The sequence below is a fragment of the Oryctolagus cuniculus genome, chromosome 16 (assembly GCF_051225735.1).
Source record: "Oryctolagus cuniculus isolate XC-2025 breed Fujian yellow rabbit chromosome 16, ASM5122573v1, whole genome shotgun sequence".
NCBI classification, from domain to species: domain Eukaryota; kingdom Metazoa; phylum Chordata; class Mammalia; order Lagomorpha; family Leporidae; genus Oryctolagus; species Oryctolagus cuniculus.
The window spans coordinates 27,291,914-27,364,002 of NC_142882.1; the positions used below are offsets into that span (position 1 = coordinate 27,291,914).

General features: G+C 42.9%; 1 protein-coding gene across 2 annotated transcripts; it reads right to left on the reverse strand.

Annotated features, from left to right (window-relative positions):
- Nucleotides 1-8,426: 8,426 nt before the first annotated feature.
- On the reverse strand, nt 8,427-38,523 carry LOC149121637 (uncharacterized). 2 transcript variants are annotated; one of them, XM_089315065.1, is made up of 4 exons: nt 38,106-38,523; nt 14,411-14,537; nt 14,075-14,167; nt 8,427-11,004 (listed from the first exon to the last, which is right to left on the reverse strand). In XM_089315065.1, exons 1-4 carry the CDS (start codon nt 38,436-38,438, stop codon nt 9,005-9,007), a joined length of 2,553 nt encoding a protein of 850 aa, XP_089171191.1. In that variant the 5' UTR covers nt 38,439-38,523; the 3' UTR covers nt 8,427-9,004. The 2 variants fall into 2 exon arrangements, with proteins under 2 accessions (XP_089171191.1, XP_089171192.1); XM_089315066.1 differs by having other exon boundaries at nt 38,102-38,240.
- Nucleotides 38,524-72,089: the final 33,566 nt, after the last annotated feature.

Below are 72,089 nucleotides of genomic sequence, written 5' to 3' on the forward strand. Positions count from 1 at the left end.
TCATAACTCCTTTAAAATTCAGTTTTTTAAACAATTAGAACTTAAGAGGCATTACGAGAACATAATATATTACTTTAAAATAACACAGAATCTGTCTCTTTGGTTGTTAAAAAGTCAGAAATAAAACCTTAAATTTAAGACCTGGTGCATTGAATCAAAATCCCATAATTTGGAACAGCTTTAACAGAGTCAGAACTAGGGAAGAAAGAATAGCACCCACATGGGAGACCAGGAGGAAGCACCTGGCTCCTGGCTTTGCATCAGTGCAGTGTGCTGGCTGCAGTGTGCCAGCTGCAGCGCAGCAGCCATAGTGGCCATTTGGGGGTGAACCAATGGAAGGAAGACCTTTCTCTCTCTCTCTCTCTCTCTCTCACTAACTCTCTGTCCAAAAAAAAAATCAACAGTGACAAAACTGATGAGGATGTGGGGAAAAAGTTACCCTGGTCCACTATTGGTGGGAATGTAAACTGGTGCAAGCCACTGTGAAAGACTGTATGGAGATATCTTACAAATCTGATTATAGACCTATCATATGATCCAGCCATCCCACTCCTTGGAATTTACCCAAACCAAAATAAATTAGCATATGAAAGAGTTATCTCTAACCCCATGTTCATTGCAGCACAATTCACAATAGCTGAGATCTGGGAACAATCCAGATATCAATCAATGGTTGACTTGATAAGAAAATTATGGGATATGCACACTATGGCATACTACTCAGTTATAAAAAAGAAAGAAAGAAAAGGAAACCCTGTCTTTTGAAACAAGATACATGCAACTGGAAACCATTATACTTAGTGAAATAAGCCAGACCCCAAAAGACAGATATCAATGTTTTCCCTGATCTGAGGTACCTAATAGAGTACCTCAAATGTAATGTATTGGAGTTAGATACACATTTTGAGATTTGATGATTGTTTACAGCCCTTGTCTCTTCCATTGAGGAACAGTGATTTTTTTAATTTATTTTTTTCTTCATACTATTTGCTGACTTGCTGAACTCTTACTTAGTGTAAGGTTAACTATACAATCATTAAATAAACTGAAAACATATTTTGTAAAAGTTAAGTGGGAATGTGAGAGGGAAGAGGAGAAAGGGTTGGAGTGTGTGTGGGAGGGAGGGTATTGGGGGAAGTGTCACATTCATTAATCTGTATATATGAAATATATCAAATTTATATTATTTTTAAAAAGAAGTAAACATTTAAAATTCAAAAAAATTATACCAATAACCAGGAGAATTTTAAAGGTGTTTATATATAATCATATGTGTGTGTGTGATTTATGACATTATAATGTAAGTGTACGTATATATAATTTGTAATATAAATGTATATAGAGCAACACTTTGAAATTTTTATAATGTATTTATCATCAGCAAAGAATAGCTCAGATTTCTGTAATAAACCAGTTTCTGATCATTACAAGAATGAAGAGTAAGCTACCAAGTTGTAGCTCATAATCTGTTTCTCTGTGTCTCCAAGTCTACCAACCTCTAAAATTAAATAAACATACATAATTTTAGGATAAAAATAACAATATCTCACTATTTTCCCGCATAATTTTCAGGAAATATACTAGTATCTAGACACAGAGGTAAATTTATATATATATATGTATATATATAATATATGTATGTTATATATGTTACATATATTCATATATATTTTACACTGAGGAGAAAAAAATATTACCCTTGGCTAAAATGGCCCTGAGACACTGTGTACCTGACAGTTTCCAGGGCAACTTACAGAATGTTGGGGGTGATGATCTTACAATAAATGTTAAATCACCCTGGCTACAGATTCACAGTGCTGGGATTGGCCTAGCCTAAAATATTTGTGCAAAAGAGTGACTCCAGTGAATTTAAAAATTAACTTAAATTTTCATAATTAAAGGTTAATTTCAAGTTCCATGAATGTCTGTAAGGCTAAGAATGAAATCTGCTAATGAGTGATGGAACTGGCCCTAAATTGTTCTCATATACTGTGAAAATAAAATTTGGACATCTTCCAGAATTTAGATAGTTGATGGCCTTACAATGATAAAGTAAATCATGGTAGCCTGAAGTTCCCTGCACTAGAATTGGCACAAATTAGGTTATTGACTATTTATTGAGGTGGTAATAATAAATTTGAATCAACATGAAAAAGAAATGTATTCAGTTCAATATATGTTGTATATTGACAGTTGTGTGTACAAATGGTAAATTTAGTAGAAGCAGGAATAAGATTACAAGGAGATGTAACAGATATTAATAAAAATAGCCCTAAGTACACATTTAAATACAGAAAATTTGTGCTCTCTTAAATCAAAGAAAGCTTATGCCATTGAATTCAGTAATTTTAAAACCAAGACAAAATTGTCTCAATCTAATGCATGGAAATTTTAAAGAGAATGACAATTTTGATTCTCTAAATATAAAGAAGCTATATAAAAGTGTCCTTGAAAGTGTAAAAGAATGCTAACGTTCTAAAATTATTTGATAGGCCATAAAAATGGAGGTTGCTAAGACAACTTGAACATTATTTAGTGCATTTATGACATGAAAATGCAAGTGCCCAAAAGAATCATCATACCTTGGCAGTGCTAAGATTGGTTTCCATGTGGATATTGACATACTCAGTTGAAATTAATAAAATGAAAGGCAAAATAAAAAATAGAAACCTGATGCACATGGCAGCTAAAACTTTGCTTTGCTCTTGGTAACAATGTGTATTTTAATGTGAGCCATAATTAAAAAACAAATATGTGGATGAATATTTGGTGAAAAACAGTCCAGAATAAACTGGAAAAGTTAAAGTATGATACAGACTTATAGTTTAGGAAATTTCCACAATCAGAAAATAATTTAAAACTCCAGGAGCATCTAGAAACATTAAGAATGTACCCCATGCTGATGACCATGATGATGCTGGCACTGCAATATACTCAAATCCTATACACATGACAGTTGCTGGGACAACTCCCAGCATTTAGAGTGAGTTGATGACCACACAATTATAAACCAAACCATGGTACCCATCATGTCCCTGTGTTAGGACTGTCACAAATCAGGTTACTCATTACACATGCAGGTGAGAGTAGTAAATGACAAAATAAATATGCATTCCATGGAAGGCATTTAATTTTGATTATATGGTGTATAAATTAGTAATTTGGCAGAAACAGAGTCATAATCATATAGAGATGAGCCAATAATTGGATGGTGGAGTAGGCAGGGAGCTTACTGCTCTAAACAAGGAAAGGATAGTTTTAAAAAAGTGGAAAGAGAGTAGTCTCAGGGAAGAGTTAGGGAAAAAAATGACAGAGGAAATTCTCAGACATTAGAGGGACATGGTGGACCCACATGGAGGGCATGGTGTTCACAGCTCACGACTCCAACAGCTAGAGCCTATGCACCAACACTGGAAAGTGAGGTGAGACAAGACTGCAGTAGCCTGAGCCACCAGCAAGAAGTGGCAGGAACCTAGAGGGAATGAGGCTTAAATTTCCATGGGAGAAAGTGTGCCAGCCAAACTAGAGGAGAGAAAAAAAAGGGACAGTACAGACATGTTTCTCTCTCTCCAGTCACCTCAGAAAGGTGTGCAAGCTGATAGAGCAAGAGCCATTATGGACATGCATAACAACTATGCCAGCTTGTGTCTGCACCTGGCAAGTAGCTGAGAAGAGACTCCTGTCTCTGGTGGGGAGAAATAACATGGAATTAGGAACTTGTGACTGTGTGAAGCTTCTGAAGCAGGAATGAGAAAAAAAATGAAAAAAAACTGAGGATGTGTGGGAAGACTCATGGTGTGGCTGGGACTTTGAGCACTCTCAATGTTTCACTGTGGCAGTTTGATTACAATGTGTCATGGCAAGGATGTTTTCTGGACATGTCTATTGAAAGTTCTGTGTGCTTCCTGTACTTGGATGTATCTCTTTTTCCAAACTTGGAAAGTTTTCTGCTAGCATTTCACTAAAAATGCCTTCTAATCCTTTCTCTCTCCTCATGCCTGCAGGAACTCCTAGAATCAGAATGTTGCCTTTTTTATAGTATCCTGTAGATTCCCAATAATCTTTTTTCTAATCTTCTCTAATTGTGTTTGGTTTGACTGTATACTTTCCTGTGCTTTGTCTACTAAGTCTGATATTCTCTCTTCTGCCTCACTGATTCTATTTTTAAGGCTCTCCACTGCATTTTTTATTTGTTCTATTGAATTCTTCATTTCAATTTGATTTCTCCTGAATATCTCAGTTTCATGTTCTGTTGAATTCTTCCTTTCATCTTGATTCCTCCTTATCATTTCAATTTCATGGGAGAGATTTTCTTTCATGACCTTCATGGATTTCAGTAGTTTGTGCATTTGCTTTTGATTACTTCTATGTAATCATATGATCAAATTTTTGAGTTCTATTTCTTGCATTTCTTCTATCTCATCACCTTCATGATCTAGTATGGAAGTGTCATGTTCTTTTGGGAGTGTCATGATGTCTTCCTTATTTTTGTTTCTCATATTGTTGCATTTATTGTTTAGCATTTTTGAGATACTCATCTTTTTTTCTGCTGTGACGGTTTTTATCATTGTATTATCACTGTAGATAAATGGACTTTCTGCTTTCAGTGAATCTCTAGAGGCTTATAGTGGGTATGGCCAGAGAGCTCTGTTCAGTTCTCAAGGGTAAAGGGTATGCCTAAGGTGACACATCCAGGTTTGGCATGGTAAATCTCTTTTTTTAATCAGAAGGGAGTTATATTCTGTTCAGCTGAGCTCTTCTCCTTGATGGAGCCCAGTGCCTGAGTACTAAATCAAGTGTGTATAATATTTACTCTGTGCCAAGGACCACATAAGGATCTGTGCTCCCCATTGGGACCTCTGTCCTTAATGAGTTGTACTATGAGAATTAATAGTAAATCTAGTCTTCAAACACCTGTTTAGCTGGGAGCCTAGAAAAAGTGCTCAGGCAAGCAATATTGTGAAAAATTAGTTCTAAGTAATATGAAAGATAACCCAGACAAAACAGCAGTCCAGCAAATCATTCAACCTCACTGAAACTACCATCAGACACACCATTCATTTTCTATTAAATCTGTTTATATAAGACTTAATTTGATGAACACTTGTAAGAAGCCATGGGGACTTAAACAGGGATGAAGAGCTATTTCTAATGGGTAGTAATGGAGGTGGAATGGATTACTTGCACAGCTATTCTCTAGATAGGAAATAAAAGAGCTACTGCAACTAGATGCATCATAGCATTTGTAGCCCTGTTATCATGGGATAGCCATGCAACCTAGGAAAATTGTTCCTCCTGAGGGTATCCTGAGGAATTAACTGAATGTACATCAGGTTTATATAAATCAAGAAATGACATTGTAAATTGGAAGGGATAAAAACACACATTTTCAGTAAAAATGAGAGCCACCTGTAGGAGCAGGGAATAATACAACAATAAAAGTTTATAAAAATTATAGTAAAGTTAAATTAATACAAAAGTGCACTACAGGGGCCAGTGCTGTGTCACAGCAGGTTATCGCCCTGACCTGAAGTACCGCCATCCCATATGGGTGCTGGCTCGAGACCCGGCTGCTCCACTTCCAATCAAGCTCTCTGCTATGGCCTGGGAAATAGTAGAAGGCCCAAGTCCTTGGGCCCCTGCACCTACATGGGAGATCCGGAGGAAGCTCCTGGCTTTGTATCAGCACAGTTCTGCCCGTTGTGGCCAACTGGAGAGTGAACCATTGGATGGAAGTTCTCCCTCTCTCACTTCCTCTGCTCTCTCTGTGTAACTCTTTCAAATAAATAAATAAATCTTTTTTTTAAAGTGTACTACATTTATGCTCCCGCTTTTCTGTTGCAATGGGTACCACCTGGACAGACTTCATTGCATGTTCTTGTCTCAAGGCAATTAGGAATAGAATGAAGACATGTAGAATAGGGGGATCATGAATGAAAAAGGTATTATGCACTCAGTAATACAGGAAAATTCAGATGAGTGTTGCAACTTATAGTGTTTGAGGTTGTCCCTTTAAAGAATGAGGGTGATGTATGGGACAACATCTACTTGCATATTCAAATAGACCTTGGATATTGGAGTCTAATCCAGATGTGCACACAGATAAGTTCAAATTTCTCATGGGTATATAGGTCACCACAAACACATTCCCTTGTGCTGCACACAACACTTATTATCCAGGGTCAGAGTACACTATTATGGCTGGAACATGTGTCACTTCATATGCCTATGATTTGCACTACAATAATGTGGGGAAAGAATCCTGGGTGGCCAACAAAGCAGCTATAAACAAATAACTTTGTAATTGATGAAGATGGTATTCCAGATAACTGTTGCAATAACTGTTACTCAACTTTGAAATATTTATTAACAAAATTTACATCAGAGAGCACAGTTCAATTCATATACTTGATCCCACTCTCAATGAGAAACCAAAACTGCAGGTTGTATAAGAGAAAAATGTCTGAAGAACGGTTAACCACTCTCTGTCACAATTCATCATGAAAACTGCCCAATACCTACTAAGGTGTGATTCCACCAAAGAATTCTTCCAGACAAATTATATTTCAGGGACTTCTCTCTGTAATCTTGCTATGTTTTGTGGAAGTTCACCTAATAATAAAGGTATTTCCCATTACAATACAGTCATAGGCTTTTTTCTTTCTGTGAGTTGTCAGGTAACCATTGAGAGATGACGTATGGTACCTGACTTTCCTATGCATGTATGTTTTCTCACTTCTGAGTCTCTTCATGTGAATTGATTAATGGCAGAAGAATTTTTCACATTCATTAAATTGACATTTTACTATTTGAATTCTCTTGTTTGTTGATGTTTAATTTCTTGTTTTTTAAGATTTTTATTTATTTATTTGACAGGTAGAGTTACAGACAGTGAGAGAGACAGAGAGAAAGGTCTTCCTTCTGTTGGTTCACTCCTCAAATGGCTGCAATGGCCAGAGCTGCACTAATCCAAAGCCAGGAGCCAGGGGCTTCTTCCTGGTCTCCCATGTGGGTGCAGAGGCCCAAGCACTTGGGCCATCTTCTACTGCTTTCTCAGGCCACAGCATACAGCTGGACTGGAAGAGGGGCAGCTGGGATAAGAACTGGCACCCATATGGGATGTCAGCATTGCGGGGGGAGGATTAACCTACTGCTCTACGGTGCCAGCCTGATGTCTAATTTCTGGCTATGGTTTGTTCAAATCTACTGCACTTGAAGGATATCACCTTTTTTGAGTTGCATATTTATTCAAGCCTGAATTCCATGAAAATATACTTCCACATTCATTACACTCCTAAGAAACCCCTTATGTGAATTCTCTGATGTATAATGATCGATTTCTGACAAATGGCTTTTTGTCACACTAATAATATTTCTGAACTTCTTCATTTTTTAATGGTTTACTTTATTTATTTGAAAGATAGTTACAGAGAGACAGGGAAGCATAAAGAGGTCTTCCATCCACTGGTTCACTCCCCAGATGGATGCAATGGCTGGAGCTACAGAGATCCAAATCCAGGAGTCAGGAGCTTCTTCTGGGTTTCCCACCTGGGTGCAGGGCCATCTTCTACCACTTTCCCAGGCCATAGCAGAGAGTGGGATCAGAAGAGGTGCAGTTGGGACTAGAACCAGTGCCCACATGGCATGCTGGCACTTCAGGCCAGGGCTTTAACCTACTGTGCCACAGCGCTGGTCCCCAACTTTCTTCCTTATGGGATTTCCATTAAAAGGCTCTGTCACATGGTTATGTTGATTTTGGAAAAAGTCCTTCACATTCATTATATTCAAGTTCTCTCCCTCGTTTGAACTGCATGTGTTATGAGGTGTTCCTTCTGAAAAAAGTCTTTCTCGCATTTATTACAAGATTTCCACCATGTACTAAATTCTCTGCTGTTATATTGTGTGATTTTGGCAGTTTTCAACACTCATTCCATTCATAAGGTTTCTCCCTGATGTGAATTCTGATGTTTTATGAGGTGTTACCTGAGGATAAAAGCTTTTCCATATGCATTATATCCAAAGGGTTTTCCCCCATATGAATTAGATGATGCGCAATGAGGGCTGAATTATGGGAAAAAGCTTTCCAAGTCATTATGTTCAAAAGGTTTCTCTACATGTGGATTTTCTGATGCATTCTGAGATGTGACTTATTCCCAAGAAATTTTCTACAGTCATTGCATTCATGAAGTTTCTCCCTGGTGTGAAGTCTCTGGTGTGATATGAGCTATGATTTATAACATATGATTTCTAAAGGCTTTTCCACACTCATTAGATTCATAAGGTTTCTGCCCTGTGTGAATTCTGTTTGATATGAGGTATAATTTATAGAAAAATGCTTTTCTGCAGTCATTACATTTATAAGATTATTTCCCTGGGTGAATCCTGTGATGCATTTGGAGTTGGAACTAAAAGTTTTTCCACAGTCATTATACTCATGAAGTTTCAACACTGTGTGCACTCTCTGGTGCATTATGAGGTTTGACATTTGTCCAAAGGGTTTTCCAGTCATTAAATTCATAAGGTTTCTGCCCTGTGTGAATTCTCTGATGCACGATGAGGGTTGACTTATGGCTAAATGCTTTTCCACAGTTATTCCATTCATGAGTTTTCTACCCTGTGTTAATTCTCTGCTATGATATGAGGTTTGTCTTTTGTCCAAAGGCTTTTCCACAGTAATTACACTCATGAGGTTTCTTCCCTGTGTGAATTCTCTGATGTTTCCAAAGGACTGACTTTTATTAAGAGGCTTTCCCCTGGTCATTACATTCATGGGTCTCCCCTGTGTGAATTCTTTAGTGTGATATGTCATAAAAAGGTTTTGCCACAGTCATTACACTTATGAGGTTTCTGCCCTGTGTGAATTCACTGATGTATGAGGAGGTCTGACTTTCATCCAACGGCTTTCCCATAGTCATTATATTGATAGGACTTCTCATCTGTGTGAATTTTCTGGTGCTTTATGAGGTGTGACTTTTGTATAAAGGCTTTTCCACAATCATTACATTCATGAGGTTTCTGCCCTGTGTGAATTGTCTGGTGTATGATGAGGTCTGAAGGCTTTTCCACAGTCATTACATTCATGAGGTTTCTGTCCCATGTGAATTTGCTGGTGTTTGATGAGGGCTGATTTTTGTCCAAAGGCTTTTCCACAGTCATTACATTTATGAGGTTTCTCCCCTGTGTGAATTCGCTGGTGTATGATGAGGTTTGACTTTCGTCCAAAGGCTTTTCCACAGTCATTACAGGTATGAGGTTTCTCCCCTGTGTGAATTCGCTGGTGTATGATGAGGTCTGACTTTCGCCCAAAGGCTTTTCCACAGTCATTACATTTATGAGGTTTCTCCCCTGTGTGAATTTGCTGGTGTATGATGAGGTCTGACATTCGCCCAAAGGCTTTTCCACAGTCATTACATTTATGAGGTTTCTCCCCTGTGTGAATTCGCTGGTGTATCATGAGGTTTGACTTTTGCCCAAAGGCTTTTCCACAGTCATTACATTTATGAGGTTTCTCCCCTGTGTGAATTCGCTGGTGTATGATGAGGGCTGACTTTTGCCCAAAGGCTTTTCCACAGTCATTACATTTATGAGGTTTCTCCCCTGTGTGAATTCGCTGGTGTATGATGAGGGCTGACTTTTGCCCAAAGGCTTTTCCACAATAATTACATTTATGAGGTTTCTCCCCTGTGTGAATTTGCTGGTGTACAAGGAGGGCTGACTTTCGTCCAAAGGCTTTTCCACAGTCATTACATTTATGAGGTTTCTCCCCTGTGTGAATTCGCTGGTGTATGATGAGGGCTGACTTGTGCCCAAAGGCTTTTCCACAGTCATTACATTTATGAGGTTTCTCCCCTGTGTGAATTCGCTGGTGTATGATGAGGGCTGACTTTTGCCCAAAGGCTTTTCCACAGTCATTACATTTATGAGGTTTCTCCCCTGTGTGAATTCGCTGGTGTATGATGAGGTCTGACTTTTGCCCAAAGGCTTTTCCACAGTCATTACATTTATGAGGTTTCTCCCCTGTGTGAATTTGCTGGTGTACAAGGAGGGCTGACTTTCGTCCAAAGGCTTTTCCACAGTCATTACATTTATGAGGTTTCTCCCCTGTGTGAATTCGCTGGTGCATTATGAGGTTTGACTTTTGCCCAAAGGCTTTTCCACAGTCATTACATTTATGAGGTTTCTCCCCTGTGTGAATTCTCTGGTGCATTATGAGGTTTGACTTTCGTCCAAAGGCTTTTCCACAGTCATTACATTTATGAGGTTTCTCCCCTGTGTGAATCTGCTGATGTTTCCTGAGGACTGACTTTTGTCCAAAAGCTTTTCCGCAGTCATTACATTCATAAGGTGAATTAAAACTGATTGATTTTCCACAAGGTTTACATGTGTAGAGTTTTTCCCTTGTATTTAATCTCTGATTTATTGCAGGATGTGACTGGTGAATGACAGGTTCAACATACCTAAGGTACTTATAAAGTTTCTCTCTTGTGTAGGTTTGTTGGTACATATTGAGGCTAAAATTTTCATGTTTATCTTTTTCTATTTGAGTTGCTTTTCCAAAAGTGACAGTTGATTTATTATAGTTTTCTGCCATATGAATCCTCTCAGATTTATAAAACATCTTTCTTGTGCAGACATTTGCTTGTCCAGTGAGTCCAAATGGCTGCTTCATGATGTGAATATTGTCATGCTGACCAAGAGGCTCACAGAACTGGAGAAAATTTCCAGGTATCTTAGTGTTATCAAATTTCTCTCCAGCCTGTAGTTGATCAGGCCCACTGGGGGGATACACAGTGTGACATTTACTGCATTCCTCAGGCTTCAATCCTGTATAGCTTCCCTTTTTAATAATCAGTGTTGGAATATGGCTTGAATTTAAACTAAGTGTTTTTCTTAATTCAACTCTCTTGAGAGCTGATGTCTTATTATTTTTCATAAAATCCTGATTCAGATTTTTGTCATGACTTTCCTGGTTGATCCTAATCAGGTCATCCCTTTTCATGACCACTGAAATGAGAAAAAAGCAATCATGTTACTGAATCACATGTAACTATTTCTCCTGGCATACTCATGTAAAGGGAATGAAGTCACTTGTTATCCAAGTGGCATAATATTTTCACAAAATCAGTATGAGGTACTTATTTATGACCATTATATGGCTTTTCTCCTTAATACATTCATATATTAAATTGTACCATGAGGTTTCCCAATGTTGAAATATGATTCTTTTTACTATGAGAATTTTTCAAGGATGGTAGAATTTCATTTGTGCTATGATGTGTGTGATCCCTGCATCTCAAAACAGTGTCAGTTTCAGCCCCGGCTACTCTGCTTTCAGTACAGCTCTCTACCCATGTAAACAGGGAGGAAGTAGATAATGGGTCATGTGTCTGGGAACCTGTGAGACACCAGGGAAGACTAGATGAATTCTAGAGTTTTGGCTTCAGACTAGTTAGACCTAAGTGTTGCAGGCATCTGGGAAGTGAGCTAAGAGAGGACCTCTTTCTCTCTCTTTCTCCTCTCACTATCACACTGCCTTTCACAAAGATGAAATAACTATAAAGTATTCTAAAGAATGGACAAATGTTTAATAAAAATATTCACCCACTACCTAGCAACCATTTTCCCTGTCCTTTTTCTCCAGTTTATTTTTATAAAAACTGTGTGTTTTGTGCTTCTCTGATATTTCAAATATAAACATGAAAAAGTTTTACTGATCACTTACTTGTAGGTGGAGAAGAGTGAAATGTTCCTGTACTTTAAGCAAGACAACATTTAAGGAGTATGATTGGAATCTATGATTGTCTTACATTCAGTCTTCCTAGGTAAACATCATTTGTGGGATTTTTCAAATGAAAAAATACTTTGTCTCTACTCTAGGACAGCTTCCCCAAATTCCTAAGGACACCCAACACCTTCAGCTTCTCAGAAGTACAACAGGTAGAGAAAAGTCACAATATACCACTGTGGTTAAGCACTTCCAATCAGTTTGAAGAATGTGTTTCTGCAAACTGGGATGTGCTCATCTTCTTTAAAAGCATTTTCTAGCTCATTCTGAAATCATCAGTGCTGGTTACCTCCTCTAAATTCTTTCTATAAACATTCCCGTGTGATAATTTGAATTTCTGGAGGCTTTTGATCAATTGCCTCCTATTTGCACAGAAAGATTCATTTCGTATGCATTTCTCATCTTTTTGTTTGCATATTTTTCAATGATACTGAAAAATAGGAGAGAAATCATACTTCAAACTCCAACCTTAAAGAAATCTGAACCACTCAACATAAACCCACGAGGCTACTTGACCTTGGTCTCAGCATCTCATTACTTTTTTTGTTAGTCTAGGATCACTTATTTTTATGTTTTATATAAATTCATGCTTAGTTTATGATTTCTTTTTTCAAAGATTTACTTTATTTATTTGAAAGCTAGAATTAGAGAGAGAGGTAGAGACAGAGAGAAGTGGTTCACTCCCTATATGGACACAACAACCAATACTGGGCCAAGATGAAGTTAGGAGCCAGGAGTGTCTTTCTTGTCTCCCACATGGGTACAGGGAGCCAAGGACTTGGGCCAACCTCTACTCCTTTCTCATGTGCATTAGCAGAGAGCTGGATTAGAAGAGGACCAGCTGGGACTTGAACTGGCACCCATATGCAATGCTAGTGCTGCAGGCTGGAGCTTTAACACACTGCACCAAAGTGTCATTCCTAGCTTCCTAATTTCTGATGTCACAGCACAGAGGCTTATTCATGACCATCTTTTTTGAAAGATTTATTTATTTATTTGAAAGTCAGAGTTACACAGAGAGAGGAGAGGCAAAGAGAGAGTATGGTCTTCCATCCAATGGTTCACTCCCCAATTGGCCTCAATGGCCAGAATTGTGCTGATCTGAAGCCAGGAGCCAGTAGCTTCTTCTGGGTCTCCCTTGGGTGCAGGGGCCCAAGGACTTGGACCATCTTCTACTGCTTTCCCAGGTTATAGCAGAGAGCTGGATTGGAAGTGGAGCAACTGGGTCTTGAACTGGTGCCCATATGGGATGCTGGCACTTCAGGCCAGGGTGTTAACTCGTTGCACCACAGCACTGGCCCCGTGACCATATTTTAGCATTTACTTATTTACTTACTTGAGAGTCAGAGACACAGAATGAAAGATAAAGACTGAACAGAGGTTTGCCAGCTATAGGCTCACTCCTCAAATGTTTGCAACAAACTATAATTTTCTTATTTATTTGAGAGGCAAAGAGGAAAAAAAAGGAAAGAGACTAAGAGAGAGAGAGTTCACATTTATTGATTCTGTCCTGAGAAAGTTCTATTCCTGGGCAAAATCATGAGTGGGTACTCAATTTGAGAAATGAGTTAGAAATAAGTTTCTGAGGGCCAGCGTTGTAGCATAGCAGGTAAAGCCACCACCTGCAGTGCCAACATCACTTATGGGCACCAGTTCAAGTCCTAGCTGATCCACTTCTGATCCAGCACTCTGCTATGGCCTGGGAAAGCAGTAGAAAATGGCCCACATCCTTGGACCCCTGTACCCATGTGGGAGACCTGGAAGAAGCTCCTGGCTCCTGGCTTTGGATCAGTGCAGCTGCAGCTATGACAGCCAATTGGGAAGTGAACCAGTGGATGGAAAACCTCTCTCTCTCCCTCTCCTTGTTCTCTCTCTGACTTTCAAATAAATAAATAAATCTTTGAAAAAAAACCAGAAACATTAATCTTTAAAAAAAAAGTTTCTGAACATTGCCTAATTAACAAGCACTGAAGGAACTAATAAGTGCATGAAGGAAAAGGTATGAAAGTTTAGAGAAGGACAAGTTAGAATTTGGGGAATTATCAAACCTAGATAAAAGCCTTAGTAACATCAGAAAATGATTGGATTTTTTTTATTCAAAGAACATCTTCACTAAGAACAAAAGTTAGAAAGACACTGGTATCACTAAATACTCTAGAATGCCTGTGTCTGATGCACAAAACCAGCTGTCATCAGGAGTAAGGCTTGAGAAAAATTCATGGAAACAGCACCAGTCACCATCTGCACAATTTCTGCCTTGGTCTCCCTCTCTCTTATGTGCAGACTGACCTGGAAGGCTCTGATTCAGGCATTCTTCCACTATCCATGGCTCTGCTCCTTGCTCCAACTTGAAGATCAAGTCAGGTTTGGTAATGCAGTGCCCTATTAATGGAAACATGTAAGACTTTGTGAAATCACTATCTTGGGTTATTTAAAGGACTACAGCTTGGTCCAGGAGCTATGCAACAAATGTTCCAATTTGAATCTTTTATTAGAGGGTAGATATTCAGATCATTCCTGGACTCCAATTCTACACCAGCCCAATATTAAACATTATAAAGTGTTCCCTTATTTGTCAAATAGCAAGAAAATGTTATCACTGGGTATGTGATGGGTGTTACTCACCCAAGGAGAACAGGCTGCTGTAGGTCTCCAGCATCACATCTCTGTACAGGATTTTCTGAGCATTGTTCATTTTCTGCCATTCCTCCCAAGTAAAGTACACAGCCAGGTCTTCAAATGCTATCATCACCTGTAATATTACATTTCCAGTCAACATATTAATTCTGTCACAAAATAAACACCGACAGTTGTGTGTGGATACAAAGGAAAAAAGAAAGGATATGGTTTCTCATTAAACTTGTTGAGTGTTTAGAAATCCACTCAGAAGCATTCAGCAGAGTCAAACCCATGATCTACAGGCTGTGAGAAATGCCTAAGCTGGAGGGAAACAGGAGGTTCAAATCACAAAGGCCACATCTGTCAAGGGGAATTGCACAGCAGGCTAACAGAGGGGCAATATTGACTCTTGAATGGGCAGGGTTAAGTAGAAGTATGTAGAAACATTGAGGAAAAAAGGCAAGAAAATATCAGTGAAACTATGATGGGAATGAACAGAAGATAATTTCCAGGAAAACATCATGCCTATCATTTCCAATATGTCAGAGAAAAAATACATTAAAAGACAGGGCAGGCATTAAGCTTAGTGTTTCTGGTGCCACCTCAGAGTGTCTATGTTTGATTTCCAATGCCAGCTGCAGTTTTTAGCTCACAGATAATGCAGACCTGGGGAAGCAGTTGTGATGTCACAAATGAAGGAGGCCTAGATTCCATTTCTTAATTCTGGCTTCAGTCCTGCCCCAACTATGTTTGGTATGGTTATCTAGGGAGTGAATTAACGTGTCAAAGCTCTCTATCTCTCAGTCCATCAACTTCTTTCTCTATCAAGCTAATAAATATTTTTAAGTAAGAGAGAAAATACAGGTAAGACAAAGAATACAAATTAGCTTTTGCCCTAGTCTATGATTATTCTACTGATAAACAATTGAAATAACATTATACCTAATTAAAGTGAAAGCAATGGTGGCCAGCTCCATGGCTCACTAGCTTAATCCTCTGCCTTGCGGCGCTGGCACACCGGGTTCTAGTCCCGGTCGAGGTGCCGGATTCTTTCCCGGTTACCCCTCTTCCAGGCCAGCTCTCTGCTGTGGCCCGGGAGTGCAGTGGAGGATGGCCCAAGTACTTGGGCCCTGCACCCCATGGGAGACCAGGAGAAGCACCTGGCTCCTGCCTTCAGATCAGCGTAGTGCGCCTGCCACAGCGTGCCAGCCATGGCGGCCATTGGAGGGTGAACCAATGGAAAAAAGGAAGACCTTTCTGTCTCTCTCTCTCACTGTCCACTCTGCCTGTCAAAAAAAAAAAAAAAGAAAGCAATGGAATTACTTGCCCAAAACATTCAAATGATAAACATTTGAAATAACATTATACATAATTAAGGTGAAAGCAATGGAATTATTTGCCCAAAAAGAGAACCTGGGAATGTCTGCAGTACAATCTGCACTTGTGACTCACTGAGAAAAATGCTTAGAGATTTGTTTAAGAACCTGCAATAGTCACCAGAATTGTGATGCAGCAGCCTAAGCCTCCACCATCATTGCTGGCATCCCATGTAAACAGAGGATTTGAGTCCTGGCTGCTCCACTTCCAATCCAGTTCCCTGCTAATCTGACTGAAAGAGAAGTGAAAATGGCCTGAGTATTTGGACCCTTCCACCAATATGGGAGACCTAGATGGAGTTCCAGGCTGCTGGCTGTGGCCTGGTCCAGTCCCAGCCATTGCAGGCATTTGGGGAAGGAAACAGTAGATAGAAGATATCTCCTTTTGTCTCCCTGTCTCTCCCAATCTCTGTAAGTCTGCCTTTCAATGAAATAATCTTAAAAAATAAATGAGCCTCTAGTAGATTCTCTTCTCCACACATTCCTTATCCTATTCCCAAATCCAATTAAGCTTCTCAAAGGTATTAAGGACTCTATTACTCTAAAAATTCAAAAACAAACTTAACTGATTTGTGCTTTAGCACTCGGTAACTCTTCCTCTTGCAGAATGCTAAGTGTTAACTTCATAGATAGCACTAAAACACTGCTCAGTACATCATCTATGTGACAATAAAGACTGATTCAGACCACATGACCCCCAAAATGTAGCATATTGTGCTTAGTTTCAACTCAATTCGTGTAACAAATATATATTTTGCTATAGCAACAGAAAAACAAGAGACCAAACTGCATTATTAAAGATGACGGTAATGTTTCACAATCATGCCAAATTCATCATTCATTTCTGCATATTTCATGAGAACAAATTTTATGTCTATTTTTCTATTTTTCTATTTTAAAAATTTTTAAAGATTTATTTATTTATTTGAAAGGAAGAGTTAGAGAGAGAGGGGTGGGTCTTCCATCTGCTGGTTCAGTCCCCAATTGGCTGCAGTGGCTGGAGCTGCACCAATCTGAAGCCAGGAACCAGGAGCTTCCTCTGGGTCTCCCACATGGGTGAAGGGGCACAAGGACCTGGGCCATCTTCCACTGCTTTCCCAGGCCATAGTAGAGAGCTGGAGCAGAAGTGGGGCAGCCGATTGCAAACTGTTGCCCATATGGGATGTCGATACTTCAGACCAGGGTGTTAACCCACTGAGCCACAGAGCCAGCCCTGTATTTTTCCATTTTAATTAACTAGTATACTGGGACCAGCACTGTGGCATAGCAGGTAAAGCCACTATCTGCAGTGCTGGCATCCCATATTGGTGCCAGTTCAAGTCCCAGTGGCTTTGCTTCCAATCCAGCTCTCTGCTACGGCCTGGAAAATCAGTAGAAGATGACCTAAATCCTTGGGTCCCTGTACCCATGTGGGACACCCAGAAGAAGCTCTTCACTTCTAGCTTTGGATCAGTGCAACTTCGGCCATTGTGGCAAACTGGGGGGTGAACCAGTGGATGGAAGACTCTCTCTCTCCCTCTGCTTCTCTGTAACTCTGACTTTCAAACAAATAAAAAAATCTAAAAAGAAAACTAGCATTAAACACCTAAAATGAGTACTGCCAAGCTGGGGAATAATTTGAGAAGAAAAAACACTTACAAGTGATATATTAATTTTCCTTCCTCCTAGAATCATGTGGAGGGCCTAGAATCATACCTGGGAGAGAAGGTGAATGGCAGGAGTTCAATGAAAACTCGGGAGGCCAACGCTGTGGCATAACGGGTAAAGTTGCTGCCTGCAGTGCCAGCATTCCATATGGGGGCTGGTTCAAATCCTTCCTGCTGAATGTACAATCTAGCTCCCTGCTACGTCCTGAGAAAGCAGTGGAACATGGTCCAAGACCTTGGGCCACTACACCTGCATGGGAGACCCAGAAGCTCTTGGGTCTTGGCTTTGGATCAGCTCAGCTTTTGGCCTTTGCAGTAATTTGGAGGGTGAGACAGCAGATAGAAGGCTTTCTTTCTCTCTCTCTCACTGCAACTCTTTCAATAAATAAATGAAACTTTAAAAAAACCCTCTGGTTTCCTTCTGCACTGAACAGTGGGAAAAAAGAATATGATAGAATGAATAAAGAATAAGAGGGATAACATATTAAGCTGCTCATCAACAGTCAGGATGAGGGCTGGGCTGGCGCACCGTGCTGATCTGAAGCCAGGAACCAAGTGCTTCTCCTGGTCTCCCATGCGGGTGCAGGGCTCAAGGTCTTGGGCCATTCTCCACTGCACTCCTGGGCCACAGCAGAGAGCTGGACTGGAAGAGGAGCAACTGGGACAGAATCTGGCACCCCAACCTGGACTAGAACCTGGGGTGCCAGCACCTCAGGCAGAGGATTAGCCTATTGAGCCATGGTGCCGGCCCTGATTTGCAGTTCTGACCCCATGTTATGGGCTGCACTCAGCTGGGCAGTTCCTGTGATCACTCCAGGAGCATAAATGAGAGTTTAGTCACTTGGAGAATTTATTGAGGCTTCACTTAAGTGTCTTGGGTTTGTGGTGAATCTTGGCTACATATTATCATTTTTTTTGACAGGCAGAGTTAGTGAGAGAGAAAGGTCTTCCTTCTGTTGGTTCATCCCTAAATGGCCACTATGGCTAGCATGCTGTGGCAATCCAAAGCCAGGGCCACATGCTTCCTCCTGATCTCCCATGTGTGTGCAGGGGCCCAAGCACTTGGGTCATCCTCCACTGCCTTCCCAGGCCACAGCAGAGAGCTGGACTGGAAGAGGAGCAACCAGAACAGAACCAGCACCCCAACTGGGACTAGAACCTGGAGTACTGGTGCCACAAGCAGAAGATTAGCCTAGTGAGCTGCAACGCCAGCCTACATACTATCTCTTCAACAGGCAGGCCCCAGGGTTTTTCAGAAGATAACAACTGTCAGAAAAAGAAAATCTGAAAAGGCAAATACTTTACAAATTGTCTATTTCTGGTGCTGGTTCTGTGGCATACCAGGTAAGGCCACCACCTGCAGTGCCAGCATCCCATATGGGTGTCAGTTCAAGATTTGGCTGCTCCACTTCTGATCCAGCTCTTTGCTATGGCCTGGGAAAACAGTAGAAGATGGTGACCCATTCTTTCCACTGGGATCTCACTCGTGGAGATCTTTCATTTAGGTTCCCCCCCCCCCCCAGAGTGTCTTGACTTTCCATGCCTGAAATACTCTCATGGGCATTTCAGCCAGATCTGCATGCCTTAAGGGCTGATTATGAAGCCAGAGTGCTGTTAGGACATTTGCCATTCTATGGGTCTGCTGTGTATCTCACTTCCCATGTTGGATCATTCTCTCCCTTTTTGATTCTATCAGCTAGTATTTGCAGTGTCAGCTAGTATTTGCAGACACTATTCTTGTTTATGTGATCCCTTTGGTTCTTAGTCCTATCATTACGATCAATTGTGAACAGAAATTGATCACTGGGACTAGTGAGATGGCATTGGTACATGCCACTTCGATGGGATTGAATTCGAATCCCCTGGTTTGTTTCTAACTCTACTGTTTGAGGTAAGTCAGCTTGAGCATGTCCCAAATTGCACATCTCTTCCCTCTCTTATATCCACTCTTATATTTAACAGCGATCACTTTTCAGTTAAGTTTCAGCACTTAAGAAGAATTGTGTATTGATTACAGTATTCAACCAAAAGTATTAAGTAGAACAAACAAAAACAATACTAAGAGGGCCACAGCACACCTGCCGCAGCAGCCACTGGGGAGTGAACCAACAGAATTTCTCTCTCTCTCTCTCTCACTGTCCACTCTGCCTGTCAAAAAATAAATAAATAAAAGAACTGCAAATCAAATGGCTATTTGTTAAGCCATTGTGTTTTCTGATTTGTCTTACTTCAAATGCTGATACATATCAGTAAGTATGGCAGAAAGTTGAATTACATGCAAACTACAATGCATACAACTTCAAAATTTCATTTAGAAGTTGCATTAAAACAAGGCCAGCATTGTCACATAGCAAGTAAACCTGCTGTCTGCAATGCAAGCCCCTCATATGAGCACAGGTTCATGTTCTGACTGTTCTGCTTTTGATCTAGCTTCCTGCTGATGGCCTGAGCAAAGCAATGAAAGATGATCCAAATACTTGGGCAAATGCTACCAATGTGGGAAATCCAGATGAAGATCTTGGTTCCTGGCCTCATTCTGTCCCAGCCCTGCTGAATAAGGCCATCTGTGACGTGAAAAAGCAGAAGGAAGATCTCTCTGGGTCTCTCCTCTATATACAATATTTTCAAATAAATTTTTTAAAAGCTTAGAAAAAAGCTCCTATAAACACAATCTTTGCCTATCAGTTAGAACTTAGGAAAGCTGCTGACACTAAAAAAAAATTCCTGGGATTCATACAAATAAATTATCTGGAGATCATATGGTTGTGCTTCACATTTCGGCTTATATATGGTCATTGTGTTCTTTTGGTTTATATTTTAATAAGCTTATTATTGCATGAAATCTAGTTTAATATAATTTTACTATTTCAGAAAGCAGGATAAAGGTTCAGAGTAGTTTTCTGTAGCTGCATGTATACTGCATATTGTTCAAGAAGAAATTACTGAAAGGGGGAAAATTTTTATGATATGCTTTTTGTTTTTTTTTAAAGATTTATTTATTTATTTGAAAGTCAACGTTACACAGAGAGAGGAGAGGCACAGAGAGAGAGAGAGAGAGAGGTCTCCCATCCAAAGGCTCACTCCGCAAATGGCTGCAGTGGTCGGAGCTGCACCAATCCAAAGCCAGGAGCTTCTTCCAGGTCTCCCACATGAGTGCAAGGACCCAAATACTTCAGCCATCTTCTACTGCTTTCCCAGGCCATAGCAGAAGTGGAACAGCCAAGTCTTGAGCCCATGCCCATATGGGACGTGGGTGCTTCAGGACAGGGCATTATCCCACTGTGCCACAGCACCGGCCTCATGATATGCTTTTTGAAGTCACACACTCCAAACATAGCATTAGTAGCAAAAGGGAAAACATGCTCAGGAAAATTTTCTAAAGCAATACTATCTGAACTGGTGACAATTTCTGAAATGGATCTGAAAAATAAATGTTTTTTAATTAAGTGTGGCAAAGTGGAGAACATTAGACAGAAGTTAGGGTGCCAGGTATTTACAAATCATGTGACACTACACAAAGCACTTTTCTCCTGAAATACAATATGTTTCATCTTTTTTACAAAGATCCTGGCAAAACTTCCTTGAGCTACCAGGGAGGACTATTAGAATACAGGGGGAAGGAGTCCTCCAAGATGGTGGAATAGGGACGGAGCACACTGATAATCCAGGAAAAGATAGTTTAATAAAAGTGGAGATACTGTAGTTTCAGGGAAGAGTTATGGAAAAAACTTCAGAGGAAACTCTTCCAGAAGTAGTGGGACACGGTGAACCTATGTGGAGGACACAGGTACCCACGGCTCAGGACCCCAGCTGCCAAGTCTACACACCAGCTCTGGAAAGGGAGGTGAGGTGAAACCTCAGTAGCCTGAGACACTGGTGGGGAAGCAGCAGGAAGAGCCTAGAGGGAATGAGGCTTGAAGCCCCATGGGGGAAAGTCCACCAGTCTAACTAGAGGAGAGAAAAAAATAAATAAAATAAAATAAAATAAAAGGGACGAGTATGGACACGATTCTTTTTCTCACTCACCTTACAAAGGTGAGCAAGACAAAGAGCAGGCACCATTCTGGATATACATAAAAGCTATGCCACCTCAGGGCTGTGCCTGCCCTAAGCCAAACAGAAAAACCTGACTCTGGTGGGGAGAAATAACAGGAGGTTAGGACCTAGTGAATGTGTGGAGCTTATGAACTGAGACTGTGAAAAAAAAAAAAAAACAAAGCTGAGGGTGTGTGAGAGAACTCATGGAGTGCCTGAGACGTGAGTACTCTCGGGAGATGCCACAAACTTGGTAAACTTGGCAACCTTATGAGAGATTGCAGGGAAATGTGAGCTTACACTGAGGACTGCAGAGATCCTTTGGGTGGTCCTTGTGACAGAGCAGACGAATATTATACCCACAGGGGCCAGAGCTCAGACAATGACTGCCTTCAATTACACTCAGCTGTGTGGAATTACTTCCCTTCTGAATTAAAAAAAAGGAGAGAAAGAGAATATCTAGCATGCCTAACCTGGGTGTGTCACCATTAACCCTGAAGAACCAAACAGAGCTCTGTGGACACACCCATCACAAGCCTCTAAGGATCCATCAAAAGCAGACAGTCCACTTAATCTAGAGTCAATGTATAAGAGAAAAACCACCAAAGCAAAAAAAAAATAGAGCTAGAAACCAAAGAATATCTTCACAATGCCAAGCAATGAATGAAGAAACTGAGGAAACAAGAAAAATGAAGACATCATAACACCCGCATTTGAACAAGACACCCCAATTCAAGATGATGAACATGATGAGATAGAAGAAATGCAAGATACAGATTCAAAAAATTTATGAAAACAACATTTAGAAGTTCTCAAAAACAAATTCTTGAACTACAGAAATCCTTAATGGACATTTTCTCTCTCATGAAAATGAAATCTTAAGGAGGAATCAAAATGAAATGAAAAACTAGTAGAACATGAAACTGTGATAGTGATGATGAATCATAATGAAATGAACAATTCAATAGATCAAATGACAAACACATTAGAGAGCCTTAAAAGCAGAATGAGTGAAGCAGAAGAGAAAATTTTAGACTTCAAAGACAGAGCACAAGAAAGTATACAGTCAAACCAAAGAAAAGATGAGGAAATTAGAAATCTAAAATATATTGTTGGGAATCTACAGGATACTATTAAAAAAAAAAAAACATTCACGTTCTAGGAGTTCCTGAAGGCATGGAGAGAGAGAAAGGATTAGAAGGCCTTTTCAGTGAGATACAAGCAGAAAACTTCCAGGGTTTGGAGAACAGAGACATCCTAGCACAGGAAGCTCATAGAATTCCTAGTATATATGACCAGAAGAGATCTCATCACAACATGTTGTAATCAAACTCACCACAGTGAAATACAAAGAAAAGATCCTAAAATGTGCAAGAGAGAAACATCAGGTTACTCTCAGAAGATCTCCAATTAGACTCACAGCAGACTTCTCATCAGAAACCCTACAGGATAGCAGGGAATGGCAAGATATAGCCCAAGTACTAAGAGAGAAAAACTGCCACCCCAGAATATTACATCCTGCAAAGCTCTCATTTGTGAATGAAGGTGAAATAAAGACCTTTCATAGCAAACAGAAATTGAAAGAAATTGTCATCACTCGTCCAGCCCTGCAAAAGATGTTTAAGATGTGTTACACACAGAAACACAGAAAAACAGCCATCAATATGAAAGAAGGTAAAGGAAGAAAACCTCACGGTAAAAGATCGTAGGAAGTTCAAAGCACATATTAGAAAATATCTTTGGCAAATGGCAGGGCAAAGTTACTACTTATCAGTAGTCACATTGAACGTTAATGGCCTCTACTGTCCAGTTAAAAGACAGACTGGCTGAGTGGATTAAGGAATAAAACCCATCTATTTACTGCTTAAAAGAAACACATCTTTCCAACAAAGATGCATGCAGACTGAAAGTGGAAGGTTTGAAAAAGATATTCCATGCTAACAGAAATGAAAAAAGAGCTGGTGTAGCCATTGTAATATCAGATAAAATAAACTTTAACAAAAAACTGTTAAGAGAGACAAAGAGGGGCTTTATAAAATGATAACAGATCAATTCAACAGGAAGATATAACTATTGTACATGTGTATGCACCTTATTACAGGGTACTGGTTTATTTAAAAATTTGTTATGGGACTTAAAGGGAGACTTAGACCCCAATACAATAGTATGGGGGACTTCAATACTCCACTCTCAGAAATAGACAGATAAACTGTACAGAAGATCAAAAAGGAAACAGCAGACTTAATTGATCAGCATAGCCCTGACTGTTAATGAACAACTTAATACATTATCCCTCTTAGTATTTTTTTTGTCTGTTCTACTTAATATGACTGGTTTAATTCTGTAATGATCACACAGTTATTCTTAAGTGTTGAAAATTAACTGAAATGTGATCCCTGTTAAACATAAGAGTGGGAATAGGAGAGGGAAGAGATGTATAATTTGGGACATGCTCAAGCTGACTTGCCCCAATTGGTAGAGTTAGAAACATACCAGGGGATTCCAATTCAATCCCATCATGGTGGCATGTAGCAATGCCATCTCACTATTCCAAGTGATCAATTTCAGTTCACAATTGATCATAATGAAAGGACTAAGAGTCAAAGGGACCACATAAACAAGTCTAGTACCTGCTAACACTAACCGATAGAATAAATAAAGGGGAGAGTGATCCAACATGGGAAGTGAGATACTCAGCAGACTCATAGAATGGCGCATGTCCTAAATAGCACTCTGGCCTCAGAATCAGCCCTAAAGGCATTCGGATCTGGCTGAAAAGCCCATGAGAGTATTTCAGGCATGGAAAGCCAAGACACTCTGGCAAAAAGATCTCTGTGAGTGAGATCCCAGTGGAAAGAACAGGTCTTCAAAGAGGGAGGTACCTTTCTCTGAAGGGAGGAGAGAACCTCCACTTTGACTATGACCTTGTCTAAACAAGATAAGAGTCGCAGAACTCAGAGGGCTTCCATAGCCTTGGAAACTCATGACTGGTGCATAGGGAGATTACTGATGCCATAGACAGGAGTGTCAATTGGTAAAGTCAACAACAGGAGTCACTGTGCACTTACTCCTCATGTAGGATCTCTGTCCTTAATGTGCTGTACATTGAAGCTTAATGCTACAATGAGTACTCAAACAGTATATTTCACTTTGTGTTTCTATGTGGGTGCAAACTGTTGAAATCTTTACTTAATGTATACTAAACTGATCTTCTGTAAAAAAAAAAAAAAGAAATTATCAATTCCCAACTTGACTCTCACTGGGATTAAACATGACAATAGGTCTGATCTGATTTCATCATCATTTAAAAAAAAACTCATCTATGATTTTTCACTTTATGTTTCTGTGTGGGAGCAATCTGTTGAAATCCTTACTTAATGTATACTAAGCTGATCTTCTGTATATTAAGAAAATTGAAAATGAATCTTGATGTGAATGGAAGGGGAGAGGGAGTGGGAAAGGGGAGGGTTGTGGGTGGGAGGGACAGTATGGGGGGGAAGCCATTGTAATCCATAAGTCGTACTTTGGAAATTTATATTCATTAAATAAAATTAAAAAAAAATACTCCACTCTCAGAAATAGACAGATAAACTGTACAGAAGATCAAAAAGGAAACAGCATATTTAATTGGCACTATAGCCCAAATGGATCTAACAGATATCTACAGAACTTTCCATCCTACAGTTCCAGAATATACATTTTTCTCAGCAGTGCATGGAACGTACTCTAGGACTGACCACATCCTAGGCCATAAAGCAAGTCTCAGCAAATTCAAAAGAATTAGAATCATACCATGCAGCTTCTCAGACCATAGAGGAATGAAGTTGGAAATTAGCAACTCAGGAATCCCTAGAGCATATGCAAACACATGGAGACTGAACAACATGCTGCTGAATGAACAATGGGTCATAGAAGAAATCAAAAGAGAAATCAAAAACTTTCTGGAAGTAAATGAGGATAACAACACAACATACCAAAACTTATGGGATACAGCAAAAGCAGTGTTAAGAGGAAAGTTTATAGCAATAGGTGCCTACATCAGGAAATTTGAAAGGCACCAAATAAATGAGCTTTCAATGCATCTCCAGGATCTAGAAAAACTGAAGCAAACCAGACCCAAAACTAGTACGAGAAGAGAAATTATTAAAATCAGAGAAGAAATGAATAGCATTGAATCTAAACAACAAAAATTACAAAAAAATCAGCCAAATGATGAGGAGCTGGTTTTTTGAAAAAATAAACAAAATTGACACCTCGTTGAACCAACTAACTAAAAATGAAGGGAAAAGACCCAAATCAATAAAATCAGAAATGAAAAGGGAAACGTAACAACAGATACCACAGAAATAAAAAGAATCATCAGAAATTACTACAAGGACTTGTATGCCAGCAAACAGGGAAACCTATCAGAAATGGATAGATTCCTGGACACATGCACCCTACCTAAATTGAACCAGAAAGACGTAGAAAACCTAAACAGACCCATAACTGAGACAGAAATTGAAATAAAGGCCCTCCCAACAAAGAAAAACCCAGGACCAGATGGATTCACTGCTGAATTCTACCAGACATTTAAAGAAGAACTGACTGCAATTCTTCTCAAACTATTCAGAACAATAGAAAAAGAGGGAATCCTCCCAAATTCTTTCTATGAAGCCAGCATCACCTTAATTCCTAAGCCGGAAAAAGATGCAGCACTGAAAGACAATTACAGACCAATATCCCTGATCAACATACACAAAAATCCTCAATAAAATTCTGGCCAATAGAATGCAACAACACATCAGAAAGATCATCCACCCACACCAGGTGGGATTCAACCCTGGTATGCAGGGATGATTCAGTGTTCACAAATCAATCAGTGTGATACACCACATTAACAGATTGCCGAAGAAAAACCATACGATTATCTCAAAAGATGCAGAGTAAGCATTCGATAAAAACAATACCCTTTCATGATGAAAACTCTAAGCAAACTGGTTATATGAGGAAAATTCCTCAATACAATCAAAGCAATTTATGAAAAACCCATGGCCAGCATCCTATTGAATGGGGAAAAGTTGAAAGCATTTCCACTGAGATCTGGCACCAGACAGGGATGCCCACTCTCACCACTGCTATTCAATATAGTTTGAAAGTTTTAGCCAGAGACATTAGGCAAGAAAAAGTAATTAAATGGATACAAATTGGGAAGGAAGAAGTCAAACTATCCCTCTTTGCAGATGATATGGTTCTTTATTAAGGGCATCCAAAGAACTCTACTGAGAGACTATTGGAACTCATAGAAGAGTTTGGCAAAGTAGCAGGGTATAAAATCAATGCACAAAAATCAACAGCCTTTGTATACACAGGCAATGTCACGCCTGAGTAAGAACTTCTAAGATCAATCCCATTCAAAATAGCCACAAAAACAATCAAATACCTTGGAATAAACTTAACCAAGGACATTAAAGATCTCTACGATGAGAATTACAAAACCTTAAAGAAAGGAATAGAAGAGGATGCCAAAAAATGGAAAAATCTTCCATGCTCATGGATTGGAAGAATCAATATCATCAAAATGTCCATACTTCCGAAAGCAATTTATAGATTCAATGCAATACCAATCAAAATACTGAAGACATTCTTCTCAGATTTGGAAAAAAATATGCTGAAATTCAAATGGAGACACAGGAGACCTCGAATAGCTAAAGCAATCTTGTACAACAAAAACAAAGCCGGAGGCATTACAATACCAGATTTCAGGACCTGTCTTAATTATTACAAAAGTGGAAAATGTGTTTTGCTCAAAGCTTTTCCAACAGCTCCTCAGTCTAGTTTGCCTTCACTTTGAAAAGATACTTTTTCTAGGGTATACATGAGCATTTCATTGACTTTGCCATCAAACATAATTTTTGCAAAGAATTTAACTGTACCCAGCTTTTATCAGGAGAGCAAGAAGTCATCACATTGATGACTTCCTCCCTGAATGAGACTATTTGACCTGCCTTTGAAGAACATACAATGCTAATGCCTTTTAGTCCTTCCTGGGTTTTGGTGCAATGCATGCCTCCTTTAAAAAATTATTTGTCATGGATGCTACAAATCAGCCCAGCTTATATGGCCCCCCTTCCAATGAAAAGTCCTAAAATTAGTCAAATTGAATTCTGTAGGCACTCTCATTAGTGCTCTCAGTGACTTCTTCACTTGTGGAGCTCATATGCCTTCTAAATTCTTTGGATCAGTTATGATATCCATTACTTCTCAAGGGCTGTGATGCAAGGAATAGCCTCTCTTGGAACCTTGCTATGTGCCAGTTAAATTAAATTTTGGCTATTAACAGTGCTATACTGGAAAAACAGTCACCTACACACCTTGAGCCTGTGATTCTCCAAACCTTGTTGTCTAGTAGGACTTTGGCCATGGATATAGAACAGTAAAACATGAGAATGGCTACTATGGCCTCCTTAATATGTGATGGACCCAAACTTGACATACTCCATTTGGCAAAGGGGATGGCTTCCAATGTCTACTGTCTACATCCAGATGCCAGGGTACTGCAGGAGGTCACTATTCTAACAATAAAATAGAAAAACCATTTAAGTTCAGCTGGACACCATTCTGCTGACTGTTGATCTCATTACTGTTAATCTCAATGCCTTCACTGGTGACAATCCAGAGACCCAAAGTAGTCACAGCCATTATCTGCTAACAAAAGCTTAAACCAAGAGTTATGGATTAATATCTATTATAACACAATTTCTCAGAACCCATCTAGTCCATGTGTTGAGAGTTGGAAGCTGTTATAGTTGGCCCATCCACAAATAGGATGTTAATTGTGCCAGATGGGTTCTATATCCTTGTACTGCAAGGAAGATGTCATAGATATTGATGATCCAAACTTATCCAGCTCCCTGCTAATGTGTCTGGGAAAGCAGCAAAGGCTTGCCCAGATGCTTGGGCCCCTGAACCCATGTGATATCTGGAAGAAGCTCCTATCTTACGAGATCAGCCTGGTCTAGCCCCAGTCATTGTAGCCATTCTGGAGGAGAACAAAGCAGAGAGATCAGTGTCTCCCTTTCTCACTCTAACACTACCTTTCAAATATATAAATAAATCTTTTAAAATGTAATCATTTCAATAGATTCCTCAGTGCTCAGTCATGATGACTTTTACTGTCTTCAGGACATTTTCATTTCTTTTTTTATTTATTTTATTTTTTAACTTTTATATAATGAATATAAATTTCCAAAGGATTACAATGGCTTCCCCCCATATCTTCCCTCCCACCCACAACCCTCCCATCCCCCACTCTGTCTCCCCTTCCATTCACATCAAGATTCTTTTTTGATTCTCTTTATATACAGATCAGTTTAGCATATATTAAGTAAAGATTTCAACCGTTTGCACCCACATAGAAACACAAAGTGAAAAATACTGTTTGCGTACTAGTTATAGCATTAAATCTCAATGTACAGCACACTAAGGACAGAGATCCTACATGAGGAGTAAGTGCACAGTGACTCCTGTTGTTGACTTAACAATTTGACACTCTTGTTTATGGCATCAGTAATCACCCTAGGCTCTAGTCATGAGTTGCCAAGGCTATGGAAGCCTTTTGAGTTCACTGACTCTGATCATATTTAGACAAGATCATAGTCAAAGTGGAAGTTCTCTCCTCCCTTCAGAGAAAAGCACCTCCTTCTTTGATGACTTGTTCTTTCAAATGGGATCTCACTCGTGGAGATCTTTCATTTTTTTTTTTACAGAGTGTCTTGGCTTTCCATGCCTGAAATACTCTCACAGGCTTTTCAGCCATATCTGAATGCCTTAAGGGCTGATTCTGAGGCCAGAGTGCTGTTTAGGGCATCCGCCATTCTATGAGTCTGCTGTGTATCCCACTTCCCATGTTGGAATATTCTCACCTTTTTAATTCTATCAACTAGTACAGACCTTTGACTCTTAATCCTATCATTAGTCATAAAAATTCTGCTCTAAGCAAGACACACATAAAGCCAAGCTCATCCCTTTCTCAACAAAAATTTAATGGTAACTGCATATTTAGGAGTGTACTATTGCATTTAATTACAGTACTTTTCTATATCTTATTTTTTCACATTTTATTTATTTGAGAGGTCAAATTATAGACAGTGAGAGGAAGAGACAGAGATAAAAGTCTTCCATCTGCTGGTTCACTCCCCAAATGGCTCTCACAGATGGAGCTGCACTGGTCTGAAACCAGGAGCCAGGAGCTTCTTCTCTGTCCCCCCTTGGGTAAAGGGGCCTAAGTACTTGAGCCATCTTCTACTATTTTCCCAGTCCATAGCTGAGAGCTTGATCAGAAGAGGAGCAGCTGGGGCTAGAACTGGTGCCCATATGGGGTGCCAGTGCCACAGTACCATCCCCTCTACATCTTATAAACACATTGTATCTGTAAGAAGAAAACTGAAAAGTGAGTCAAGTATATCACAAATTATGTTAGAAATTATCTCTAATTTAAAAAAAGGAAAACCCTAAAATAGAAATGGTTCATTTTGGCAATCTGCACAAATAACCTGTGTCCTATTACTTTATTCTTTGGAGTACTTTTCCAGATTTGTTCTGGCCTTCCTGCCTTCCCTTGTTCCTCATACCCTTTCAATATCACTGCCTCTCTGTCCCTGCAGTTCTCTCCCTTTCAAACCAGTCTTGTAGACTGTCAATCATTATTTCAAAATGTTTTGTAGGAAGGGCCTGAATGGCCTTCTAATATCCCTTAAATATATATTTCCATAAAACAGGCAATAGAGGGGCTGGTACTGTGTCCTGGCAGGAAAAGCTGCTGCCTGCATTGCTGGCATCCCTTATGGGTGCTGCTTTGAGTCTCGGCTGCTCCATTTCTAATCCAGCTCTCTTCTAAGGTCTGGGGAAGCAGTAGAAGATGACCCAAGTCCGTGGGCCCCTGAACCCATGTGGGATAACTGGAAGAGGCTCCCAGCTCTTGGCTTCAGTTTGGGGTCGCTCCAGCATTGCAGCCATCTGGGGAGTAAACCAGAAGATGGAAGACGTTTCTCCCTCTCTCTCTGCCTCTGCATCTCTCTAACTCAAAGAAAACAAAATGAAATAAATAATAATAATAATAATAAATAAAAATAATTTTAAAAGCAGACAGTAGAGCATAGTGGGAAAGCCATTGCCTGTGATGCTGCTGTTCCATATTGTGCATGAGTTCTTGTCCCAGTTGCTCTATTTCTGATCCAGCTCCTTCATGTGCCTAGGAAAACCGCAAAGGATGGTGCTTGTGCTCCTACTCCCACATGGGAAATGTGGAAGAAGATACTGGCTCCTGACTTTAATCCAGCTCCAACCCCAGCTGTTGTGGCCATTAGGGGTGTGAAATAGTGGATAAATGATTTACATCTCTCTCTCTCTCTAGCTCTCTCTCTCTCTCTAACTCTGCCTTTCAAATAAATAAATATTTTTAATTTTTTAAAAAAATTAACAAATGGCCCTAAATATTCTGACTCATCTTGACATGTAACAGGAGCCAAGAAAGTTGCTGCTGACTTTATATAGTGTCTCCTCAATCCATTCTATAAGAAAAAAATATTTATTTCTTTAGCTATCCAAACATTCAAATCCAAAAGAAATAATACTACCCAGTACAGCTCTGTTTAAGGCTGCTCCTGCACTGAGGAAAAGTAAAGGAGCAAGGGGCCCAAACCCTGTGTGGCAGGGTGACAGTCCCCTCCCCACTTTGCATCTGAGTTTCTGATTAGAGAGGGAGACAAAGGCAACTCCAGATACTGCAGTGGTACACAAACAGCCTCAATCACAGACACGCCTTGTGTGTGTGCAACAGAAGGAGAGCACAGAGCACTATGTAAGGGAGGAATACATTGAACACAAAAGGAAAAGGTGTGAATGGACATAGCTAAGAATTTCCCCACTCTGCTAATCACGATCTCAAAGATGTCCAGGCCAGAATTCCATTTCACTTTGGAAAACCCACTCCATAAATTTTTCTCCACCTAGGTGTATTCTTCTGTGAGGAATCTGTCTTCCTGTGAGAGATGGCACCACCACAAACTGAAAACAAGTCAAAAAGCAGAGTTATGGCTTTAATTCTCAGAGGTGAATGGACAGCCACATCTATGAATTCTGCCTTAAAAAATAAGCTTCCTTCTGCTCTAGAAATCTGATACAGATTTGGGCTAAAATGAGAAACACAGAGACCAGTTGAGTCTGTTAGGTGAGAAGGAAGGAAGCTTGATTTCCAGTTGTTACTTTGTAGCATGTTAGTTTTGAGAGGATTTCATATTCCACTTCTATTTGAAGAGATGGAAAGGTAGAATCAGTGCCAGCCTAACACATGGCAGCTTTAGCCACTGATGACATCACAGCTTGCTACCCAAAAGGGACAGCCAAAATAAACTCAACAAATGAGAACCAAAATAAAACAGAACAGTCTAACATAATACCAACATTTGTTCAGCAGGTATTACCAAGATCTTGACACACAAGTCATCGGAAGGATAAAGGGTGGGGCTGGCTTTGTGGCACAGTGGATTAAGCCACCACCAAATCAAATGCTGGGATCCAATATGTGTGTCCACCCTTTAAAAAAGATTGATTTATTTGAATGTCAAAGTTTTGGGGGCTGGTGCTGTGGCACAGCTGGTTGAGGCCCTGGCCGGCATCCCATATGGTCACCGGTTGGGTCTTGGCTGCTCCACTTCCAATCCAGCTGCCTGCTAATGTGCTTGGGAAAGTGGCACAGCATGGCCCAAGTCCTTGGCCCCCTATATCCACATGGGAGATCCAGAAGAAGCTACTGGCTCCTGGCTTCAGATTAACCTAGATCTGGCCACTGCGGCCATTTGGGGAGTGAACCAGCAGACTGAAGACCTCTCTATCTGTCTCTATCTCTATCGGTAACTCTGTCAAATAAATAAAATCAGTCTTAAAAATGTCAGAGTTATGGAGAGGAGGGAGAGTCAGATGGGATGGCATTGTGGATTAGCAGGTAAAGCTGCTGCCTGCAATGCTGGCATCCCATATAGGCACCAGTTCATGTCCTGGCTGCTCCACTTCTCTGCTAGTGGCCCTGGAAAAGTAGAAGATGGTCCAATACCTGGGTTCTTGACACCCAAGTGGGAGACCTGAATGAAGCTCTTGGCACCTGGCTTGGGCCTGGCCCAGTTCTGGCCATTGCAGCCATCTAGTTAGTAGACCAGCAGATGGAAAATCTCTTTCTCATTCTCTCCCTTTCTCTATCTTTGCCTTGCAAATAAATGCTAAAAGAGAGAGAGATCTTCCATCTTAGATGGCTGCCATGGCCAGGGCTGAACCACACAGAAACCAGGAGCCAGGCACTTCATCTGGGTCTCTCACATGGGTTACAATGGCCCAAACACTTAAGTCATCCTTTGCTGCTTTTCTCAGGCCATCAGAAGGGAGCTAGGTTAGAAGTGGAGCAACTGGGACATGAACTGCTGCTCATCTGGGAAGCTGGCATTGCAGATGGTGGCTTTCCCCATTGTGCCATAATGTCAGCCTCACGAGTGCCAGTTTGAGTCACAGCTGTTCCACTTCTGGTCCAGCTCCCTGCTAATGCAACTGGGGAAGCAGAAACAGATGGCACAAGTACTTGGGTCCTTGCACCAACGTGCAACACTTGGTTGGACTTCCAGGCTGGGCCAGCATTATTCATTTCAGTCTCTTGAATGAACCAGCAGATGCAAGATCCCCATCCTTCTGTCTCTGCCTCTTTCTCTGTAATTCTGCCTTTAAACTAAAATTTTTAAATCTTAATAAAATAAAGGGAAAGGGTGAAAGAGTAGCCATAGTAAAGTAATAGAGCAAAGCTACAGTTGTGCTGTCCCTCAGCAGCCTTCTGCCTTAAGTGGGAAGTCTCCAGCTTACAGACACTGACATAAAAGACACATTCACAAGACATTTCAAAACAACAGATGAGAGGTTTACAAAGCATATTTGTTTTATGGTAACTTTCATTCAATAGGTACACTGGGTTTAGATATAAGCCTTTTGTGCAGCCAAGTTAACCCAGGGTCTAAATCAAAGAGATATACTGAGGAAGATGTGCTGCCAGGGGAGAGAGCTGCATTGTCTCATTGCTCTTGTAGCATCATAAAGAGAATGAAAAGAGCTACTCATGTGCATGGTTATAAGGAGGACAGAAGCACAAACATTTCAGAAGGGGGGAGCAAATTTCAAATATAGTTATTTTAAGAAAATGAAATGAAGTGAATTTCAGAATATAGTGTGGAGTAGAAAAACACCATCAGTTCATCAATTCTCACAGGGATCCAGGAAAACTGCCCTGCCTATCCATAGACCAAATGTTTCAAAACCCATTTTCTGATTAAATTCAGAAGATTACAGGAATCAGCACTCTGGGTGTTCAAATGCCAAATTAAGTTTTAGTTTCCACTATGGGCAGATGTAGCCCAATCACTCAGAACATGAGAAAAACTTTTCCATATGAAGGAACATGAAATATTCAGGCACACAGAATAACTGTGCTTAGTGCTCCAAGTGAACCCCAGGATAAGCACCCAGAAAACCTGTTAGGTCTTGGGTCCAGTGCAGTGGTGTAGCATGTAAAATTTTATTTGTTTATTTAAAAGGCAGAATTACAGAGAGGCAGAGGCACAGAGAGTGGTCTTCCATGCACTGATTCATTCTGAAAATGGCTGCAATAGCCAGAGCTGGATCTATCTGAAGCCAGGAGCCAGAATCTTCTGTCAGATATCCCATGCAGGTGCAGAACCCAAGAACTTGAGCCATCTTCCACCGCTTTCCCAGGCCACAGCAGAAAGCTGGATCTCAAAAAAGCACCCATATGGGATGCCAGCACTATAGGTGGCAGCCTCACCTGCCATGCCACAGTGCCAGTCCTCAAAATAAACCTATTTTAAAAAGCATTTTAAATGAGGGATGGGAGAGAGTTTGTTTCTCCAAAGCAAGGATAACAAGATAATACCACACAGAAGAAGCTCCTGGCTCCTGGCTTTGGATCGGAACAGCTCCGACCACTGAAGCCAATTGGGGAGTGAACCAGCAGATGGAAATCTTCTCTCTCTCTACCTCTCCTTCTCTCTGTGTGTAACTCTGACTTTCAAGTAAAATAAATAAATCTTTAAAAAATAACTACTAGTACTCATTAATTTCAAAAATATAGAAATTTAATGAAACTCAAAATATAACCAAAATAATATACTACGAATTATAATCTGAGTCATGTTAGAAAAAAATTAACCCCTCCCACACTTTGAAAAAATGCACATGGGGCTGGTGTTGTAGGTTAAGCAGACCCTGGCAGTGCCAGCACCACACATGAGCACTGGTTCAAGACCTGGCTGCTCCATTTCCAATATAGCTCCCTACTAATTGACCTAGGAAAGCAGAGGGTGATGGCCCAAGTGTTTGGGCCCCTGAAATCAAGTGTGAGAACCAGAAGAAGCTCCTAGCTCCTGGGTTCACCTGGCCCAGCCCAAGTCATTGTGGCCATCTGAGGAGTGAACCAACAGATGGAAGACCTCTCTTTCAATCTCTCTGTAAATTTGCCTTTCAAGTAAATAAAATGAATCTAAAAAATACACTGTATACAATGTATATTTTGGTTATTCCCTCATACAAAGAAAGCTCAGATAAACTGTAGATGAATTCTCCTGGCTTGATGCAATTCAGAGGATGATTGCCTTCTGCCACCCTGTGGTAGACATCAATGAAAGTTATTAATGGGAAGATGAATGGGCCAGTGCCATAGCTACCTAGGCAAATCCTCCACCTGCAGCACTGGTACTCTGGGTTCTAATCCCAGTTGGGGCACCAGTCCTGTCCTAGTTGCTCCTCTTCCAGTCCAGCTCTCTGCTGTGGCCCAGGAAGGCAATGGAGGATGGCACAAGTGCTTGGGCCCTGCCCCCACATGGGAGACCAGGAGGAAGCACCTGGCTCCTGGCTTCAGATCAGTGCAGCACTCCGGCTGTGGTGACCATTTGAGGGGTGAACCAATGGAAGGAAGACCTTTCTGTCTCTCTCTGTCTAGCTCTGCCTGTCAGAAAAAAAATGGGAAGATGAATGGATACCATCAGACTGCTTCCTCACATGGCACATTTTCTTAAAGACATCACTGCTACATTAACAGATTATGTCTCTCATGTGAAACATATCTCTCCTAAAAATTTGAAAGAACTTGCCAGAAACTTAGAGCAGAGCAGGGAATGATGTGCTAAGAACAGTCAGTTAGCCTGAGTACTCCAGGAGTCCTGTTCTTGGCTTTTTTTTAAGTTTGTATTAATGTACACACAACATAGTTGCTGAGAAAGTGTCTTACAGTTGTTTCCTGGGTGTGAAGCAACTCTTTTCAGCAGAAACACACAACTGCTTGTCCACTCACAAGCACTGTGATAGGGAGTACATGGGGGAAAAGGTCAAAACACACTGGGTTTGACAGGAAGAATGCTGTTACCCTAACAACCTCTATCCAGGATTCCCTTTCTATTTTTACTTCCTGTTTTTACTATGGTAAATGAGTTGCACAGGTTATTAATCTTGTGACAACAGGACCCTAACAGAATCTATGAATCACTCAGTTAATCAAGTGAAAACTTCATTATACTGAAAGTCTATAGCAATAGTTTTTAGGGCCACATCTCTGTTTTTGTAAAGATGATTTATTTATTTGAGAGGTAGAATTACAGATAGTGAGACAGATAGACAGAGAGAAAGGTCTTCCTTCTGCTAGTTCACTCCCCAGTTGGCTAAAATGGCCAGAAGAACTGCACTGATCTAAAGCCAGGAGCCAGGAGCTTCTTCTGGGTCTCCCGCATGGGTGCAGAGGCCAAAGCCCTTGGGCCTTCTTATACTGCCTTCCCAGGCCACAGCAGAGAGCTGGATCAGAGGAGGAGCAGCTGGTACTTGACCAGTGCCCACCCATATAGGATGCTGGTACCACAGGCAGAGGATTAACCTGCTGAATCACAGTGCCAGCCCAAAGCCACATCTTTTACTGTACTGTGTGTGCATCTCTGTGGGGGGAAGGGGCATATTTTCTCTTTTCTTCCTTACTCTTCCTCATGTTAACACCTTGTACAAAGGCTAACACAGACCACAGTCATTATGAAAATCTATCACTAATATCCTCCCATGTTGAAAATGTCATGGGGTTAAACACAGAACCCAGAATAAGAAAAGTAATTGGAAGCTGGGGTTCTGGCTGAGCGGGTAAAACCATAAGGGTGCTGGTTCGAGACCTGGCTGCTCCACTTCTGATCCAGCTCTCTGCTATGGCCTGGGAAAACAGTGGAAGATGACCCAAGTGCTTGGTCCCCTGCATCTGTGTAGGAGACCTGGAAGAAGTTCCTGGCTCCTGACTTCAGATCCATGCAGGTATGGCCATTGTGAACATCTGGGGAGTGAACCAGCAGATGGGAGACCTCTCTCTCTCTCTCTCTGTGCCTTTGCCTCTCTGTAACTCTGCCTTTCAAATAAATAAATATTTTCCTTTTAAAAAGTAATTGGCCCTCTTAATTAAAACTGTATGGACTGTAAGATAACCAGCTTGGTGGAGCATTGAGTGACTGTAAAGAACCAGAAGAGAAAAATTGCACTTTTCTGTATTTATGTTTTCATAGCTCTCCACTTTATGAATATCCATATTAAAGTAGCTCATTATTAACACACACGGTAGACTTGCATTAATTTCAGTTCACGCCAGTGCCGCGGCTCAATAGGCTAATCCTCCACCTAGCGGCACCAGCACACCGGGTTCTAGTCCCAGTCGGGGTGCACTGGCCTCAGCATGCCCACCGCGGCGGCCATTGGAGGGTGAACCAATGGCAAAGGAAGAACTTTCTCTCTGTCTCTCTATCTCTCTCTCTCTCTCACTGTCCATTCTGCCTGAAAAAAAAAATCAGCTCACTTCTCACTTTGCAAAGAGATTAGCAGCAGGTAATAATAGTTGACATCCCTAATAACATAAGAAAGAAGGGGTGAAGACAGAAATTGAATAGCAGGAAAATAAATCAGCTGTGTTTCCATGGCCTCAAGCTCCAGATTGAAAAAGGGTCTGTTAATTAAACACAGAGGAGAGATCAATGCACAAAGCTACTGCACAAGCTTCATGTTGCTGCTGGGATATACATCCAAACACAAGGTGCCCCAGCTGTCAGATGTGTCCACGGGGTCCAGCATGGGGGCCATGAGCCAGATCCTACTCTGATCTCCTATCTCCACTTCTCTGCTGCCTCAGGCTCCCAGCTGAAGGCCACCGAGCCCACCCAGCTGGAACTACCATGGGATATAACAGGAGGCCCAGCCAGAAAACATTCTTTGACCCACCCAAAGTGAGAACTGGGCTTATTTAAATATAGAGAATGGGACTCCTTCCTTCGCCTTGCTCTCAACTGCCCTGCTTGTGCCGTTACTCGTCCTGTGTACTTTAAGAATTTGAGTGAGGCAGCCCATGGAACTGGCCGAGCATTGGGAGACTGGGAAGCGGCGGTGGGAGACACAACACCTGGGCCCCAGCCTTGACTCTGCTGGAGAAGCTCCCAGAATCACTGAGAAGCTAGTGATCAATGTCTGGGAGCCGACATCCACCATCACACCCACCCCTCTCCCACACATGCATAGATGCCCCTTCCTATTCTCCATACTTGCCGTGGAAAATCTTAGGAGCACGTCCCCTTTCTTCAGGACACCTGGAGGGCAAAGTGGAGAGTGTGGGACAGGAGAAGTCACTGGAATTTGGGACCCACGGGTGGCAGATGCAGAAGCACAGAAGCAGCGGGTGGTAGGTCTGGGGTGTGTGCTCCCCAAATGCCTGCAATTGCACTTGCAGAGCAAGACGCCCCAGTGAATGTGGGAGAAAGAGCAAAGCAGCCTCTCAGGGAACACTCTGACCAGTAAATGAACTTCATCTGTTCCCAACCCTGAGCCACAGGGAAAGGCACGCGCATGCGCACGTTCTCCCACATTCACGCGCACAGGCATTCAGAGAGGAAAACGTTAGAGCACCGGGTGACTCTGGGAAATGGAGTCCAGGCCAGGGCATTCCTAGATAGACTTACTGGCCCTCTCCTAGGGCTTCAGTGTGGGGTGGGTGGAGACAGGCTGGGAACCAGAGGGCGTTTGCTTTTGTTTACATCCCTCCTTCCCTTCCTTCCCACCCCAAATCTCAAGGGTCAGGTGCTGTTCTTCCTTTCTTGAACAAAATCTTAAGAACTGACAGCCACTGCTGCTGAGTCCCAAATGCCAGTTCCCTCACACATGCTGTTTCCCTCAGAAAAATCCCCCTGCTGCTTTATTCCTGGGCAGCTTCTCTCAAGTAATAAATGACAATGATTTCAATGTAACTCTTAGCACAGGTGTAGACAGCATAGTTTAACATATAGATTTCAGAATACAATTTTTATTTGTGTCTTGTTGATGTTTGTTGTTCTTTTCAAAGCATTTCACACCACCCTCTAATTCACCAAGTACAAAAAAAAAAAAAAAAAAACAGGAGAGCTGGATACAGGACTAACATTGCCAAGTATCTTCTAGGGGCCAGATTAACAGAGTAAATGCCTTACTTTGTATCATTTATACCTTACGTCAATTCTGGAGACAGTATTATCAATTTACAAAGAGAAAGCCGAGGTGGAAAGAGTTCAGAATTGAATTTGCCCACGGAAATATGGTTAAAAAGTCTAGGTTAAAGGCCAACCAAAGTTAAATATAGGCATTTGGATCTGGCTGAAGAGCCCATGAAATTATTTTAGGCATGGAAAGTCAAGACACTCTCAAAAAAAAAAAAACAAAACTAAATGAAAGATCTCTGTGAGTGAGATCCCAGTGGAAAGAATGGGCCATCAAAGAAGGGTACTTTTCTCTGAAGGGAGGAGAGAACTTCCACTTTGACTATGACCTTGTCTAAATAAGATTGAAGTCAACAAACTCAAAAGGCTTCCATAGCCTTGGCAACTCATGACTAGAGCCTAGGGAGATTTCTGATGCCATAAACAAGAGTGTCAATTTGTTAAGTCAACAACAGGAGTCGCTGTGCACTTACTCCTCATGTAGGATCTCTATCCTTAATGTGTTGTACAAGGTGAATTAATGCTATAACTAGTACTCAAACAGTATTTTTCACTTTGTGTTTCGGTGTGGGTGCAAACTGTTGAAATCTTTACTTAATATATACTAAGTTAATCTTCTGTATATAAAGATAATTGAAAATGAATTTTGATGCGAATGGAATGGGAGAGGGAGTGGGAGATGGGAGGGTTGCGGGTGAGAGGAAAGTTATTGGGGGGGACTATTAACACCCAAAAAGTGTACTTTGGAAAATTATATTTATTAAATAAAATTTAAAAAAAGAAATATTTTGGGACCAGCACTGTGGCATAGTGGGCTAAGCCTCTGCCTTCAACACTGACATTCTACATGGGTGCAGGTTCAAGTCCCTGCTGCTCCACTTCCAATCCAGCTTTCTGGTCTAGCCTGGGAAAGCAGTAGAAGATGGCCCAAATGCTTGGGACCCTGCATCCACACTGGAGACCCAGAGCTTCCTGGCTCCTGACTTTGAATCAGCTTAACTATGGCCATTGCAGCCATTTGGGGGAGTGAACCAGTGGATGGAAGACTTCTCTCTCTCTCTCTACCTCTGCCTCTCTGTAACTCTGCCTTTCAAATAAAAAAATAAATCTTTAAAAGGAAATATTTCTTTTAATTTGGGGCTCAGTTTCTAAACCCCAGATTTCTCATCTCTAAAATAAAAAGTGAAGGAGAGGAAGAGTATCTACAATGCTAATCTTCACTGTAGAGAAACACATAGGATTATAGCTTATCTAAAAAGGAAAGGAGATTCAAGTTGCTATTGCTGTATGGTTAATTTTCTCATGTTTTACATCAAGATAGCATATAAATATTATGCATTCTTAGGTATATCTGTGGTGTCTGATTTTTAAGATTTAAGTAGGAATGTAAATGGAAGCAGGATGACATGGAGTGCTGTTTGTGATTACTTCTGGCAATTATAATTCATGGGATTAGAATTGCTCGATTAGGAATGCTTAAATGTATCCATTCATTTCACACTAATGTTTATCATGTCAGGCAATATTATTTGTGTAGACTGCTTTTTCTTGCCAGATTGAAAATTCAGGAGGGCAAGAAACATGTTTGCTTTGACATTAAAACTCAGCATCTTGATAGAGTCATTCTTTTAGTTGAATGAATAAATGAGGCTATAAAAATTAAACAAATACAATTTCTGATCCCAAGAACTACCTAGTTGAAGAGACAATGAAATAGATATCTATTTGATAACTGCCACAATTAGATGACTGTATAATTTGTTGATCAGAGATAAATTTGATCATAAAAGAGACATATTAATAATGACACAGGGTTGAAATGTATAAACAGAAACCATCCATGGCCAAGCAGGTTAAATGTTCACCCTAGCTTTGTAAGGCATTCCATTCATTATTTAGTAAGCATTTACTGAGCATTCTTTTGTGTGGTGTGTTGAAAGAACTACCAGCCACATGATTTCCCTAGTTATTGGAGTAAGAGAACCTGAGCAATCAGAAAAAGGTTTGGATGAACTAAGAGGATTTACACAAAGGTAAGAAAAACAAAAAGCAGAGAGGTCAATTAAAAAGTATATCAAAGGTAATTTAGTAGGATCTAAACCAAGGTATGGTGGTAGTGGGAATGAAGAAGAAGCAACAGATTACAGGGAGATCTAAAATGCAGAAACAACAGGATTTCAATGGTAGATGAAGGCAAGAGGGAACTCATGTGTAAGTCTTCATTTAGATTTTATTATTTAATAGGCAAGGAGTTCTCAGTACATTAATGTTCATCAGTAATAAAAGGCTACCTCCAACCGACTTATAAACTGCCCCTAAATCCATGACACAGTCTCATGGGTAGCTACAATCTATAAGCCTTATGTTGATCATCATGCCAAATATTTTTAACTGCTACAATATACAATGGTCCTTCTTGTGATGCAGTAACTTAGAAACTAGAAGACATAACCAGGGTCTATAAGAACAATCTAAATAAAAAAGTTAAATTCAGGGGCTGGCACTGTGGCACAGCAAGTTAACACCCTGGCCTAAAGTGCTGGCATCCCATACAGGCACCTGTTTGAGACCTGGATGCTCCACTTTTTTTTTAACAGACACAGTGGACAGTGAGATAGAGAGAGACAGAGAGAAAGGTCTTCCTTTACCATTGGTTCACCCTCTAATGGCCACTGCAGCTGGTGCACTGTGGCCAGCGCATCGCACTGATCCGAAGCCAGGAGCCAGGTGCTTCTCCTGGTCTCCCATGTGGCTGCAGGGCCCAAGGACTTGGGCCATCCTCCACTGCACTCCTGGGCCACAACTGAGAGCTGGCCTGGAAGAGGGGCAACTGGGACAGAATCCGGTGCCCTGGCCAGGAGGAAAGGGCTCCAACAACAATGCTGTAGAGCTCTGTGGCTCCTAAATGAATGTAATATGCAGGCAGGCATCTCCTTAATTTCTGCCATGCTCTGAGTTGTTCTAGGACCATAGAACTGAGCACAAAAATCAGAGCTTTCAAGTCCAACATCCACAATTCACTTAGTGATAGTGGAGTACTGTAGCTTTGTTTCATGAGTACAACTAAACCTCACACACTTGATATGCCATTCTGTTAGGATCCACTGGAACTGGAGAGAGTATGGGGTCAGAGGGAGTAGAGGAGCATGGTGTGTGGGTCTCATGGTGGTGGTAGCTGTGCAGAGGGAGGGGTGGAGGAGGAGGAGAAGAGCAAGAGCCCCTAGCACTGTGGGAATGAGGAGCAGAGGGTGAATGGAGACAGGATGACTTGTATGCATTATGCCTGGTACTCTCCTGGGTATAATTGATGCAACATGAATAACGTGAGTATCATGATTACTCTAAAGGCAATTTGAGTCCTGGTGGACAGATGACAAGGACATAGATAATTAAAAACAATGTGACAAAAGTTGTAGGTGACAATACAATCTCCTACATCATTTTTGGATGCCATGCCTATCAGGCAGGAACCATCAGGTTAAGGTCAGATTTCAGGGCTGGCATTGTGGTGTGGAGGGCAAAGCCACCCCCAGCAGTGTGAGCATCCCATATGGGCACCAGTTCAATTCCCAGCTGCTCCACTCCTGATCCATCTCTCTGCTTTGGTCTGGGAAAGCAGATGGCACAAGTCCTTGGGCCCCTGCACTCTCATGGGAAGACCTGGAGGAATCTCCTGGCTCCTGGCTTCTGAGCAGGGCAGCTCCTGCCTTTGTGGCCAACGGGGGAGTGAAACAGGGTATGGAAGACCTCTTTCTCTCTCTGCCCCTCCTTCTATCTCTGTGTAATTCTGAATTTCAAATAAATAAATAAATATTTTTTAAAAAAAGAGTCAGATCTCAGAGGTAGCAGAGCCTAGAAATGACAGCATTGTATGAAATGAAAATAGACAGATGGTAGGTAGAAGCTTGGTAACTGAAGCTGGGATCAGAACATGGATCTTGACTGGGAGGCTGTCAAACCACTCATCAACCTGGACAAGGCTGGGATCTCCCAACATCTATCCTAGTGCCCATGCCTTGGCAGAGAGGCATAACCAAGAAAGAGAAAATCACCTCTGGCTTTGGCTGAGAGGACTATGGGAGCTCCCCACATTTGAAGCCAGAATCTTTTTAACCCTGAGATTCCCTCTTTCATAGGAAGGCTTTTCTGGCCTTGTCTTCTTAGCATAAACCTCTCATGCCACCAGTCCTCCCAAAGACCCACATCACAGGGCACATTATAATGAATGGCTGAATGAACAAAATCTTGAGGTATCATGTAAATGGAAGACTCATGCATCTATTCTCAGCTTATAGGTATACTTGAAGGTGAGAAAACTGAGGCAGGGGACGTTGGTCAGGCTCAACCACAGAGTCCTCCCTTACAAAGCAAAAAAGAAAGAAAAAGAAGGAAGGAAGGAAGGAAGGAAGGAAGGAAGGAAGGAAGGAAGGAAGGAAAGAAAGAAAGAAAGAAAGAAAGAAAGAAAGAAAGAAAGAAAGAAAGAAAGAAGAAAGGAAGAAAGAAAGAAAGAAAGAAAGAGGAGAAAGAAGAAAGGAAGGAAGGAAGGAAGGAAGGAAGGAAGGAAGGAAGGAAGGAAGGAAGGAAGGAAGGAAGGAAGGGAGGCGGGAAGGGAGGGAGGGAAAAAGAAAACAAAGAAAATCCTATGCACACTTCAGAAGTGCCCAGCCACCCACCTCCTGAGTACATGCTCCTGGAACAATGACAAATCCCTGAAGACCAGAATTGGACAGGCACTATCTTGACAGTGTAGAAAGCATTTGGGGAGGAAAAGCCCTGCCCCACTAGAGCCCATTGGTCAAAGGATACAGCAAAAGACTCAGAGGCTTGCTGCATCACAATCTGCCCACAGAGTAGGATGATCACAGAAGTCCTGAAGACGTTTTGTGAGTTGTGGCTTTGTGGTACTGCCTGCAGCTGTTGACACATCAGGGATGACTGGTGGCAGTGGTTTGAACTAATCCTGTCTCGGCCTAACCAGCACTGCAGTATGCATGGAGCGAGTCTGCTCCTGGAGTGCCTGATGAGGCCAAGGGATGTGTGTAGACCTACAGTCAGAGGAAGTATGCAGCACTGGCCTCAAGGTTGGAAAGTTGCCATAGCAACAATATTTTCAGGGGATGATGTGGCAGGGTTAGCCCTGCAAGGCAGGGTGGTCTCCTAACTACATGTCCTTCCCCTAATGTTCCTCTGAACTTACATGAGCCTGAGTCGAGTGCAACAACCTGGGTGGGTGATGCTGAGAGACCACCAGATGAAATTCTGGTTAATGTATGCAGGTTGTGGGTCATAATGACAACCGTATATGCAACATTGGGTGCTCTCCCCTGCGTTCACCTACATGCCTGATATGAATGAGGGTCTGACAGAGGGAGAGTGGGCCATGGGATTTGCAAGAAGGACTGTGAGCAAGTGAAGCAGGCTGATTTCTTACCTGTGGCTACTAGAGAAGTGCAAGGGAGGTTTGCAAGCTAGAAAATAAGCAAAGAGATAGGAAATACTACATCCCCTTAGCCCCTTCCCCAAGATGCACATTCAAGGTTAGCAATTGCCCTCCTCTTAAATCTGAATTGGTGCTTGTAATGGTGTAGGAACTTGTGAATAAAGGGCCCAATGTGGCTAATATTCTGCTGGTCTTTCCTAAAATGACCCAACAAATAATATTTTCTTAAAACAAATATAGACATGCATATAGCTTGAGACTTGACTGAGAGTTCTTGCAAAATATAAGTACTCTTTGCTGACTTGAAAGATGCTAAATGTGTGGCTCCATATTGGGGGTTTGGAGTTCTGTCATTAGAGCTGGATTTTGCCATTGGTGGTGCACATCATTTTCTCTACTAGGTCTCTGACAACTCCTATGGCATTTACCCTTGCTAGACATTTCCTCAGATTCCCAGCTGAAAGGCAGCCAAACGTGAATCCCATTATCGAAAGGCTGACATCTGTGGTCTCTTTGTGTGAGACTCTCATTTGTTAGGCTGGAAGAGTGAAAGCATCACTCAACAAGAAGCACCGGAGACAGACCTGATGAGCATGTCTGTTTATTAGCAATCAGGCACAGATTTGTATAGGGTAAGAGGGGAAGAAAAAAGCCTGGGGTGGTAACAGTAATTCTATAGGGCAGAAGGGGCAGCATGCCAAAAGGCTTCTAACTAATCGACTTATAGGTCACATAGGACACATAGGCTCCTGGGCTCCTTTGTGCAACCAGCCCACATCTGGCTGTTGCTTATCAGCTCTCTGTTTATGAACCACAAAAGCACAGCCACAAGGCTTCCAACAGGAAGTGGGGAATAGAGGAAATGGGCCTGGAACTCCCACAACTTGCCAGCAGCCAGGCTGTGGGGTCCCTCCCAGCAAGCATGGTGCACCATGCCCTCTCAACTTTCTGCATGGGGCAGGGCAGGCAGTCCCATGGGATCACCCACAGAAATCTATCTTAACTGCAAAAGATTGTGATTGGCTACATTTTTATGATAGAATTTATATCAGAAATTTGCCATCAAATTATCCTTTATTCTGGATTTATCATACACAGTGATGGAGGAAGAAAAAATCTTACATCCATGTTGACCTCTCACCTACACAACAAGCAGACTCCTGTTTCTCTGTCTTGCTAATACAGCCTCTTCCCCCCACCCCCGCCTTGACCATCCTTGCCCTGCCTCAACTTTTGGACACAACAATATATGAATGCTCCTGCTATCAGCCTGAGATCTCCTTCACTCTTCCCAAGCTGTCTCCCTCTATCTCAGCAGCTCAGCCTCAGAATCCAGCCTCATTCCAAACCCCTCCCAGCTCACACTGTGACCTCAAAGGACCTTTAAATCTAGCCCAAGCACTTCTCTATCTCAGCAGCTCTGCTTTAGCTCAGACCTCCAAGCTCCTTCGCACTACTTTGTACTATATAAAGCACTAGTCTGTAAGACAGGGGGTTCTCTCTTTGCTGTGTGTTTGCTGGGAACTCTCTGCCATGCATTCACCTTGGAGTGAATAAACCTTCTGAATAAAACCTGGACTGCCTGTGGCTTCATGCTCTGTCTCCTCTTTCTTGGCACAAAGTTTATATTATTTTGTGGACCTGTGTAATGGATATGAAGTATATTACCTCAATCCCTGACCATTTAAAAACCAATTTATAAACAAGGACTTGGAATGTGGCTCCACTAAAGTGTACCTGTGATCTTAGAAAGTCTTTTGGCTGCTTTTATTGGAAGGTGAGTGTCAGGAAGTGAACTGATAGAAAGCGATTGATGAGATTTCCTTTGAATTCTGTGGTGCTTCCCTGAAACTTGGAACACTTTGGTGATTTAAGCCCTTCAGAATAAAAGCTCATTAACAATTCTTGCTCAAAGATGCTAAAAGTAATCAGCTACCTAGATCATGGACCTTGGATAAATGTTCTCTCTCCAACTTGAAGCTTTAAAAGAGGACTTAAAATGTCTTAAGATTGATGTTTTCAGGAATAAAATACAAAGAACTACCCTTTTTTCTTTGACTTAGCTGAACTTAGCTGTGAGAAGGAAGGGGAGTGTGGAACCCAGTGACTACTGATATTGGGAGGCCTGACCTATTAATGGCTACTCCCATGATTTCCTAAAGCTTTTATATGTGAGTTAAATCAAGTGAGAAAATATAATGTGCAAGCAAAAGGACTCTGAAAATTAATATGTTGCCCATAATAGAGACGAGGGTACATGAGGAGTCTTCAAAAATTTCATTAAAAATGTGTGTCAGAGAAAAACTAGGTATCAATTTTTTAATTGTAATAAAATTAACTTACCTTTTAATTCCATTTTCTTTTTTTAAAAAAGATTTTATTTATTTACAGACATTGAGAGGTAGAGACAGAGAGAAAGTCCTTCCCTCCATTGGTTCACTCCCCAAATGGCTAGAACAGCCAGAGCTGCACCAATCTGAAGCCAGGAACCAGGTGTTTCTTCCTGGTCTCCCATATGGGTGCAGGGACCCAAGCACTTGGGCCATCTTCTATTGCTTTCCCAGGCCACAGCAGAGAACTAGATTCAAAGAGGAGCAGCCAGGACTAAAACTGGCACCCATATGGGATGCGGGCACTGCAAGTGGAGGATTAACCCACTGCACCACTGCACTGGCCCTTTAATTCCATTCATCTTGTGTATTCTTAAGAGTCTCCTTGGATATAGTTTGCCCTATATGTAGTCTAGAGCACTCTAGGGAGGAATATGGGAGACATTGATCCCTCTGCAGCTACATGATGTGTTGATTGAGCTTATAAATTCAGAGTATGGGAACTCAAGGGTAGCCCATTGGAAATAGTCTGTTAGGACATAATAGTAATAGTGGTTAACCAGTATTTAATGAGTCATTATATGCCAGACATGACTATTAGCATTCTAAATGTGTTGTCCCATTTCATTTTTGCTTAAGCACTAGATATAACTATTGTTATCATTTTCCAGATGAAGAGGAACAGAGATTACCCAAGATGCTATTGCTAAGCATGACAAAGTCAGCATTCAAACCTGGAAGCATTTCTTAATGACGATGGTTAATTTTTGTTTGGATTTGTCAGTCTAGTTGATTGTATATACTATATATATACTGTCTACAGATTCCAAAAGGTTTTCCTTTAAAAAGATTTATTTATTTGGCTGGCACTGTGGCTCACTAGGATAATCCTCCGCCTTGGGGTGACAGCACACCGGGTTCTAGTCCTGGTCGGGGCGCCGGATTCTGTCCCGGTTGCCCCTCTTCCAGGTCTGCTCTCTGCTGTGTCCAGGGAGTGTAGTGGTGGATGGCCCAAGTACTTGGGCCCTGCACCCCATGGGAGACCAGGATAAGTACCTTGCTCCTACCATCGGATCAGTGTGGTGCACTGGCCACAGCGCGCCGGCCGTGGCGGCCATTGGAGCGTGAACCAACGGCAAAAGAAAGACCTTTTACTCTGTCTCTCCCTCTCACTGTCCACTCAGCCTGTCAAAAATTAAAAGATTTATTTATTTTATTTGAAAGGCAGAGAGAGAGAGAGAGAGAGAACTTCCATCCACTTCCATCCACGGGTTTACTCCCCAAATGGCTGCAATGGCCAGAGGTGGGCTCATCCAAAGCCAGGGGTTTCTTCTGGATCTCCCACTTGGATTCAGAGATTCAAGAACTTGGATCACCCTCCACTGTTTTCCCAGGCATATCAGCAGGGACTGGATCATAAATTGAGCATCTGGGACTCCCACCAGAGCCCATAGGGTTGCCAGAGCTGCTGGCAATAGCTTTACTTGCTATGCCATAGCACTAGCCTAAGGTTAAGTCTTTCAAAAGGCCTTATATATGACCTAAGCTGATGAGAGTAGGGAAGAGTTTGAGGCACTAAGGGACTTTGCATCACACCTTGAATGAGAAATCTGAGAATATTAGTGTCTCCCATCTCAGCTAACCTTCAAAAGAGGGTGATGTTGAGAGTTAATTCACTTTCTGTTTTCCAAAGGGATGTGGCCCTTTTGTCTCTCCTAGGGATTCAAGAGTGAAACACAAGGCAACCTTTGCCTACTCAGGCAAAGGGATTTTGGCTGTATTTTTAGAGAGCTATAACACAGTGGGATAAACAAGTGCTGTGCTTCTGTAGGACCCAGAAACAATTTAACATAGCTTTCAGCCTTACCACTACTGAATCACCATGAGCTCTCACTAGAAATTCAGGTACTTTGAAGACCTACATTAGCACATAGCTTTATCAAGATGTAGGTGAGTGTGGCTAATTCAATGAGAAAGAAGAAAGCTGGAAAAAAAAGTGACACTTGGCATTGTCCATTCCATGCATGTGGTAGTGGGCTGTTTGCCTTTGAAACATTCTGTGGACTTCACTGGGTGTTATCTCCTCTACCTTGGATGGGAGTAGCCAGGTGCCAGCTGGCAGCCATTCAGAGACAAGCCTTTGTGTTTGTTGGAATGAGGCCACTTCTGTTCTGAGCAGTGAGGTTTTTATTTAAAGACTAAAGTAGTGAGAAATTTAGGAGCTGGATTTAAAAGGAGGAAAGGCAAACTTTCTGCCTTACCTTTATTTGTTTCTATTTTAGGAAACTTGCATTATTTATAACTAAAACTTTGGTTAGGCCTCTGAGGATTAGACATCATGCAAATTTCAAACAAAAATGTAAAGAGAAAATAACTTTTTTCACACGTTCAGAAAACTTTTCTAGACTTTTATCAATGTTCCTATTACTACCGCATTTGTGTTTTCTTTTTCTTGCTGCATTTAAAAAGTCCTACAGTCATTCAGGGCCTCTATGGGAGTGTGTGTCTGGAGCTGGCAAAAGCAAAGTCCTAAGACTGTGTTTACTTGACATCTTTAGGCCTTGTTCGGTCTCCCAAAGTGCTATCTTATAGTATAGGGGGTTGAGAAATTGCCAGAATGTCCTGAGCAAACTCTGCTCTGGTGGACATTGCTTTCACATTTGGAGAAGGGAAGACGCTGTGCGTGCAGGCCTGCAGCACAAAGAACCGGGTTTCCTGAAACAGAGAGTGGGAATGCAAGGACAAGGACACAAAGAATGGAGCCAAGAGAAGTCCTGAACAAGGCTTTTTTTGTTTGTTTGTTTATTCAACAAATCCAGTAGTATTTAAACATGACCAGTTGTTTACAAGAAGGAGCACAAAAGATTTACATATCAAAAAGGCTTTTAAGGTTACAAAGAGTTCCAGATAAGGTTCTTAATTATTGATTACACTTAGGTGATAAATGCAGGTTTCAGGTGTGACTGATTATCTATATCATCTCTTGTAAGAGGCTTAGCAATGAGATAAGGTTCTTCCTGCCTCTTCCCAGAATCTCCTTAGTCTAATTGTCTGTGCCAGGAAGTCTCCATCCATATGTTTAAGTGTAAACAAAGGGAGTGACTGCCTGTGGCTGCCCACAGCTGTGAAGAGGTTATCAGATCAAGATAGGAAAGCCAGTGGTGAGTGATTGGTAATAGGCTGAGGAGAGTCCTAGACATTTCCCCTGAGCTTTAATGTGAACCATTGCCACCCAAAATGTGTCCACAGGTTTTTCTCCCTTCTCTCTTTTGACCTTCAGAGCTCCATCTACAGATGAAGGTCAGTGTTGCATGTTGTTTTGAATGATTTGGGTGACTCAGAGCTGTAATAATATATCAGGTACTGATATTAGGGCCCTGAGCTTCAGTAATGAGTACTATGGTTAAGAAGAGGGGACCAAAGACACGGGAGAGTCAGGTGCTTCATGAATATTACTAAAGATTGCTATCCAGTGTTAGAACAGGTGAGAGTGGATTCAATAGGAGGAGAGTAACAAATCTTACTTAAGATTTTATTTATTTACTTGAGAGGCAGACTTACAGACAGAGGGAGAGACAGAGAGAAATGTCTTCTGTCTCCTTGTTCATTGCCCAGTGGCCACAATGTCTGGAGCATAGCTGATCCAAAGGCAGGATCCAGGAGCTTCTTCTTGGTCTTCATATGGGTGCAGAGGTCCAAGCACTTGGACCATCTTCCACTGCTTACACATGCCATAACAGAGACTGGATTAGAAGTGCAGCAGCTGGGATATGAACTGCACACATATTGGGATGCTGGTGCTGCAGGTAGAAGATTAGCTTACTATGCCATGGCCCTGGCTCTGCTTTTTCTTCTTCTTCCTTTTTTAACGTTAACTATACTCCCCTAAGATTTACATAAATCTGGCTGTTAAATTCTTCCATCTTTACAGACTGGAGCAGTTACACATACCAGGGACTGACAGCCTTGCTTTGTCCAGCCCCTGTCAGAGTGACAGACCTGGTTTGTCCAGGCCCTCTGGCTGTGGCAGTCTTGCTTTGTCCAACCCCTCTGGGTGTGGCATCCCTGCTTTGTACCACCCCCTGGGACTGACAGCCCTGCTTTGTCCTGGTCCTATGGCTGTGGCAGACTTGCTTTGTCCTGCCCCTCTGGGCGTGGCAGCCTGCTTTGTCCTGCCCTCCAGAAGTAACAGGCTTGCTTTTCCCCGCCCCCTGGAAGTGACAGCCTTGCTTTATCCCACCCCTGTGGGAGTGACATCCCTGCTTTGTACTGACCCCTGGGAATGACAGCCCTGCTTTGTCCTGCTTCCTGATATTGGCAGCCCTGCTTTGTCCAACCCCTCAGGGAGTGACAGCCTTGCTTTGTCCTGCCCCTCTTGGTGTGATAGCCCTGCTTTGTCCCGCCCCTCTTGGTGTGACAACCCTGCTTTGCCCTGCCCCCTGGGACTGACAGCCCTGCCTTGTCCTGCTCCCTGAGAGTGACAGCCCTGCTTTGTACCACCCCCTGGGATTGACAGTAATACTTTGTTATGCCCCTCTTGGTGTGACAGCCCTGCTTTGTCCTGACCCCTGGGAATGACATTGCTGCTTTTTCCCGCCCCTTTGGGAGTGAGAGCCCTACTTTGTCCCGGCCCTCTAGGAGTGACAGCCCAGCTTTGTACCGCCCACTGGGAGTTACAACCCTGCTTTGTCCTGCCACCTGGGAGTGACAGCCCTGCTTTGTCTGGGCCCTATGGCTGTGGCAGTCTTGCTTTGTCCTGCCCCTCTGGACTCTTGCAGCCCTACTTTGTACCACCCCCCTGGGCTTGGCAGCCCCGCTTTTCCCCATGCCTGGCATTTACAGGACTGCTTCATTCCACCCCTCTGGAAGTGTCAGCACTGCTTTGTCCCACCCCCGGTAGTGACAGCCCTGCTTTGTCCAGCCCCTCTCAGAGTGACAGCCCTGCTTTGTCCTGGCCCTATGGCTGTGGCAGTCTTGCTTTGTCCCACCCCTCTGGGCTTGGCAGCCCTGCTTTTTCCCAACACCTGGGATTCACAGTACTGCTTTGTTCCACCCCTCTGGGAGTGACCACCTTACTTTTTCCTGATCCCGGAGAGTGACAGCCCTTCTTTGTCCTGTCCCCCTCTGAGTGACAGCCCTATGTCTGACTCCTGCTGGCTTTCTCTTTTTCTGACTGCTCTTGATGAGGCTTCCAATACTTCATGAAATAAGAGTGGTGGGAGTTGATATCTTTGTCTGGTTCCAGGTCTGAGGGGTACTGACAGATGACTTTGCTCTTCTACTTTTCCTCCATCTGTTCCTCTACATGAATATAGGGTAAAATCAAGCTTTCATCCTTTTGGCTTCTCTCAGGATTGTGACTGTGACTTGATAGTCCCGGGAAGTGTTGCTTTCCTGAGTGAGTGGGTAAACGAGTGAATCAAAACAATGCTTCCTGAAGTCATATTATTGCCCTATTATGGGAACGAGTGGCCAAAGCAGTCATTGGGAAAATGTGGACGTTCATGAAAATTGTCTGTGAGAAAAGGAAAGAATGATAAATTGACTTCAGTTGATTAAACCAGCAAAGATAATCTGGGTGCAATTCATTAGATATCTATACATTTTTTCTCTATGCTTAAAGGATCAAAAAACTAGAGTGGGCAGATCCCAATAGGATGTTCATTGCTTTTTTATATTATTCTTAGAAATTATTCTTTGTAACATTTTTCTCATTTTCTCAGACATGTATTTGCTTCAATGGAGGAGTGAATGAGAGATCTCACATCTGAGGTTCCCTCTCTCAGATTCCTTCAAGAACTTGGGCTGGGCCAGGCAGGATCCAGAATCCTGGAGCTCTATCCAGGGCTCCAAATTGGGTGGCGGTGGCAGGGACTCATGGACTAGCATCAGGATCCACCTCATTCTCATGTGCATTATCAAGAAGTTGGATTAGACACAGAGTTTCCAGGACTCCCAATGGAACTTGCATCTTGATGCCATTGTCTCTCTTGGCAGCTTCACCTGCTGCACCTTCACGCCTGCTGCAACTTCTGCTTCTTTAACTGCTTTATACTTCTGGAAGTCTTTCTTGGGACTGCTTTTCTGTATTGGAATATTCATGAATAGAGGGTAGGTGTGTGCATCGATTTCACATTCACAGGAATCAATGTTATCACGAATGGATCAGTAGCAACATTTATAGACATGACATCCAGATGAGGGTTAGGAGAAAAGGAGGAGAATGTTATCAACCCAGGAATCTGAGGAACTGACAATCACTGGTTAGAGTTTGAACGATCATTTTCCAAATGTGAAATGCAAGGTAGACAGGAACAAAAGTTTGGTTTAGTAGTGTATCAGCAGTCGAAACCATTTCTAGAAAAGAAATGTGTGACTCCCTCTGTGGTATGTATACTATGTGTGTGTGTGTGTGTGAAATCATGACTTCCTTTCTTGCATTCTGATGGAAACCGACTAGGACCCCGGGGGATCTGGAGGGGGAATCCACTTTGGGATCAGTTGATTCTGGGAGAGGGGTTTCCAGGGAGTTGACTCTGCATGAGGCCTTCAGCACCTGACACCCTGCGCCAGCTTAGTCATGCCGGATTGCAGGGACTGCTTTTCTAAAACATCACCAAGGCTTAGTCAAGTCCCACTGATCTTGGAAAGCAACCCAAATGCTCCGATTCCCTCTGCACATGCACACTGAGCACTTTTGGCACCAGGCTTCCGTGCGCATATGCAGCCCACAGAGCTCACGAACAAGGCAAGCCTGCACACTTGTGTATTAGTTGTTGCTTGGCAACAGTTACTGCGAGCTCAGAGAAGAGCCCTGAGCCCCTGGCTTGTGGCTGCACAAAGCTGCAATGGGTTCTTCACGCCTCGGAATCTGTGAGAGGTGGCCGCCAGCCTCGGCCAGGAAGAAGGCCTACTCCTTCTCGTTTGGGAAGCAGGATCAGGTGTGAAAATGGTGGGTAGGATGAAATACCAGTCCGGGGTCTGTCAGCGTGGGTGGAGCGGCCCGAGTCCACCTTAGGTATGGACTACCTGACCTACCTCCTCCTGCAATAGTTCATCCATTGTCACAGGTTTTTGATGGGCTGTGGAGCTGTTTCTGAGGGTCTAATCATGTCATCTGCAGATATGGACTTTTGGTTTTCCTCCTTCTGTTGATTACCCACCTAATGTTTCATATGAATTTTCAATATGAGAGATTTATTTGGAAAATAGGAATATATTAAATAATAACCCAGAAAATAATACTTTATTATTTCTACCTGCAGCAGGACACATTCTCAATTAGTTACAAACCTGGAATCTGTTTTCCTCCTCCTGAAATTCAAGGCCATCTACTACTGCCAACAATATATACCCACAAGGAAAAAGATAAAAGACTCCATGCCCCACTTTCTACCTGACAACACCAAGTAGCCACAACTCATATTGTGTGAGAGTGCAAAAGAATACTCCAGATTACAGCAGAGAGGAGCAAAGCACCCTTAATTTCAGCATTGCACAGATGCATATGATAGAAGATACAGACAATACTCAACTCCAAAGAATTCAAGGGAACCTTGGTATTTCAAATGAAAGATGTCTTCACAGTTGGTTAATGGAAAAAATTCCACTGTGAAGGATCAACTGCTATGTCTGAAAATGTGAGAGCACACAGGTCATGAAGGAACCGAACTCTGTTGGAAAGGACAATGAATTCACAGCCCAGAATGAAAGTTGATCCAGAGTCACACAAGCTTAATGCTTACCCTTCTTCTCACTGTGAAGAATTTAATGTCAACCCTACTGCATGGCATATTTTATGTGTTGAAAGTAGATATCTTCCTGTTTAAGTTGAGTAAAAAGCATGTGTAGAATATTTGTCATGAAGTGTGAATTCAGTCCTTCTCTATAACTTGAATAGTAAAAACATTCTGTGTCAATATACAATGGGAGTATGGGAGAAATAAATTTAGTCTGGACTGGAGGACTAGAGAAGTCCCTTATTGAGAATATCTGGTACACCAATGTTCCCTATTACCACTTTCACAAGGTGACATAAGGACAGGTAGAATCACACTTCCTCCATTTGATGGAGGGAAAACTGAATCACAAGATGACACAACCTGGAAGAGCTAATCTTGCAGTGGAAAGACTCCAAGGTTTCTCCATTTAATGGTTCATTCACTCTCTTCTATTCTTATTGAAGTTGTATTGATTTATTTGAAAGGCAGAGTGACAGAGACGCAGAGGCAGAGAGAGAGAGAGATGTCTTCCATCCACTGGTTCACTCTCCAAATGGCCACAATGGCAGGAACTGGGCTGGTCCAAAGCCAGGAGCCCAGAGTTCTTCCAGGTCTCCTCTGCAGGTGCAGGGGCCCAAGGACTTGGGCCATCTTCCTCTGCTTTCCCAGGCTATAGCAGAGACCTGGATCAGAAGTGGAGTAGCTGAGACTCGAACCAGCACTCATATGGGATGCCAGCACTGCATTTGGCGACTTTACCCACTATGCCACAGTGCTAGCCCTTCACTCTCTTCTTAAAATGGGTCTAGTAGGTCCTAACAGCAAGGAAATTGATCTTTCTCCAAGCATCCTAACATCCTTATAAAATTTTCTGGCACAGGCGGGCAAGAGAAATTTATTATATTGTGGATGATACATCCTTGGAATAGTGATGAAATGTTTCTATAACTCATAATCTTTTGTTACTATAAAATAAGGTTTATTCTTTTTTTCAAAGATTTATTTTATTTATTTGAAAGAGTTACAGAGAGAGGAAGAGACAGAGACAGAGGTCTTTTTTTTAAACTTTTATTTAGTTAATATACATTTCCAAAGTACAGTTTATGGGTTACAATGGCTTCCCCACCCCCAACTTTCCTCCCACCCACAACCCCCCATCTCTGCACCCTCTCCCATTCCATTCTCATCAAGATTCATTCTAAATTATCTTTATATAGAGAAGATCAATTTAGTATATATTAAGTCAAGATTTCATCAGTTTGCACCCACACAGAACATAAAGTGTAAAATACTGTTTCAGTACTAGTTATAGCATGAATTCACATTGAACAACACATTAGGTACAGAGATCTTACATGAGGAGTAAGTACACAGTGACTCCTGTTGTTGACTTAAGAACTAATTATCAAATGCTCTTGGGGCCGGCACTGTGGTGTAGCAGGTAGAAGCTGCAGTGCCAGCATTCCATGTAGGCGTTGGTTCAAGTCTCAGCTGCTCCACTTCTGATCCAGCTCCCTGCTATGGCCTGGGAAATTAGTACAAGCTGGCCCTAGCCCTTGGGCCCCTGTACCCATGTGGGAGACCTAGAAGAAGCTTATGTCTCCTAGCTTCAGATCAGAGCAGCTCAACATTGTGGCCATCTGGGGTGTGAACTAACAAATGGAAGACCTCTTTCACTCTCTTTCTACCTACCTGTAACTCTGCCTTTCAAATAAATAAATAAAACAAAAAAAAGCTGGAGCCAGCACTGTGGCACAGTGGGTTAAAGCCCTAGCCTGCAGTGCTGGCATACCATATGGGTACCATTAGAGTCCTGTTGTTTGACTTCCATTCCAGCTCTCTACTATGGCCTGAGAAAGCAGAAGATGGCCCAAGTCCTTGGGCCCAAACACCCATGTGGGAGACCAGAAGAAGCTCCTGGCTCCCGGCTTCAGATTAGCTCAGCTCTGAACATTGTGGTCATTTGAGAAGTGAACCAGCAGATAGATGACCTCTGTCTTGCTCTACATCTCTCTGCAACTCTGCTTTCACATAAATAAAATGTCTCTGAAAAGAAAAAGCTCAAGTTGACAACTTAGTTAGCAGCAAACAAAATATCTTCAACAAAAAATATATTACCACAGATATAGAAAGGCTTTACATCATAATAAATGGATTATACATTAGGATGATATAATAATTATAAATGTTAATGTACAATAAACAAAGCCTCAAAAGGCAGAAAACAAAATTCACACATTTTAACAAGAAATTACAAAAAACCACCAGTAATATTAGACAATTAATATATCTCTTATAGTACTAAAACATAAAACCAATCAACTATACATGTGAATGACAGCATATTGACCTAATTAATATCCATAGGCCACTCTGTGAAAAATAATCACCAAACAAAACATATGCTGAGTCATAATTAAGGACTAAAATAATAAAACATTCTGTCTGATCATACTTTCAAGGTAGAAGTCAATAAGAAAAAAAGAAAACCAGAAGAATCTCCAATATTTAAACATGAAGAAATGTAATTCCAAATAATCTATGAGTGAGAGAAGAACTCACAAGGTAAATCAGAAAGTGTGTTGACTGGGAGACCACATGGATTCTTGGATGAGTGTTGTTAAGGAGAAGAAAATAGAAGAGTTCAAAGAGAAAGATGAGAAATCACCAGTGAGGTCATGTTAGAAAGAAAAATGAAACAAAAATTTCAGGAGCAGATCACTTACAGTGGTTTCAAATATTGCAGAGAAAAAATTAAAGAAGAGGGTAGGCATTTAGACTAGTGCCTATGATGTCAGCTGAGAAACCCTAATCCAAATTCAGAGTGCCGTGGTTTGATTCCCAACCCTGATTCCTGATTCCAGCAGCTTGCTAATGCAGATGCTGTGAGGCAGTAGTGATAACTCAAGTAACTGGACAATGTGGGTAAGGACTACATTCCTGCCTCTCAGCTGTAGCCTTAGGCCAGTCCTGGCTGCACTGGGTATTTCAGAACTGAGTCAATTGAGTTCTGTCTCTCTTTTTCTGTCTTAATCTCCCCCTCTCTCTGTCAACCTCTCAAATATATATATAGGCTTTGACCGTATATTCTTGGTAAGTACTTGAAGAAATGAATTTTGACAATTTTGAGTAGGTTAAACTCCAAATGAAGAATAGACTGATTGGCCCGAATATATAAATTTACACTAGCTCCAACATGGCTGAAAGAAATGTATAAGAGAGTTCTTTAAGAAAACCACTGTCCACTATATCACCTACAGGACCAAAAAAGACTATATCAGGTTTTCCATCCCACAAGAGTGCTCTAAGTTTCAGCTTGAATTATGTAATGAATAGTCTTTTTGTTATGTAATCAGAAAAACCAGAGGGCAATTTGCAATTAGAATACATGGTTCTAGTGTGTTGTAAACATAACTTTATCTTGTTTATGTATATTCTGTAACAGTGAGTTTTAATTACTTTTACATTTCCATTTTAATTATCACAACCTCTTAAAGCTCCTAAAATACAACATAAAACAATGGAGGAATAAGTTAATAAAGAACTTACTGGCGATGTCTTCATTATCTCAGAGACATGTAGAGGTCTCTAGAACTGCATCAGTAAAGGAAGGTGAATGGAGGGAGTTGTGAGCGAGCTGATCTGGCTTGCTCTTACATTCTACTGCACTAAGCAAGATCATACTGTGTTGAACAAGGATACAGAATGAGCTGAGAAATAAAAGCAATGAGGTGAAGAGAACTAATTTATATTTTTAAAGATTATTGTTCAAATCATTTTCAGTACACCATGGAAAGAAATATAATGCTGTCACTAAAACCTACATTAAAAAATGCTTGGTAGGTGTTAAGCATTTCTAATTGATACAGATGCACAATGCAGGGCTCCATGTTACTGTTTATAGAACACCTCTTGTGGTTGTATCCCTACAAAGCCAAATCCATAGAATTTATGCACCTTGTCATTTAGATTTTTCTCCCCACAACTATATAGAAAAAATGGACACACTGTAGTACATCATTGCAGTGCATTTTTCTGGTACTTGGTCCAAATGACACACCTTCCAGGACCCAAGCCTTCACAGACTTCTTCAACACAATAATCCTTGCCTTTGCCATTTCACTTCCTTTATTCCATGGGACATCAGTGACTACAATACTAACATACTTTGAAAAGTAGGTACCTGCTGGAATTTGCCTTATCAGATAGTCAACTTGTGATGAAACCTGGGACGTGCTTGATGGGAGAAGTGGGTGCAAGCAAGAACTACAGAAAATAACCAAAGGAGGGATGGGTATTGTGGTGCAGCAGATTAAGCTGCTTCTTGGGACATCAGTGACTACAATACTAACATACTTTGAAAAGTAGGTACCTGCTGGAATTTGCCTTATCAGATAGTCAACTTGTGATGAAACCTGGGACGTGCTTGATGGGAGATGTGGGTGCAAGCAAGAACTACAGAAAATAACCAAAGGAGGGATGGGTATTGTGGTGCAGCAGATTAAGCTGCTTCTTGGGACGAATCGCATCCCAGATCAAAGATCTTGGTTTGTGTCCTGGCTATTCTATACCTGCAATGCAACTTCCTGCTAATGTGCCTGGGAGGATAAGAACTTGGGTTCTTGCCATCCCAAAGGGAAAACGCAGATGTAGTATATGCCTCTTTATTTCAGTCTGGTAGTTATGGACATTTCGGGAGTATGTTTCTCAAGTCACCTGTGTCATCCTTCTCAAAGTTCATGTGAAATTTGAAACATCACCCAGTTTTTGCTTACAGTTAACATAAGAGAGCATCGCTAAAATCTTGCTCACTCTGGGCAGAAGGATAAACAACTGCTTGGGCCTTAGCCATTCTAGGAATCCCTTGCCTTGTTCATGAAGCTCTAGGGAGAGGGTGTGCATCAGAGGGGTGTCCTTTCATGTGGATTCCAACTGATGGAGTCCACTCCTTCATTCAGCATGAACCACTTTGTTAGAGAGGAAATAGGATCTTCATACAGAACCCTGATTTCCACCATAAACCCACTGCTCATGAAAACCACACTGTGTATAGACTTCTATGAACTCAAGGAAGGTACTGGGCAGGCCACACATCACAGAAATGGAACAGACCTTTTACTTGTTGGTGAGACACCACAAAGACTCCACAAACCAAACTGCCCCATAGTAATAGATCTTGCACACACTTCACAGTGATTTAGATCAGGATTTGGGAGATATTTTTCTGGTATGTGGAATGCCCTCATGCTTCAGATGGATAAACCAATGTTATACAGGTCAGTAACAGGATCCTTCAGTGGCTGAGCTTGAACCACTCATACTGCACACTTTCCTGCTCATGTGGTCTGCACAGTCCCCGTGCCCCACTGCAATCTTGCATCGACCACATTCATGGAGCTTCTGTAATCAGCTTCTGAACATCTGTAAGCACACAGAGTCATTTAGCTTAACTGCTATACCACAATCTCAGCTACTGACATGGGAATCTCTTGAAGCACAGCCCACAGAACCCCTTTCCTGATTCCCATTCAGAGGATCCAGTGCCACTGTGTCTCCCACACAGACTGAGGCTTATGGCTAACACCTCAATATCAGGGCTCAGCCGCCTGGGTATCATGGATGTTTCTGCTCCACACAAGTGGAGAATGTATGTCCCACTTCCCAGGGCATCCCTGTGGCCTCTACAATCACCTTTTCTCCTGGGATCAACCTTCAGGGATACAGAATCCATTTAATCCATCAAGCAGCACTGGGGGCCACAAAGCCTGAAATTTCTTGGAAAAGAGAGAGCAGAATGGCCAATGCTCTGAATGACCCTGAAAAATCTTCTCACATGGTTTTGTGCCAGTGGCGCCATGGCATGGGAAAACACATTTCCCACAGCCTCAGCACTCCTCCTATCAGGAAATAAGAATGATTCATCTATTTCCTAGGTACTCAGTCCTGCTGTCTGGACAGCATACATGATGTATCAGAATTCACCTGCAACCCTGTGCTATCCAAGTCAAATTCTGATGAATCTTAGCTTAGCAAACTCATGTTTCAAAGAAACGTATGAGGAATGGAGAAAATCAAATGTGAGCACAAGAGTTGATGATAATTGTCACTACCTTTATTTTAAGTTCTGGTAGTTATATTGTAGTTATAGAACCCCTGTTACTTCATATGGATGCTTGCTTAAAGCACGAGGATAGGAACAATGACTCTATTCTACTTTAAGACACTGAAACAAATAAATAAGGTTCTTAGTGCTACTCATGTCTAACGCTTTATAAAGATGCTTGCTCTCATGTAGTGAAATCATCAGCGATGCATCAATGGATCATATTACACACTTGGGAAAACTCTACTAGTGCACATATTGGAATAAAATAGCGGGTCTCAAGTCAGGTGCATTTCAAACTCAGTGTGGAAATACAAAATTCCAACTCTGATAATTACTCAGCTAGGAACTCCTGAAAATCCATCTGTTCCTTTATCCATCTGTCCATCTGACACATCTTCACAAATCTGAGAGCTGGATCTGCATGCTGCTATAGACAAAACAAGGTCAGCACAGGGTTGCATGGGGTTCCCACTGCTACTGCTGCTCCTCTCCAAATGGGGAAGATCAGGATTGATGTGGGCTTCCTTCTCTGTGCCCAAGACATGATTTACCCTGCTTAAAATCCTGATTCTTCTCTAATCCTGCCATTGCCCTTGAATGACAATACTGTAAATGCAGGAAGCTCGGTTTTGAGCTTCCAGCCTTTCAGCTGTCCCCACTCAGAGCACAGTTCTGGAAACAGAACCCAGCTGTCAGCTAGCAGGAGAGGGAGCCCAGTGTTCTCATTACACAGGTATGGAGTGGAGTTTTCTGAGAGGGGAGAGAGGAAACAGCTCTGCATTCAAATGGCACTGAATCTCCCTGCTTTCAACAAACACTAAATTTTCTTCAGTAAATATTTCTTAATTTGCTGCAACTTTAGGACCATGTCTAGAGACTTTACTTTTTTTTTACCATAATTTTGACCAGGGTTAGCACTGTGACACAGTGGGTTGAACCACCATTTCCAAGGCTTGCATCCTGTTTCACAGTGCTGGTTCCAGGCCCAGTCATTATGCTTCTGATGCAGTTTCCTGATAATACACTTGGGATGGCAGCAAAGGATGGCCCCAAGTGCATGGCCCTTGCCACCTGCATGGGAGACCCAAATGGAATTCTGGGCTTCTGGCTTTGACCCACCCAAGCCAAGGACATTGGGCAAGTGAAGTGCAGGATGGAGGATCTTTCTATATTTCCTTCTCTCGTTGTCACTTTGCCTTTCAAATACATAAATGAATAAGTCTTTTTAAAATAATTTCTATCATTTCTAGAATGAAGGTCCACATAGTTTTTTTTGACAGGCAGAGTTAGACAGTGAGAGAGAGAGAGAGAGAGAGAGAAAGGTTTCCTACCTTTGGTTAATTCACCAAATGGCCACTACAGCCAGAGCACTGTGCTGATCCAAAGCCAGGAGCCAGGTTCTTCCTCCTGGTCTCCCATGCCAGTGCAGGGCCCAAGCACTTAGGCCATCCTCTGCTGCCTTCCTGGGCCACAGCAGAGAGCTGGACTGGAAGAGGAGCCACCAGGACAGAACCAGCACCCTGGTCCACAGTTATTCACCCTGTCATGCCAAAAACTTTAAAGCTGCATGCTCTGAGAATTGTGTTTCTAATGTCCACACAGTAATTACATGTTATTACACAAAGAAAAATAAACTCAATCAAACACCTCCTATAAATGACCCACAATATTACTTATTTGCCTTGGAAGTTGTGAAGATATTAAGGAGATCTATATAATTATAATATTAAACTTTATTTAACCCCTCTAAAGGTGGCCCCCATGTTCCCTGAACTGGTAATATCAGTGCATGTGTTGAAAAAGACATGCTCGATGATAAATTTAAACTCTTAGTTATTACAAATGGTGGTCAAAGATCAGAAAAACCCACAATGATTTACTGTGTGGTTAATTTAGTAGATAATGCTGAGAAAAGAAGAAACCCTAATTAAAAATCTTGCTTCACACTTTTGGGGAGTATAGTCACAATTGCTGGGAAAGTATCTGATTTTGCTTACAAAATTGATTTGATTCAGTTTTTTTTAAAGATTTATTTATTTACAGTAAAGTCAGAGTTACAGAGAGAGAAGGAGAGGCAAAGAGAGAGAGGTCCTCCATCCACTGGTTCACTCCCCAATTGGCCACAACGGCCAGAGCTAAGCCAATCTGGAGCCAGGAGCTCCCTCCAGGTCTCCCATGTGGGTGCAGGGGCCCAAGGACCTGGGCCATTCTCCATTGCTTTCCCAGGCCAGAACAGAGAGCTGGAACAGAAATGGAGCAGCCAGGACTTGAACCAGTGCCCACATGGGATGCCTGCACTGCAGGCTGTGGCTTGACCTGCTATGCCACAGCACTAGCCCCTCTGATTCAGTTTGTAAAGGTTTCTGCAGCTGAACCCCACCAAAGGAAATTTTCATTTCAAATTTGTGGAGACATCTGCCAGGTTATCCTCCAAAGAGACTCTACCATATTATATGCCTCCCAAGTGTGAGTGCGAGGCCCTCACTTCCGCCTACCTTCATCAACAAGTGTTATGTTATCACACAGCCTGTTTGCAATTCCTCTATCACAAAGACTGCTACCACCCTGGGAAAGCAGTGGAAGATGGTCCAAAGGCTTGGGCCCCTGCACCCACATGGGAGGCACAGAAGAAGCTCCTGGCTCCTGGCTTCAGATCAGCCAAACTTTGGCCGTTGCAGCCATTTGGGACGTGAATGAGCAGATGGAAGACCTCTCTGTCTCCCCATCTCTCTGTCTATAACTCTGCCTCTCTGAATAATTAACTAAAAAATAAGAAAAACAAGAACTGCATCTAAGAGTTCTACCTCCAAGTTGTACACGTGGGTATTTTATAAGCCAATTCAGTCCCCTAATATTGTGCTGTTCTTTAAACAAGCATTTCTGTGTGTATCCATATCCCTGCATACAGTGCATATGTGCCATATTTATTTAGTTACTTTTAGACTACAAAACACACCTGTGTGACCTTCTCCATCTCAGCCACCCTACAAGGCAGGGCAAGGATTATCCGCTTACTCTCATTTTTTTAAATTTTTTATTATTTATTTATTGCCACAGAGTTAGACAGTGAGAGAGACAGAGAGAAAGGTCTTCCTTTTTCCATTGGTTCACTCCCCAAGTGGCTGCTACAGCTGGCGCGCTGTGCCTATCTGAAGCCAGGAGCCAGGTGCTTCCTCCTGGTCTCCCATGCGGGTACAGGGCCCAAGCACTTGGGCCATCCTCCACTGCCTTCCTGGGCCATATAGCAGAGAGCTGGACTGGAAGAGGAGCAACCAGGACAGAATCTGGCACCCCAACCGTGAATAAAGCCCAGGGTGCCGGCACCACAGGGGGAGGATTTGCCTAGTGAGCCTTGGCACTGGCCGCTAGCTCTCATTTAAGTAGGAGTAGCTGGGGCTCAGAAGAACAAAGTGATTTACTTGGAGTCACACAGCTCATCCCTGACAAGCCCAGCATTTCTGATCCTGCATTGTGACCCTGTCCTTAAGGTGTTCTTCACTTTCTAGGCACCACTTCCCACTTGTCAGTGTGCCAGGAGCTGCCCAGTCCTGTGCTCAACACTGAGAGGTCCTTCACACTCTATCAATTGGGCTGAAGCCAGACAGTGCCTCTCAGCAAAGAGGTTCATTTACTCTCACAACCACTATCTCTTGAGCCAAGCACAACATGAAGTGATACACTGGATACTGTGTCACAAGGAGACAGACATACACTTACAGGAGAGAAACAATGAAGCAAATAATTACAATGAAATGAGATGAGCCTTTTAAAGGGAGGTAGGAAATTACATTAGGAGTAAATCCCACACAGAAGTCTAGAAACAAGTTTGAGGAAGGCAGCTGCTAGTGGTCAGGTATCTAAAGCCACCAGACCTCACCCTGAGCCCTTTCTGTAGGTCATTTAACCTCACAGCCACCAGCACTGCCCCCAGGAAGGGGCAGAACTTGAAGCAGAATGCCAATCTGCATGTGCCCCTGACTAATGGGCCACTTCCCACCCTACAGCACTTATTTATTTACAAATTAGGATTTCAAAACTTGAGAGCTGGCAAAGAGAAAGGGAGTGCTGATTTAAATACAAACAAACAAAACAACCCTCCAGCCCCTCCTGGCAGTATATAGCAGTAAGACGAGCTGGTGGAAGCCCAAGCCATACCAAAGCATGCCCAGCCTCCCCCACATCAGACTAAGCACCCCAATTCCCTCCCCTAATTACAAAATTGCAGAGAAGGGGCAGCTGGAGCATGCACCATCAGCTGGTCAGCAATGTGGGAACGAAAGGGAACTCCCCATGAAGGAGCCAAGGGCACCAGGGGGACACAAGGCAGCTGGGCAGATCCTCCGCAGGACTGGGTGAGAAAGGCACTGCTGGGAGCAGACCTGTGTCTCCACTCTCACCTGCTGCTCTGCAGAATGGCATCCTCTGTCTCTCCTCCCTCCTAACCCTAACTCTCAGTCCCTCAGGGTCAAACTCCTCTGTAAAACCTTCATTCCCTCTGATGCTGTCCCCCTAGAAGAGGGACCCAGAATCCACAAGGGACAAAAGCATCACCTCAGGAGGCTGCCTGCTAAAGACAAAGAACTCTGGGCAGCATTCCCTGTGGCTCTGCTCAGCAGGAGGAGTGCAGGCCCTGGGAATCTGCATTACACAGGATGATCCCCACACTCCCCACCCCTCCTCCACCACCACCTCCACCACACATGACCTGAAGCCGGCTGTCCTGACATCACAGCGTGATGCCTGCCCAGGACATGTTCAAGCCCTTCCTGTCTGTGGTTTTTCATGACCATTTCTGCTTCATATAAACATCTTAGCTACCCACCATGACCACCAGGCTCCCAGGAAGAAGAAGTAGGACCCCCTCTTTTGACCTAGCCTCCCTCAGGAAAGCCAAGGCCAAGCAATGCACCTCTAATGGGAAACCAAAGAACTCTGCCAAGAATCCAAAGGACAATGGGGCTTCAGCTAATGGCCAAGTGACCAACCATGCAGAGGGCAAAATATAGAGCTGAGCATTAACTCCAGTTTAATCAGGACTCCTAATCTACCTCCCAATAAACAGCAGTAAGGCAATGTCCTCCTTTGCTCACCAAATATTTCCTGAGTGTCTCCTCTGCACTGGGCATGTTTCTGAATACCCTTGGGGTTTTCTGGTGGTGAAGCGATCACACATCACCAGAAAGTATTTGATAGTGATTTCTCTTTGCAAAGTAACTTGAAATGCAAGATCGTCTGTGATGTCAGGCCTTAGAACCACACAAGTGCCAAGTCCTGAATCCCATGTTCAGTGTTGCTCTTCTGCCTCCCAAACAGCTTTGTGAGCCTGTATGGGAAGGCCTGGGGACAGGGAGAGGAAAAACTGGGTGCTCCATGACTGACAGCGAGGTCCTGCCCAGCAGTGAGCTGAACTCCTTCCCTTAAATCAAAAGGCAGCCATGAAAGAGCTGACAGGATTTGAGCTAGCATCTGCTTGCATCTGCTACACACATATGAACATGAGACTACGAACACAACCCCTACTTAAACAAGTGGACTTAGGTAACAGACTCCAGTCCAAGGTCAGCAGGCAGACAATCAGCGTTTCCCACTCCCACACTCCTACTCCACACTCCCTGGCAATCAGAACTCTTCTCTGGCATTCCCAAGCCCCAGGGGTTCCCTTCCTATGACAAGGAAAACATTGAGCTTATTTATGCACTCAGGGTATTGGACAGTCCTCCTTCAGCCCTAGCAGGATACACACAGACTACATGCAAAGGCCTCACCCCAGCTATGCTTCTTCTGCCTCCCCTGTCAATCCCTGTCCAGAACTCCCCCAACTCAGGTCTGCTGTTTATTTCTCACCTGAACTAGAAGGCCCCTGCAAGGCACATACTCCACCTCCACTGAGAACAGATAACCCCCTCTGTGGCCTTGCCTCTGCCGGGCTGGTCCTGCTATCCCTGAGGCTTCTTCCCACAGATGATCCATGTCCAGCTTCACAGCTCAGTTAAGTCAGCAGGCAGCTTTGAGCGGGCAGCAGCAGGGATCACTTCTGCATGGCAGTGGCTGAAAGGGGCAGGAGCAGAGCCAGGTGACCCAGTAGCTTCCCCAGGCAGAGCAGCCAGCTGTCTGCCAGCAGCAAGCAGAGCCAGGCACACTAGGCCAGACAGCTCTGTAGCCATCAGGGACTGCTCCTGCCAGCCAGGCCCCACATCAGCCGTGCAAACATCGCTTCATTCTGACAGGACAGACCCAGCAGCAGGAAAAGGAGTCCCCATGATTGTGTTGAGAGTGAGCAACCAGAAAGCACCATCCTCTTCATAGGAACCTGGGCCCCCTTGGAGAGGCAGAGGAGGAAAGAGGCTCAGAGAACCCAGGAGCGGCTGAGCAGGAAGAGGGCTAGGTCTGTGCAGTCCAGACAGAGGGATGGCCCATGTCGTCTGGGGATTTGCTTTACCCTTAACCGGGGGCTTCTGCTCCAGCTGCACTCCAGAGGTGCAGCCTGGTGACCTGGGCACTGCCCCCATCTCCCCAGCAACCACAGATCTGCTAAAAGCTCAGACTAGTGTCCCCACCCCTGCTTCATGACCAGAGCCCTTGGAAAGTACCCCCAACCCCCAACACCATCTGCCTGATGTCAGACAGGCCCTGCTCAATCCAGGCTGCCCATGGCCTGGATGGGCTCAATTGATTCTTAAGACACAGGGTCCTCCATGACACCTGACTTTATAAAGACACATCTCAGAGTACCAAATGCCACCCCCTATTCAGAGCTGAGAAGGGCTTTTCAAATACATCACAGAGGAGAGCAAAGCAGAAATCCTGAGGGTGCTGTGATCCACCAGTTTCCTGCCTGAACATAGGAAGTAGCTGCTCCTAATTCAGGGAGACAGCCTGAGGAAGCCATGCTAACAAAGGTGAGAGCTGCAGTGTCTCTACTACTCTTCTCAGCACGATAAAAAGAAGAGAGAAAAGGGTGGTTATAGAGAGGATGGAAGCACAGAAATTCCAAAAGAGAGGAAAGAAAACTTTAGGAAGTTTGCTTAAGAAAATAAAGAGATGGGGCTGGCATTGTGGCATAGTGGAAAAAGCCACAGCCTGCAGTGCTGGCATCCCACAGGGCTGCTTCACTTCTGATACGACTCCATGCAATGGCCCTGGAAAAGCAGTGAAAGATGGTCCACGTTGTCAGGCCACAGCCCCCAATGCAGGAGACCTGGAAGAAGCTCCTGGATTTGGCCTGGCAAAGCCCCGGCCATTACATCTATCTGGGAAGTGAACCAATAGATGGAAGTTCTCTCTTTCTCTATCACTCCCTCTTCCTCTTTCACTCTGATTTTGAAATACATAAACTTTTTTTTAAGAAAGAAAAGTAAATGAAGCAAATCTTTAATATGGGGTGTAAAAACAACATCAGCTCATAAATTCTCACCAGGCTTGAAGCAAACTGCCCTGTCTACCCAGAGCCCAAATGTTTCTTTTCTTTTTTTAAGACTTATTTATTTATTTGATTTTTTTTTATTTTCGACAGGTAGAGTGGATAGTGAGAGAGAGAGAGACAGAGAGAAAGGTTTTCCTTTTGCCCTTGGTTCACCCTCCAATGGCCACTGCGGTCAGTGTGCTGAGACCTGCACATCACACTGATCCAAAGCCAGGAACCAGGTGCTTTTCCTGGTCTCCCATGCGGGTGCAGGGCCCAAGCACTTGGGCCATCCTCCACTGCACTCCCTGGCCATAGCAGAGAGCTGGCCTGGAGGAGGGGCAACCGGGACAGAATCTGGCACCCTGACTGGGACTAGAACCTGGCTTGCCAGTGCCGCAAGGAGGAGGACTATCCTAGTGAGCCCCAGCGCTGGCCTTATTTATTTGAAAGAGTTAACACAGAGAGAAGGGGTGACTGAGAGAGAGGTTTTCCATCCGCTGGTTCACTTCCCAATTGGCCAAAATGACTGGAGCAACACCAATCTGAAGGCAGGAGCCGCGAGCTTTTTCCGGGTCTTCTACATGGGTGCAGTGATCCAACAGCTATGGCCATCTCCCACTGCTTTTCCAGGCCATAGCAGAGCTGGAATGGAAGTGGAGCAGCTGGGTCTCAAACCAGTACCCATATGGGATTCCGGCACTGCAGGTAGCAGCCTTACCTACTAAGCCACAGCGCCGGACCCCCAGATGTTTCAAAACACAATTATTTTCTGGTCAACTTTGAGTAGAAGATTATAGGGCTTAGCACTCCAAGTCTCCAAGTGCCAAGTAAATATTTAGTTGTCACTCTGGGTGAATGTAGCCAGAGTCCAACCAGGCACTTGGAAATCTTGAGAACAGCTGTTTCATAAGTTGTAGACATGAAATATGGGGCAGTCACACAGGACAACTGTGTCCAGTGTTCAAGTGAGACCCAGGACAGTAAGCCTGTTATATCCCAAGAGAAGTCAGCTTTCCAGTCTATTACAAGATAAGCACCAGGAAAACACAGCTGCTTGAAATGAAAGATGGATGCTTTATGGAAGACAGATGACACCTCTGTCCTTCACTGAAAAATATCCTGAGGTGGACAAGGGCTGAGAGTTGTGAAAACAGAAGCCCATGCAGTCTGTTAAGTGTGAAACAACAGAAATCCTGGAAAATAATTCCGAGGTCAGAGAGGCATAAGGAGGAAGGCAAAGAAATGAGGGATGGATGGATGGATTTCTGGATGCCATCTCTTCCACCACATTCCACAGGAACTTACACTTGCTAAAGCAGGGGCATTCATTCCACTGCCAAAGGACTGCAAAGGTAGCACAAGTTGGCTGCCTCAAAGGTGCCCACATCATGTCCATGAGCATCTCTGCCAATGGCCAATGTCCCACAAGAAGCAGTCTTCCCAGAGGGACAGAGGCTGACTGGCAATTTGGATCAAGGAGTGAATATTCCTGGAAAATCCTCCTCTTTCCAGACCAGCAGTAACAGCAAATAGAAAAAGAGAGAGGGGGAGAAAGTCAGGGGCAGAAAAACAGGGAAGCCCCAATGGCTGAGCTGCCATCTTTCTGGCTTCCAGATGCTCAGACGAGAGCCACCACAGGCCTTAGGACCCAGTGGGCAGCAGCAGCAGAGCACTGTCACTTAGGAAAACCCACAGATGGCATCCTGGGATCTGCACACAGCTGACTTTGGTCTGCACACATGCTGGGTAAAATGCAGTTGAGCCAAGCCAAGCAAAAAAAAAAAAAAAAAAAAAAAAAACTGCAAAACCTTCAGCTACAATATTTCCTGGGAAGATGAACTTTGCAAGGCCAAGTCGCCCAGAACAGGTGAGGGTCTCTGGTGAAGAAGCACCGTGCATGGTGGGCCTGATTCAGAGCCCAGTTTCCAGCTGTGTGGTTCCCCCACCAATATATCTTCTCTTCATCTCCCCAGACAAGGCCCAGACACAGAGGAATCCCTGCATCATGCTCATCTGCACACGGAACATCTGTACATGTGAGTCAGTGTGCAAACACACGGATACCTCCAATACTGTGGCACAGACACACACATCTTCCTGTGTCTCTTTTCAGAAACAGCTTCTATGTGAGCCAACAGCCCCTGGAACTGACCAGAGTTAGAACAGACTTCTTTCCCTTTCCCTTGTAAAATTAAGACTTTACAGTTTCAATGCTACCAACAGCATTTCCAAATATCTATGGAGGAGCTGGCTCCATGGCACAGAGGGTTATACCACTCCAGGATGCAGCCTGGAGACAAGCAAACCCCACACTGGGGCTGAGAGGAGGCACTCAGCAACCTTCACACCCACTGCCTAGAGTCCCTTCTGCTCCTCCCTCCTAGGCGGCCTCATTATGGGCAATCAGGTTCATCAACTGGGAATCCGGTGACAGCACTAATCTAACAGAACAGGGACTCACTCAAGACTGGTTACTCTGCTGACAATTCCACTATGCGGAAGATAAGTGCTGTATTTTCCTAGGCCACAACTCTTTCCCCACTGCGTGGGCATCTCTGCGGGAGAAAGTGGGTGTTTATTTCTGGTCCCTTTCTGTTACCCCTCCTCACACTTGTACAGAGGCCTCCACAGCCCAGACCTTGTGCAAATTAGTAGTGCGCTCCCAATGCTAAAAATGTCTTGGGCTTTGGCACCAAACAGAAAATAAGAACTGAGCGGCTCCCTTACTTCCAGCTGCAGGGACTGTAGGACAATCAGCAGGGAGCTGCACTGCGGGACAGTGAAGAACAGCGGGTAAAGTCAGCGGAGCCCACAGAGCCCCAGCAGCCCCAGTTCCCGTGGGGACCTCACCTTGGGACTGTGTGCATGTGGAGTGGGGGCAGCAGGGCTGAGCCATCCACTGCAGCCCTGGGCTCCCTGCTGGGGGCCACCCAGCCCTGCTCCACGGGAACTGCTGCATAATGGCTTGGTAAGTCTGAGGTCGCATGGGCCGCGAAAGAGGAAGCTAGCACTTAACAACTCCAGTTCCAGGCAGTCACCTGCCTGCGTGCACCCAGACCACTGACCCAGCTCTGCACTGGGGCATTTCTCAGAAAGTCTAGCTCCAAACCTCTACCTGGTTGTATGTGTTGTTGTTGTTATTATTTCTGTTTTTGTATTGTTTTCTTTGCCTTTCGCCACATTTTTTCTTCCCAAGAGGAGGGGTCCCTGCCATACTTAGAACCATATAAAAATGAACTCTCCCACCCCACACCTCCGATTGTGGTCCAATTAAAAAAAAAAAAAAGCGAGACTTTTAAAAACGTGGTACACCTCCTGAAAACCAGCATCCGGCTCGGATAAGACTCTACTTTCGCTTGGCACAAAAAAGCTTCTGCCTTTTTTGCTACCTTTTTCCGGCCGTTTATTGCTACACTGAGCCACAGAAATGAACCCACCGATCCATTCCGGTAACTGAACACCCCACACACACCCTTCGCGGCTGGGAACACCCCTTGTACCCCGTAAATAAAAGGCATTTAGGAAACTTGAGAAAAGGGGAGACGCGGGACCCCCAGAGCGTGGGGAAACGCGGGACAGCCTGGGTCCCTCTCAGTCCTTGCCGCCGCCCGATGGCACCCAGAGAGCCAGGACCCCCAGCCGCCAGCAGCCCTGGTACCCAACCCCTCTGCATGGTCTCCGTATCTGCTGTGAGAATTCCGGGGAGCCCGGAGGCTCCCTTCAGGACACGCAGGGAAGCAAGGGGACACGCGGGAAAGGTAGTGGCGATGGCTACAGCCCAACAGCAGCGGGAGGAGAAGCAGCGGGCGCAGCCCTGGTGTTTAGCTCGCAAACTGCCTGGGACCTCAGGTGCAGAGTAACGGATTCGCTGAGTGCAAGAGAACCCGCTGCTCTGCCTCCCAGCGCTGGCTCCTGTCGGTGAATGAAATTCCGCAGTCCTGGGCTTTGGATCCACCTGTGCGCACGCGTGATCCGACATGCACACACGCACGCAGGCGCTCAAGTGCGAATGACGTCAGGGCAGGAGGAAATCTGGAAAATGGAGTCCAGGACCAAGGCTTG

Excerpts from the sequence above, each read along its gene's own strand:
- LOC149121637 (XM_089315065.1), bottom strand. The coding sequence starts at position 38,438 with ATGCCTGTGCGCGTGAATGTGGGAGAACGTGCGCATGCGCGTGCCTTT. Across the intron at positions 14,168-14,410 it reads CAGCAGCCTGTTCTCCTTGG|GGCACTGCATTACCAAACCT; the intron begins GTGAGTAACACC and ends TTCCATTAATAG. Across the intron at positions 11,005-14,074 it reads CCTGAATCAGAGCCTTCCAG|TGGTCATGAAAAGGGATGAC; the intron begins GTCAGTCTGCAC and ends TTCTCATTTCAG.